This window comes from Anabrus simplex, chromosome 1, assembly GCF_040414725.1.
Source record: "Anabrus simplex isolate iqAnaSimp1 chromosome 1, ASM4041472v1, whole genome shotgun sequence".
In the NCBI taxonomy this organism is placed as follows: domain Eukaryota; kingdom Metazoa; phylum Arthropoda; class Insecta; order Orthoptera; family Tettigoniidae; genus Anabrus; species Anabrus simplex.
In genome coordinates this window covers 735,541,140-735,613,228 of record NC_090265.1, presented here as the reverse complement: position 1 = coordinate 735,613,228, position 72,089 = coordinate 735,541,140, and positions in this window count along the sequence as shown.

The window sequence follows — 72,089 nt, the reverse complement described above, 5'->3', positions numbered from 1 at the left end:
CTGGAGAGGCTCATTCTTGAGCGACTGATAGGAAGGGTGGAGTCGTCTCTTATTCCACAGCAAGCTGGATTCCGAGAAGGAAAAAGTTGCACATCACAGGTATTAAACTTGACACAGCATATTGAGGATGGCTTTGAGAATCGGCTCATTACAGGCGCTGTCTTCATTGATCTTTCTGCAGCTTGTGACACAGTCAACCATCGGCTTCTTCTAACAAAATTGTATGACATCACCAAAGACTTCCATCTAATGTGCAACATTAAAAATATTCTCCAAAACCGAAGATTCTTTGTGGAATTTCAGGGAAAAAGAAGCAGATGGAGAACACAGAAGAATGGGTTACCGCAAGGCAGTGTGCTCGCACCACTGTTATTCAACATCTATACTAACGATCAGGCTCTACCTGAAGGTACCCAGAGTTTTATCTATGCTGATGATTGTGCAGTCACTGCTCAGGCCAACTGTTTTGAAAAGGTAGAACAGACTTTATCCAAAGCTCTGAAAGAATTTACGAACTACTACAATGAAAATGACTTGAAGCCAAATCCTGCCAAAACTCATAGCTGTGTATTTCATCTCAATAACAAAAAAGCAGCTAAAACCTTACAAATCACCTGGGAAGGAATCCCTCTTCAACACTGTTCGACTCCAAAATATCTGGGAGTGATTCTGGACCGTACGCTTACGTATAAGAAACATTGCCTAAACGTGAAACAAAAAGTGTCTGCCAGAAACATCATAGTGCGGAAACTGAGAGGCACCACCTGGGGAGCTCACCCTTCCACAGTGAGAACAAGCGCGCTAGCACTGTGCTACTCCACTGCTGAGTATGCATGCTCCGTGTGGCATAAGTCCAGCCATGCCAAAAACATAGATGTAGCACTAAATGACACCTGCCGTATTATCACAGGTTGTTTAAGACCTACTCCCATAGATAAACTCCACTGTCTCGCTGGTATAGCACCACCCGAAATCCGACGTGAGATTGCTGCTAGGCATGAGAAAAGCAAGGCTATGACTATGGAAGCCCATCCTTTGTATGCCTGTCAACCAGCACATCCTAGGTTGAAATCAAGAAAGAGCTTCTTGACAACCACTGAAGCTCTTAAAGGAACACCACAACAAGCAAGAATCTCAATGTGGCGGGAAAAATGTCAACATTTGAGAGAATGGATGGTTCCAAAGGAAGAACTTCCTCCTGGACATTCTGAACAGTGGACAACATGGAAGGCTCTCAATCGATTACGCTCCAGCACCACGAGATGCAAGACCAACCTACAGAAATGGGGCCTTCCTGTGGAGACAGTTTACTGCAAGTGTGGTACTAAGCAGACTAACGAGCATCTTCTACTGTGTCCATCTTCTCCAGCCACTTGTACCATTAAAGATCTAATGAGGGCAAGTCCAAATGCGCTTGTCGTGGCCAATTTTTGGTCAACCAATATTTAAAATTACCTTTTTTAATTTTTGTCTCTCTTACTTTGTACTTCTGACACGATAAATAAATAAATTTTCTGTAAACTTAGTTTACTGTACGTAAAACGTCTCTTCATCATAAACAACTTTCGTTATGTTCATAATTTACCTTACTCTTCACATGACGGAGAAATTTACAATTTTCCGCTGGTATCATGCTCTGCATTGAGTGACCGACAGACCGACAACGAACCTACAGGTTACCATGGCAACGTCTCTGACTGCATGCCAGTAGGGAAGTAACGTATTGCCATTTTCCTCATCATGCTTTTAAATTCGTGGTTGTTCCTTGGGTAGAAGGCAAGAGAGGCGTCAATCGGCCTATCTGCGGGATATTGGCGGAATATCGTTGGACGTTATAACCGCCCTCGAATAGATTAAGTAATAACACCATTAGTCATCTTCTTATTATTTGTTTACCTAAGAATCACTGGACCTAAATTTCTCCTCTGTTACCGCTTTATTATATCCATAACTCACACTAGCATCATTTATTGAGGGGTATTTGATTTTCTAATACATTTACTTGGCATTTACATATTTGTCGTTATCCGGCTGTCCTCAGTTATAATCCATTTTCTGTTACTTTCAACTTTCTTAACTGTATTATTTCTTCCTTAATCACGCCGTATGTACGCGAGTGCAACAAACTACTGGATGTATTTCCACCAAGACTCATATTTAGAATACACCTGTCCTTGATAGGTTTTAGGGCAAATATTGTTTCTAAATCCCTGAACTGACTAGGGGTTTATACGAAACCGAAACAGTGAGTTTGCACTTCCACAAAATATACACAACCAAACTTAATGGAAATATACCTACCTTGGTAGAAATTAATTTCTAAACCTTTTTTCTCATGTGCATTATTTCTGTACAAGTCCCATCGGACTTAACTCACGAGCGGGTGCGTGTAAAGCGTATTCCTTACAACTTGAAAACTACTGAAGACATTCGAACCAAAATTTATATTTAGCATCCATCTGTCCAAAGGTAGGTTTTAAACGTAAATAACATTTCATGTTCCGGAATGGACTGGCGGTTTATAGGGAACACAAATGGTGATTTTATTCTTCCACAATATATACAGAACAAGACCAACCTGACTGGAAATCGACCAAACGTGATGGAATTCCACCTCTAAACCTTTTTTTTTTCATGTGCATTTTTTCGTCAGGAGGATTAATAAGGGAGATATCATGAATGGTCACTTTTGCAAGTTAAGTCCAGCGGACATAGCCCAAAAGGTGTTTTACATGGAGCAGATTCCTTATCTATATAAATCAAATCGTAACGACTGTGTGCCTCTACACTGACTAATTTGGCGAAATTTTCGTACAGCTTTCCGTTTAAGGGGTAGCCTAATAATGACCATCTCCATAATTTTTGGTTTAGTTTCCTGAAAGTCCTAATTTTTACCCGCCTCGCCAAAATCCACATTGCGGCATAATCTGCCAGAAGAAAAAGAAGATAATTGAAATTTGACAAAATTATACGTTTTAGCCTGTAACGAATGGAAAACATCCTAGATCATTAAATTTTTCACTTTTTATCCCCGAAGAATATCGAAATATGCAGGCAATTTTAATGATGGTGCAGACCTTCGGAAATTCCTATCACATAACGGATTGCACAATCTCCGCTCAATTTGGAATGATCTACAACCTTGGTCTTATGACTTTTTGCCATATCTGTATCCCTTTTGCGTTTGATTTTTCTCTATTAATCGATGTTAAGTCAATTTGGAATTTTCACATGCATAATTCATACTTTCAATTACTTATATGAAATACAGAATTATCAAACTCTTCACGAAAATTGGCCCACCCAGTAGCCATATGTGAGCCAAATGCTACGTATGTAGCTGTCACATAATTATCCGAGAAGTAATGTAATGTGAGATAATCTTACAAAACCTTTACCCTGTTCCACGTTTCTAACTCAGTCTGACCCAAGAATAGATGACATATCATAGGACCAGCCATTTAGGCCACTAAATCCGGCGTGTCTTATGGTATAATCCTTTGTCGATACGACGTACTTTTAGTAGCAGTTAATCTGTAAATGAAGGTCTTCAATATTGTAAACACGCATATACTTTCGTATGTCGATCTATATATATTCACTGATGTCGATTTTTAGCGGTCAAGAAAGGGTGGGTCTGCTATTGTAATCAGTACTCCCCACACCGACTTTGACTGGCAGTAGGAAAGGGTTCCTTCTCCAACTCCTGTGTAACTGTCATTAGTAAGGAAGGCCTACAATTGGAATGAATAGTTCCCTTCTCGATTTCACTTGCAGAAGGCAACTGAGCATGCAGTTTTGTTTAAAACTCCTCTACACGATTGTGTTTGCCAGTAGGCAAGGGTGCCCGCCATTATAAAGAAATGTCCTCATCTAAAATGTGACTGGCATTAGGCATAGTGGCCTGCTATTTTGATGGAAACTCACCAGCTTGGTGTGACTGGCAGTAAGCTGGCTGGCAGTAGGAAAATGGGCCTGGCATTATAATGATAACTGCACAACTCAATTTCGAGTGATAGTAGGGTAATTGCCTACCATTATAATAGAAACTCCTCAACTGTAATCTGTCTGGAAGTAGGAAAGGGGGGCTGCCATTTTAACGAAAACTCCCCAAATCGATTAAGTCCGCGTAGTAGGCAATGGGGCCTGCAATTATAATGTAAACTTCCCAACTCGACTGTGAATGGCAGTAGGCAAGTGAGCCTGCCGTTATATCTCAAATCCGTAACAAACACTTTACATTGGAAACAACGTACGGGGACCTCCCCATGCTCTTGCTCGGATAACGCTAAGAGACATGCAATTTTAAAACAATCTTATTTACTGCATGTACACTATTTATTTCGATATTCGAATACAATGTAGAATACCGTAGCGAAGCACGGGTACATTCGCTAGTTAGAAAATATAATGGAAAAAAAGTAGCGGACTTGTGTACCTGCGTGGAATAAGGGACATTCTTTGTGGAAACCCTTCATCTGCAGATTTCCAGGTATTTTCTCCAAGTGATTTAACTCTATTCAAGTACGCTCCCGTTACATCATGTGATGACGGAAGAAGTTTTCTCGCTACAAGACGATACTCAGCGACAACAGGAAGGGATTCTCATTCAACAATCTTAAGATGCATGTGGTCATAAACTCCAACAATTCTGATAATGGCGACTAGATCAGATATGAAAGTTTCATTCAAATAACATATGCTTTGTGTATAAATTAAAACTGATTGAATATTGAACAGTTAAAGTAACTGTAGTGTTTATGTCTTCCACAGAGTCCGTCCTTGCCTAGGAGTATGCAGTGTAACCTTAACGAGTTCATGAAATATTCATCATTTAAGTTGATTTTGGGTTAAAGATTTCGAATAATTAAAACTTTTAAACTCTAAATTAATTGTAGCCTGTAGGAATCGCAACAAAAGTGTTTCTATGTAACGTAGATGCTATTCATTAAGTTATATTTTGAATTTCATAGGTCATATTTTTATGTTTTTAGGTCATAAACGCATACATATTTCATACATTTTTAAGTCATAGAAATCCGCCCCCTACTTATTACGAGCACACGGAATAGGAAAAATTGGAGGGTTGGACGTGTCTGAAACAAAGAAACGTATTAAATCATTGGAAAGGAGATCGCGTGACAGCCATTTAACTCTGGATGATGAATCTGAATTTCATTGAAACCCTCGTGCTCGTATTCAAATGTAAATATTGTTGAAACTGATGATGAAGACCAATATCTTGGTCGCTTACGCTACCTTTACTAGAAGGATAACAACTTTAACTTTAGCTGGTTTGATGAAAAGTCTTTAGGTGCAGCAAATAGAGGACAATCAAATATCTGTCTCGTGATGAGTTTCTGAGGTACAGCCATAGTATACCACCGATAAGTCACAAAGTTACACAAAAAAGTCATAACACAAAACAAACATCGAAGTACAGTAGATGCAAATGCCACAATAGTAACTGGAAGACGAATGAAACACACATCAAACATGAGGGATAAGTGCAGACTGACACAACAATGGCACGGCGTGGTGGTGAGAGTGGTAGGTGGGCTGAGCGTCAGAGTCTTTGTCCCGAGCGAGTTACGACGAGCGCGAGATTTGTTAGATTTTTGACGACTGTTGCGTGAGCGGAAGACCTTAACCGACCTGAACCATTCTTTTTTCTAAATCATTATTGGTTCTAGTAAGAGTCGACTAGAGCTATTATATTTAAATATTGACATGTTAAGCAAGGTAGAAAATTATCGTAAAAATATACATTTTTCCGAATTTCGCCAAACTTTCCTTAAGTATGTTATGATGTTGGCGCCAATGGTGTTGCAGTTGACATTTGTGCCGAACCAAGCCTGTCTTGGTGATGCACTTCCTTTATTCCTACTTCTCCCTGACTGTCGTTGTCGCCATTAGCGATAACATTACCTGGATGTGACGAGAAACTTATAGTTTCGAATTGAAGATGGTGCTCTGGCCATCTGTGTTGACACACAATCTGTCTCTCGCTCTCCGAGTGTTAAGTTTGTCTGCTCGTGATACCAACAATGGAGGGATCGAAAATGATGAACAAACTGGGATCTAAAATGTGCTTCTTGATCTACGAGTTGCTATTATCGTGGATTCACTTGCTTCAACGCTCAGCTCTCTGCTGGGAGTCATTACTTTGATTGACGTAAATATTTCGAGATTCCAGATGTGCTGCTCCCAGTTATTTCATTTCACGTGCCATAGTTACAAGAACGGTTCTTATGCCCGACCGAAAACTTTCTTTAACATAAAAAGACTGAAGTTTAGCAGGGGTAACAAGTACCCATTCTACCAGGCTTTTGTGGAAAACGATAGGTTTAAGTCCCGTAGTCTTTTATCACTTGTCTTTGCAGGCTCTTAGTTTATTAATTTTGTGTGTGTTTTAAATGGTTCTTTCTTTGTTTGTGTGCACACGCGTGAGAGCGAAGAGTGGTATTTACCTATCTGTTTGTTTGGCCCTGTGTGTTTGTGGGTTTTGAGACCATTCGCTTCTGTTTCCACATCGTTTTGAATCATGGCTGAGCATTGGTATATTGTATGATTTGACGCTGCGGGTTTTAATCCGTGTTTGTCCACGTGAGGCAATTTGGATGTCCCCGGGAGTGGGTCGACAAAAGTTATGATCACTACGATTATATTTGGATCAACCTTGCATATTTTTGCGGCGGTTCATCATTGTATCTGTGGTGTTCGAACCAAGCTCGTGAGTCCATGATATCCGTCGCCATCCTGTGCGAAGGTATACGTCGGGAGCCTTGACACGCCGGTCTGGTCTGGGTCGATTTTATATTGGGTCTGTCCTTGTTCATACGTGTGTGTGTGTGCGTGCCTGTGCTGTCTGCCTGTGTACGGTTTATAGTCCTCTCCGTATCTCGTGACCTTAATTGTAATTTTTCTTTTTATCTTTTCTGTTTTCGTTTTAGTCGGCCGGTTTGGGCCATGTGTGGTTTGCCTTTTTATATTTCTAGACCGTTATCTGCTCCATTGTCGGCGCTTAGTTTTTGTTTTGTAACTGTGGCAACATCTTCTATTAACTTGCTTCTGCTCCTTTGGGAGGCTGTGCTTTTGCATTATTGTTGTTGTGATGCGGTAGCATCGAGTGGACGCTCGTTTGGAGCACGGGTATGCTAATTGTTGATATGTGCGCGGTCCGCGTTTGTACTATTACATTATCCATTTGGTTGTTCCATTTTCTGATTCCTTCGATGTCGTGTTCCACGTCACACTATTTTTCTGAAACGAGTTTTTACTTTTATGTGGTCGTACGGAAGTGAATATTGCGATCTTATGCACTGTCGCCGTGTAACACAAAACTTACTATGTCGTTGAACAGGGTACTACTTGATGTACAATTTTCCTGCCGTTATGTAAGTAATTCTTAATGCAGCTTCCGATTTTTGCTTTCACTTTAATATTTCGTGTGTGGTAATAAACCCCATTTTCTTTTCATCCGTTCTTTTATTCGTGGGGTTACGGGTTCTTGCCTTTCTGTCCTTTCGCTCCCATTTTGTCTACGCACGGGTCCAGCTCCGAACTCTTTTAATTCGTTGCAGTCCATCCAGGGCAATTTATGAAGATAGATAAGTAAGGTAGGTATCTGCGTGTACATGTCATGTATTGTGTTGTGTTATGGTAGCAGGGTGGAGGTAGTAGACATTCTGAGATGATATGCTTGACAGTGAGAGGGCAGTTACATTTACTGCAGGTGGGAGATTGTTCCTTTTCTAGGAGATAATTGTAGGTGATCTTCGAGTGTCCTATCCTTAGTCGGGAGATTAAGACTTGTTCATGTCTGGTCAGTTTTTGGAGAGGATATATCCTCGTAGATATCACTTTAATTGTTTGGAGGTTGCTAGTGGAAGTTTAAGCCATTATTCGTATAGTTTGATTTTGATATAAGGGATGATATCAGAATGTGGCGTGGCAATTTGACGGTCGTTGATTGGAAAACTAGCAGACTCTTTTCTGCTTGATCAGCTGATTCGTTGCCTGATATTCCTCTGTGAGATGGTATCACCATAAAAATATCATTTTTCCTGCAATCTTGATCTTGTGGTACAGCATTTGAATTTATTTAACAAGGAGGTGTGTTGTTGATGGTTTTTGTTGCTTTTGAAATATGAATCATGGCCTGATTAAGAACATTCAGTTCACCTGTAAAACTGTGAACATATCTGGCAATCTGTATAGCTTACTGTATATTTCACCGCCCCCATTTCTCTCATTGAATTTTGATCCATCAGTTTAAATTGCACTATATGATGAGTATCTATTACAAATTTCATGAAATGACTGTTGGGATTTCGCTGTGTCAGCTTGAGCTTGAAGATTGTTGTTCAGTTCCCAGTTGGTTGGAGGCAAATTAGCTTTCCATGGAAGGGTATCTAGGGAGTTGTGTGGAAGTAAATTAGGTGGACGGTTGAGTTTTAGTTCTTTGAGAAGACTGTATATTCTGATGTTAAAAGGGTTTGGTCTGTGATCCGGTTAGTTTTCCATTATGTCTCTTTGAATATATGAGAGACTTTAAGTAGTGGTTACTTGTATGTCAAACTCAGCTTTTTTCGTCTGATTTCAAGTGGCGGTTCCTTGGCTTCCATCTCTATGCTACCTATGGGGCTGGTGCGATGGACTCCTAGGACAGTTCGAAGAGCTGAGGATTGGATGGAATCAAGGATTTTCAGAGTAGATGGTCTGGCAGAGTAATATACTATACTGCCATAATCCAGTGTGGCTCGGATTGTGTCTTTGTATGTGTTCATTAGGACTTTTGTATTCTGCTCTCTAGTTTTTCCTGAGATAGTTTTTATGATATGCATTCTTATTTGACACTCGTCTTTAACATTTTTAAGGTATGGGATCCAGGTGAGCTTGTTATCGAAGAAAAGTCCTAGAAATTTAATAGTTTTAACTGATTCAACTTTACGGTCTTCCATATATAATTCAAGGTTAGGGATGACATGTTTAATTTTGTTTTTTGGGAAATGTGAAACCTGTGGTTTTAGTCCATTTTTGAATATTTACAATGGATTCTTGTAATAGGAGTTGAGTCGTCGTCGTCATGATTTCCCTGGGCAGAAGATTATCAAATCGTTAGCAAAAAGGCAATATTTAAGTGGTGAATGGATGTTGAGAACTATACCATTAATCGCTACGAAAATCAGTGTTACACTGATAACTGATCCTTGTGGGTCTCCATTGTTGATTACTACTCTTTTGACAGCATTCAATTTACTCAACTTAAATTCGGCGCATTTGGAGAAAATTATAAACGAAATATGCCATATTTCCAGATATATTATGTGTCATTAATACTTTGATTATATAATCTTTCCATATCATGTCATATGCCTTATTGTTATCAGCGGTGTTTTGAGGTTTGTTTGTTTATGAAGGTTCCATCAACCGAGTTTCTGAGGGAAGTATTGTAGAAGTGATTATATTTGCCATTTATTCTTTGAAGTTTATTTCACCTTTCCTTTTGAGGGGTTTGGGAACTTAGCGAGGAGACAAATGATAGCCATGAATTCTTTTTGCTAAGTTTTATTTCTTTTCGAGCGATTGCTCGACATTTCTGAAATTGGGCTTTATTTTCAGGTGTGGGTTTTCTTTTGTAGAGGTAGAAAGCGTGATTCATATTCCTAATAGCCTCCTTACAAGTGTAGTTCCACAAAGGTACTCTTTTCTTAAAGGCATTTGAGATTACTTTTGGAATACTCATGTCCGCGGATTTAACGAGAACTTCTGTGAAATCTTGAACAATGGTATTTATGTGCTTAGAAGGGAAATCAGTTGGATAGGTTGAGTCATTTAAGTGATTATTGACTGTCTGACTAAATTTCGTCCAGTCTGTCTTATAAGTTCCATTTAGGGTTGCTAATAAATGAGGAATTGACAGAGAAGAATTTTCATTATTTCTTTGGAGTGTTTAATAAACATAACATTTGAAAAGGGTTACTATGTTCGGTGTGCAGATGGTTATGTCTATAATACTACAGGTGCCATGGGCTATGTCAAAGCGAGTTGGAGCTGTAGAGTTCATTAGAATTAAATCAAATTCATCAAGTATCTATTCTATCTCTTTTTCTCTTGCATCAGACCTACGACTACCCCATGATGTGTTGTGGCTCTTGAAGTCAGCTACTAGGATGAATGGTTTAGGTAGTTGGTGGATAAGGTTTCGCGGATCGTCGCAATGAAACAAGTAACTGTTTGAAACATAAACATTGTAGATACGCAGAGAAGGTGATAGATGGACTGAAATTGCTACAGCTTCCAAATCAGTGTTAAAAGTAATTTCTTTAGCATAGATTTATTTTTTCATATAAGTAACTAATCGTGCACTCGCATGATTCACATTAGTTCTATTTTTGTGGTAGAGACTGTAGAGTCTTAGATTGGAAGCTAAGTCATTCTGAAAGTTTGTTTCTTGGAGATAGATAACGGATTGTTGGTGTTTATTAGGAGTTGTAGATATTCTAACTGTGATCGATAACTCTTAAGATTCCGTTGGAGTAATGTTGTCATACAAATGATCAAAAGCAGAACAAGATTTATCTCCATTATTATACTGGGAAGGAATTGTCGTCACTGGAATAGTCTGGCATTACATTGATATGCGTCGGGTCTTCACTTTGACTAGATGATTTCAGTAGCTTTTTTACTATTCGAGTGCTTTTGTTTTTGATGCTTTTATCGGTGTAGTAAGGATAGAGCTTTTGTAGGGCTTTAGCAAGACCTTCTATGTCTTGTGTGTAGTTGGAAGCAATTATTGATATGTCCTTGGCACCAACTGTATTTTAGAAGAGGGATTGGTGCTGTAGGTAGCTGAGGGGTAATAGTGATGGGTCAGCTTCCAGATCTTGTTTTACTGGCAGCAGCATATCACTTATTGTTGATTTTTGCGTGTATGTCTTGGAAGTGTGATTTGTCTTACGGTTTTCGATTTGTTCAGGGCAGGGGCGGCTTTTCAGGTGAAGTAGGTGAAGTGCCACTTCAACATTTTTTACCAGAAATAATTTTTAAATTGATTTTTCTTATGACATTTGTTGGTTTTACGGAAGGATAATGTTTTTGTACGGCGTTTGGAGCACCAAAAGCTCGCATCACTTGATGAGAACCAGGGGAACTCACGAAAGCGCCGGCTGGCGGCTACAGTACGGCGCGTGAGATTGAGTGAAGACGGGAGATTCCGCAGCTGGCTCTACCTCCCAAGTGCTCCCTCGTACCGCTTGGCCTTGGTGGTTCCCATGACAATCGTGACGTCACCCGCGTACTTTACTCATAGCGGAATGTGCAAGTAAAGTTGTCGGAAGGTCGGAATGTTTCGTCTTCCCTGCGTCATCCTGTGTGAAGTACGAGTACTTGCGAATCGTGGTTCATTTGTAGTGTTGTGCTGTTTTATTTAAATATGTATCTCGTTTATGATATAGTTAGTATTTTATTAGAAACACCATTTTCACGTTGGAGAAACGAACATCAGAATGAAGTTCTGCGTTTTGAATCACTGCAAATTAGTGCTACAAAAGAAGTGAAACATTCCGGTAAATCTTAGTTTCAAACGATCGTGGTTTAAGGAATGTCCATGGTTGTGCTCCTCTCCAGCCCTACAGAAGTTGTTTTGTTGGCCCTGATTGCTTTCTAACAATAAACATAACGTTTGGAATAAAGAAGGATTTTCAGCCCTTTTGAACATAACACGTTCTTTACATAAGCACTCAGACTCTGCAAAACATATAGAATGCCAGCCGAAGACTTAGGAAACCAATATACGATCTCTGTTGCCCTGAAGGAAAATGCTGGACTGTATATTGTACAGTTCAAAGAAAATATACGTTTAAATAGGCTTTTCCTTCAGTTGGTAGTTGATGAAGTACTCTATTTAGGTAAGCAAGAACTAGATTTTTGTGTTCATGACGAAATATTAAAATCAATATATCGTGGTAATTTTAAGGAATTGTTAACATTGCTGGTATTCAAGGAGCCCTGCAGAAATACAAAACCAGTATTCTAAAATAAAAAGTATGTTTAGTGGCGAATCAAATAGTATTCAAAATGAGTTAATCGAGTGCATTTCAGAATACATTGATGATTTCGTAAAAACAGTATTGACGAATAATGATTTTTTTTCTGTTCTGGTGGACGATACAACAGATATCACACAGGTGTCTCAGTGTTCTGTAATTTTGAGGTTTGATAATGCTCACGGGTCTATATTGGAACGTTTCTTAGGTTTCGATGATGTCAGTGCTGACAGATCCTCAGATGCTTTGTTTGCTTTATTGGACAAAATTTTGGGACCATTCGATTACGAGCACAAATTAGTAGGACAGTGTTACGATGGTTCTAGCGTGATATCTGGCCATTTAAATGGACTCAAGAGAAAGATGAAAGAGGAAGCCCCTTGCAGTATTTGTGTACTGTCTGGCGCACCGATTAAACTTGGTCTTACAACAGAGTTATAAAACAGTACGAAAGTGTCGTATATTTTTCCATCAATTTCTAAAATACCATCCTTTTTTCATCACTCGGTGAAGAGAACTTATGCCATTTCTGCTGTATCGGGGCCGCGCATTCCAACCGTGACTCCTGTACGCTGGAGCTCGAACTCAAAATTATTCAGTGTAATTGTGGATGACTGGGAAAAGCTGAAAGAAGTTTTCGAAAATATAGTTACTAGTGAACAGCCCGGTGGCAAATGTATTCTACTTGCCAGAGACTTTCTTCACGACATGAGCAGTTTTGAATTCACTTTTCTGGCAGTAGGGTTTCATGACATTTTTCTTTAACTGATATTCTTTATGATATTTTGCAAAATAAGTCACCGGATGTGAACTATGGTATATCTAAAATAAGAACAACATGTGATCTTCTAAGAAACAAAAGGACCGATGAGCATTTTCTACTCAAGACGAATGTGTTCAGACGTATCGAGTTTTATATATTGAAATTGTGGATAACATTTTGATGGAAATTGAGGAGAGGTATCGCGATTGTGAAAAAATTAAATTTGTTTGCTTAGCCGATAACACAAAATTTGAAGAAGGCAACAGGTGCTTTCCTTCTAGCTTTCTTGAAAACGTGCAAAATTTCTTTGGATCTCTGTTTCAAAAGATGCATCGCTTAAGAATCGAACTCTCTACTTTGTTTACCGATGAAAGGTACAGACATGTTTCTCCTGAAAAGATGTTCCAAATGCTTCACGAAGATAAAGACCTTTTTACGGACGCTTATAAATTGCTCTCCCTTATTCTGTCCATCGCATCTATTAGTGCTTCAGTGGAAAGAAGCTTTCCTCGTCTAAAACGTATAAAAACATACCTTAGGTATGAAATTTCAGAAAAGAGACTTTCTTATTTGGGGAATATTACTATTCATAAGGAATGAACAAACAACCATTCTGTAAAGACATTACCGACAAGTTTGCAGCTTTAAAGGACCGGAGGATTGACTTGATGTAAAAAAAAAATAGGTGAGTTCAATTAAGAAAACAATTAATATAAATATATATTTTCTTTACTACTATACATTTTTCGGTTTGTAGCGTCAGTAAAAAACCGTGCGTCGTAAATGAAAACACGACAAAATGTCCAGCTCTCCCCGAGGGTGCCGCGCTTCCATAATTGTTAGTGTCCCGATCAGGTATTATGTCTTCTTTGCATTGTAGAGCAAAGACAGCCACATAGCTGCCGCGCTATGACGTTACTGAGTGCTCCGGTCTGTATATATTTTTGGTCACGCGCCGGACCCTCCGCCAGTCAGAGGTACGAGTACAAAACAACCAAAAACAACACCTAGTTCCTAAATCAGTCGCTCGAAACAGAACGGGTTATATCTCTTCACCATACTTTACAGCCACGAGCCGCCACTAGTTCAGGAGAGGCCAGTATGGATTTGTTGCTATCAGGAGGATTTGGATTCCTTGTTTCACTACTAGCTAGTTAAATTACAGACTTGGCTAAGTGCTAAGCCAGGGTTGGTCAGTGAAGTGGCTTCTTAAACAGGTCTATCTTTTGGAAGGGAGCTAGAAGTACCGATGACAGATTCGTCTTTTGGAAGCTAGGACAATCTTTGGCCAGATGTCCTTCGGTATGGCAAAGAAAACAAGTGGGTGAGTCGAATGATAGATAAATCCAGTAGTTATTACTATCGTATTCAATATGGAGGGATTCGGGGAGTTTATCAAAGTCTTCATTTTGAATGTGTATTTGTCTTCGAAAGCTTAAAATGTGGGAGAATGCTGGAAATGACAAGCCTGCTCTTTTTGGGGTAATCCTAGACATGATTTTCACACCGAGTTTTAAATATTCCTCTTCGATAACATAGTTTGGGATCACAGGACGGACGCTGGATAATACAATACGCTTATTTTTGGTTAGAAGGGGTCGTATTTCCAGTGATACATCGTTTACTAGGATCTTAGGGCTTGTCAGTATCGGATCTTCAACAGTTTTCTTACTAGAGAGAAAGATGCATATTCTTCCGTTCGACATACGTGAAACAAACCGAATGAATCTAATGGTTGTAAGTTTCCCTATAGCTAACGTATAATCCTTGATACTGATCCAATCATGAAAATCGATTACAATAGCTTGTTCTTTGGAGGGGTACGACTGTATTGCAGCAGAATAGCTTAACCTTGAATTACGTTTGTTACTAGGCCCAGTTGTGACGGTTGTCATTTGGTTACCTGATGCACTGTTAGGATGTGGAGCGTTATTTACGGTGTTGTTATTTGTTGGCTTACTTGGTGCCTGTTGAGAAAAAATATCATTTATTTCTTCATTCAATGAATTCGATAGATGTCGACCTCTATCAAAAAAGGTGGCCATTTTGAGTGGGTCAACAAAGGGTTTTAAGTTGTCTGTATAGTTTTTCACTTCTCACAAAGACCACGGATCATGGGCGTCTATATGGCAGTTTGTAGGGAGTCGGGGGGGGGGGGTGGACAGAAACCTGGAGGTACGTAGTATTTTTCATATTTTGGAAGATAAATGGCGACTTGTATTCGGTATCCCCTGCCTGTTGGCGGGGGACGGTACTGCCGCTTCTACGTAATACTGACTTTTAAATCATTTTCTTGAAAGGAAAACACCTGATTACACTAGATTTTTGTCTTTCCCTGAAAGCTAATGTTGGGGGGGGGGGGGGGTTGGCCCCACCTTGCCCCCGCGTATGGGCGCCCTTGCCACGGATATAATATTCTAGGTAGGTATCTTACTTACAAGAATGTAGTAGGTGATCCAGATATTTACTTCTGATCACTCATACACTAAAGTAACGATTACCAACCTCTATTATATAGCAAAACTGGAGCAAGAGGAGTACTCGCGAATATCATCAGTCATTACCTTCTCAATTCAAGTCCAAACTGCTTGCACTAGTTTTGCAAACTTCATATATCAGATGGACATTCTTCAAGGCGCTTCATTCGAATGAACGTGGCGTGTGTAGCTCCCGGTACAATAATAATTGCCGAGCTGAATGATACAGCCCCAGCATTTGCTTGGTAACAACACTGTTCATTCAAAAACGAGTAGGGCAATAATAATAATAATAATAATAATAATAATAATAATAATAATAATAATAATAATAATAATAATAATAATAATAATCAAGAGACGAGGAAGTGAGGAGCGGGAGGAGTAACAACCTCGTTAAAAAACCTGGGTCCATCTGGCTTCGGGTGGTAGCATCCAGTAAGGGCCCCTGCCTAGGGTTACAGGTGAAACCTGGCCAACGGTCTTGAAGGCGGAAGAGGAACTCTGCTTTAGTTCCAAACGGTGGAGAGAGCGGAAGAGCCTAGTGGAGTGAACCACGAACAAAAATCAAATTTCGGACTAACAATCCGATCTTATCCTGGAATCTAATTCCTCACTTTGTATTTTATACAATTTCAATTGCAGTATGGAAAGTCCGCTGAATGAAGGCACTACCCCAGATGGTAACTCCAAAGAGAAATCCACCATTGCGTCACGCAATGCATTGGGACTACAGGTTCTGGGGAGTCCCAACAACTGCAATCAGAAGGTTGAGTCGGAGCAACCTTGGAATCCTTCTAAAATAAAATTCAAAAAGGAATTCTTTTTTGGCACTTTAAATGTAAATTCTCTACTCAAGACTGGTAAACAAAAAGAACTAGAAATACTTCTAAAGAAAAACAAAATTCAAATTTTGGCAGTTCAAGAAACTAGATTCCTAGATGAAAATGTAATAGACACTTGTAACTACAGGATCTTTAAAGGCAAACCAGCAATAAAAATTATGAAGGGGATGCCACTACTTGGTACAGCTTTCTACATTCATAAAAGTATAATAGGTTATGTAACAGAATTTAAATCCAACTCAGAAAGAATATCTCTCCTATCAATTAAATGCAAAAACAAAACGTACACACTTGTTAATTGCCATGCACCAATAAATGAAGACAATAGGAAAAACCCTCAAAAACAGAGGAATTCTGGGTTCGTTTGGAAAATGAAATATCCAAAATTCCGAAAATGAACACCATATTACTATTAGGTGACTTCAATGCACAAATAGGTAGAGAAAATAAATTTAGAAATGTAGTAGGACATTACCCAGCCCACAGAAGAACAAATACAAATGGTATTAGGCTAATCAGTTTGTGTCAAAGCTATCACCTGAAACTAATGTCAACCTTCTTTAGGAAACTCCCCAGAAAAGCTAAAACATGGATATCTCCAAACCCAATGTTAGGAGAATTTCAGTTAGAGCATGTGGCTGTTTCAAAAAAAAGTACAAAAGAAATTATGAATGTGAAAGTAGTAAGGAATGGTGAATTTGATTCTGACCATTATCTCTCTAAAATTAAAGCCAAACTCCTACCTAATAAAGAACAAAGAAAGCCACAGAGGTTAATAAAATATAATGTAGACAGACTTACTATAACAAAAGAATCAATTAAAAGCTACCGAGACGAAATTAAAGTGGCTAAATTAGCAATTAATTATGCGGCACAGAAAACATTTGGGTCAATAAAAAATAAAAGGAAAATATGGTGGAATGAAATATGTGAAGAAGCTTTAGCAGAGAGGGCTAAAACATGGAAAAAATGGAAATGCTCATAGAAAATTGAAGATTTTGATCAGTTTAAACAACAAAGGAAGGAAACAGCAAGGATAATCAGAAGTACTAAACGAGCCTTTCAAAAGGAGAAACTTATAGCAATGGACAAAAACTTTATAAAAAATAACACCCGTGACTTTTATCAGACTTTTAAGAATGAATGTTAGTTTCAAGGATGAAAACGGCAGAATTGGACTAAGCAATACTGAAAATTGTGAGATATTAGCAAGATATTTTGATCAACTTTTGAACTGTCCTGAACCAAGTCATAAATTAGAATTTCAAGATATTGATGAAAATTTGGAAGAAGACATACCACCAACTATGAAAGAAATTGAAGCAGTAATTAAAACCCTCAAAAACAACAAAGCTAGCGGAGAAGATTCTATTACAGCGGAACTTTTGAAGTGGTCCTTGCCAAATATAGCAAATGAGCTACAATTACTCTTTGAAGACATCTGGAAAACTGAAAAAATCCTGAGGAATGGAAAGTAGCCTTGATACATCCACTCCACAAAAAAGGTAATAAACAGGACGTTAATAACTACAGAGGAATATCTTTATTAGCAGTGACATATAAAATATTTTCCAAGATTTTATTAAACAGAGTAGAAACAACACTAGACAATCATTTAGGTGAATATCAAGGTGGTTTCAGGAAAGGAAGATCATGTTCAGAACAAATATTTAATCTTAAGTCAATAATTCGCCACAGGTTACTTAATTCAAAGGACATTGTAGTCATGTATGTAGATTTCAAAAAGGCTTTTGATTCTGTTGACAGAGAAAGTATATATAAAATAATTCGAGAATTTGGCATAAAGTCTAAACTGGCAAATCTAATCCGTGAAACACTTACAGACACAGTCTCTAAAGTTTAATTTCTGGGAGAGTTTTCACAGCCTTTCAAAATAAAAACTGGTGTACGACAAGGTGACGGACTATCCCCAATTCTTTTTAATTGTGTCCTAGAGAAAATAGTGAGAATTTGGAACGAAAAACTTATTGAACTCAACACTTCACCGATAAGGTTAGGAAGAGGAAACAAAAGGATCGAAATAAATTGTCTTGCATTTGCAGATGACTTTGCAATACGTTTTGAAAATGTGACATCTGCTATAACCCAAGTAAATGTCTTGGAAAGAATCGCCAGCAGAACTGGCTTAAGAATTTCTGCAGAAAAAACAAAATTTTTAACAAATATTTGGGATGCACCAAAATTTCTGAAAACAGATATTGGCCAAATAGAGAGGGTAAAAAAATTCAAATATCTAGGGGAAATAATCCAAGAAAATGGTTTAGAAAAATCTGCAGTAGAGGTGAGGGTACATAAAATGGAGAGAGCTTATGGTGTCACAAAGATATCTACAATAAAATATGCCTATCCAAAAATGCAAAAATAAGGCATTACAACACAGTAGTAAAGCCAGAATGCCTATATGCAAGCGAATGTCTGGCATTAAACTATAATTTAGATAAACTAGAAATACTAGAAAGGCGAATCATGAGGAAAATATTAGGCCCACAAAACACAGCAGAAGGTTGGAAATTACAAAGTAATGCTGAAATATATCAAAAAATAGAAAATATATCAGATGTAATGAGGAAAAGGAGACTTATGTTTTTTGGACATTTATATCGAATGCAAGATAGTAGATTACCCAGCAAGATTTTCAGATATTTGTGGGGGTAAGAAATCAACGACAAGCTGGGTCAATGAAGTAAGAAAGGATTTAGAAAAAGACAATATAACAACAGAAGAAATAAATAATAGAGAAGGCTTTCGGGAAAAAGTATTGAAAATAGAAGGATTCCAAGGTAGGAAAGTAAAAAATACTGGTTCAAAGTGATCTGAAGACAGAAAGAAGAAACATAGTGAACAGATGAAAGCGTACTGGAAGAAAAGGAAAGAACAAAGAAGAAGGAATTGAAATTGGCACGTGGTCCTCTGGTGGCCCATTTGAAAGAAGAAGAAGAAGAATTGTTAATTGTCGAGCTGAATGATACAGCCCCAGCATTTACTTGGTAACGCTATTCATTAAGCAAGGAGTGAGGCAATAATAATAATAATAATAATAATAATAATAATAATAATAATAATAATAATAATAATAATAATAATAATAATAATAATAGTCGAGCTGAGTGATACAGCCCTCCAGCATTTGACTGGTAACAAAGTTGTTCATTCACCAAGGAGTCGGGCAATAATACACTAGTGTCCTAAAGTTAAGCGTAAGTTACGAGTAAGCAGGGCAACAGGAAATAGACCGCAAATCGCACAACATATGCACCTACGAATCTTATGTGTTCGCTCTGTATAGGAAAGGAGTGTTCCCTGCTTTGACTAGCGGCGTAACTGCAAGGTAAACACAGCCAGTGTCTGCGCCCCATATTCCCTCAGTCGTGTTTGCCCTGTTATAGTGTGCGGAGTGTAGCCTCGTGGTGAACGTGACAACATAATGGCACAACGACACCATTTGGACCCCGTTTTTCAGGGTAGAATACTCGGCTCCCTTGAAGCAGGCCAGACACAGACCGAAGTCGCCGTATCTTTGAATGTGCCACAAAGTATAATTTCGAGGCTTTGGAGACGATTTCGAGACACTGGAGATGTTAGTCGTAGGCCAGTACCAGGCCGACCAAGCGTAACCACCCCACAGCAGGACCGATACAATCCGACGAAATCGGAGTGCATCTGCAAGACAATTGTCGGCGGAGCTTGCAGCCGTCTTAGGGGTTGCCGTTTCCCGGCAAACTGTGTATCGGTGGCTCAGAACAGCAGGGCTGTTTGCCCGACGTCCAGCGGTGTGCGTCCCGCTCACACCGGCACAGAGACGGGCCCGTTTACTGTGGAGCCGTCAACATCGTAACTGGACCATGAATGAATGGAGACATGTGCTCTTCACAGATGAATCCCGCTTCAGTTTGCAGAACGATTCCCGTCGCACATTAATCTGGAGAGAACCGGGTAGCCGATACAACCACAGGAACATCGTGGGACGGGACGAGTGTGCTGGTGGTGGCGTCATGGTGTGGAGCGGAATCATGTTGAATGGCCGTACGGACCTGTACATCTTCAGGGGTTGTCCGAGGAACACTGTTAACGCTCGAAGATACAGGGATGAGATGCTGAGACCACATGTTCTACTCTTCACAGATGCGGTTGGTCCAGACTTCCTCTTAATGGACGATAATGCCCGGCCGCACCGCGCTGCTCAGCTGGATGAATTTCTGGCTGGAGAAAACATTCATCGCATGGACTAGTCAGCGAGTTCTGCGAATCTGAATCCTATAGAACATGCCTGGGATGCATTGGGGAGGCAAATTATATCCCGTCAGCCTCCATCAAGGACCCTCCTTGACCTTCGCATTGTCCTTTCGGAGGAATGGAATCTACTGCCACAAGAGCTCTTGGACCATCTCAAAGAGAGCATGCCACGTTGCTGCGAAGCATGTGTGGCCGTTAGGGGTAACCATACACCCTATTAACAGCATATTTTGTTGTGGAAGACATTATCAAGTTTAGTTAGTTTTTGTCAAAGGTGTACCTTATCCATCAGAACCTTTCTGACACTGTTTTTGGACAAGTTGCGTGACATATGGTGTGTGATTCATTTCTGTTTGTTCAGCAATCCTTTTGACGTTCCCATCAAGCGGTATGGCCTCGTTTACTGATTATGCTTAACATTTGGTCACTAGTGTAATTGTCGAGCTCAGTGATACAGCCTCAACATTTGCTTGGTAACAACGCTGTTCACTCAGCAAGGAGTCGAACAACAGCAACACCAATAATAATAATAATAATAATAATAATAATAATAATTGTCGAGGTGAGTGATACAGCCCCAGCATTTCCTTCGTAACAATGCTGTTCATTCAGCAAGGAGTGGAACAACACCAACACCACCACCACCACCACCACCACTACCACCACCATCAATAATAATAATAATAATAATAATAATAATAATAATAATAATAATAATAATAATAATAATTGTCGAGGTGAGTGATACAGCCCCAGCATTTCCTTGGTAACAACGCTGTTCATTCATCAAGAAGTCGAGCAATAATAATAATTTATAGAGCTGAGTGATACAGCTGGCACCAGCTGGCTAGCCAGCCCCTCTGGCTGGATCCTCTGAAGCCTGAACTCTCGTTAGTTATTCTTCGATTTCTAGACCGAGGCGGCTAACTCACTATCAGATATTACCTCAATTGTAAATATATAGGCTATGTAGACCACGAACCAGCCCTCAGATGCAGGTAAAAATGTTCCTAACCTGGCCCGGAATCGAACCCGTAGTCTCAAATGTAAGAGGCAGAAACGCAACCCCTGCGCCGCTGTGTGCCCCTTTTAGTATCCTCTTACGACAGGCAGGGGTACTGTAAGTCATATTCTACTGCTCTGTACAAATGCAACAGCCCCGAAGGGCTATAGCCTACCAAGCAACCGCTGGTCAGCCCGAAGGCCTGCAAATTACGGTGTGACGTGTCGTCAGCACGACGAATCCTCTCGACCGTTATTCTTGGCTTTCTAGATCGGGCCCACTACCTTACTAGCAGATAACACCTCAATTGTAAACATGTAGGCTGTGTAGACCACGAACCAGCCCTCAGATGTTGTTAAAAATCCTCTGACCTACCCCGGAATCGAACTCCGGCCGTGAACTTACACCATGCTGCTGGCCCAACATTTTAAATCGTATATGTTAATTATTGTATTATAATTCTATGTTCTACCAATACTGTCGGTATAACGTAATCAGCGGACAGCTGTGCATGCAAGTGCGCTGACTCTAACATCCGTTTTCCGGTTTGCAGAGGCAGGCAGGCACAATGTTCAGCCTCAGTCGCATTCATTTCTTAAGATAACACAGTAATGTCCAGATATACAAGTTTTAATCATGTTTATTTTCCTTATTTTTTATATGTAAGTATACATTATACCAGAAATGATGACCCGCGCCATGCGATCACATCCGGCAGCCTGCAAGCACGACAGCTGAGAGCGAGCTGGAGTTGTGACGTCACGATGAGGATCACGGTCAAGGCCAGATTACGTCAGTCGATGGAAAGATCTTTACGTTCTATCGTCAATATCTTTTGACTGGAGTATCGTCCTAGAAAATGAACTACATCATCGTGTAGCCCAATTTTTTATGATCGTCATCCCCGAACATAGAAGAAATATATCAAATATTAAAGGATATATTGAATAATATAAAATAGCTTCAATTCTCCGAGATCCTGTACAAAAAGGCAGGCATTTCACTTGTTAAACCAGTCGATTTTGTGCCACAGTCGAGGCGGTCGGTTGGCTGATGGTCATTCTTCGCTGCCGTAATGCGAGTCTCCAGTTCAACCCCGGCGAAAGTTCAAGTCCGCATTAGGAACTCTAACTCCGCAACGCATCGTGTTGCGTGTGACAATAGAAGTTCAACTACAAGACGTGTACATTTCGAGTGACTAATTATTTACCTGAACAGTGTAGTTTGAACTTATATTTTTCTCATGAGTATGATTCTACCTTACCAGGCACTTGAACATAATTCGATGTTTGAATTTCATGAGGTGATAGAATTTCTATGGCAGTGAAACATCAAACTGTAAAACTGTAAGTTTTCTTGACAAAGTGATTTAACCCCGTATGTAAATTCTGAAAGTGATCCACTTTTCTGACAGTGAAATATCGACTTGTACATAATCCAGTATTTGCATTTCTGACAGTGGAGCGTCAAACTGTACATAATTTAGTATTTAAATTTACCAAGGTGATAGAGTATTTCTTCGAACTGTACGTTTACTTTACCCAACTTACTGACATAATTAATTGCGTCTAACAGTGCCAACGAACTTAGATTTTTTCCCAGTGATCGGAGTCTTGGTAGAACTCAGTCTCAAATCTTTGATTAAATGAACTGGTGTAATTAACGTGCGTAAGACATTTATTAATTATTAGGATAGGCCTTGTGTCAAACCCAGGACAGTTCTAAAACAAGCATTGTTTTCTTTTCAACATTATTTAATTGTGAACGGAACTAAATTCACAGAATAAGAATCTTTAGTTAGGTACAGTTTATATCAAGGATAAATTCGTAATCGAACTGTGTGAACTTCAAAGTGAAATACGTTATTTTCTTCGTTATTGTTCAGCCAACATTATTAATATTTTGACTGTGATAAAGTGACCTGTTAATTTCTTTCTTTATTGGCTGATACATCACAGATTCAATCTCAATTAACATTAAGAGTTCAATTTGATTTTTAATTTAATTGACTGTGTTAACTTCGACGTCAGTGTCACTATAGCATCATCGTCAAGTTCGATCAGACTTTAGGGACAGTCTATCGTTGCCTGTGATCTGTTTGAAATCGTCAATAATAATAATAATAATAATAATAATAATAATAATAATAATAATAATAATAATAATAATAATAATAATAATAATAATAACTTTGTTTTGCAGAGATTGAATACCGTACGAGTACGTTCGAACATTAGTGCAGTGTCGTTCCCATTTCTACAAGTGCTCCTAAATCGTCGAGATCTTCTAGAAATTCAAGATATTCCAGAAATTCGAGATATTGCAGACCTTCTCGGAAGATGTTGAAGCTGTAAATGAACATTGCAAACCCGCGGTGTACCAGTTTCAGCCCAACCCAAGGAGAGACTTTTACTCTAACTTCTGTACTGAGGTGATGTTTAATTTTTACCTTTACTATATGAATCAACTCTTCAACAAACTTAGAAAAATTCTATTACACTTATTTCTTGCTACCCTCTCCTCTGTAACGATTCAGATAGAGAACGGACACAACCTGCGTCAAGTCTCATGCCTTGCTAGCCGACGTAATGAACTTTTACTGTTACAATATGTTATGGTAATCTGCAGTAAGTAATTAAAAACTAAAAGTGATTGAAATGTGTGTAGAATTAATCACGGTAATGCATCTGTAAATACCCGTTTTCCAGAGGATGCTATTTTTTTATCAATGTTTTTAAGGTCTATGTCGTTTCTCAAATGTTGTATGGTAACCTAGCAAAGTCTAGCTGATTCTATCATACTGCAATGCGTGTGTGGCTGTAAAATGTGCTGACCAGGAGGAGTACACTACTAGAATGATAATGAGGAGGAGAAGGGAAGGGTAACTAATTGTGAAACTACGCCATATAACTCGGCTAAATCAATGGGAGAACAGTACTAGGATAATAATAAAGGGGGAAGAGCATATAACCGTAAAACTGCGACATATCAGGAGGGAAGGGGATCTTGCCGTAAAACTGGGCCCTGTAAACAAAATGGCGTCTGTGAGGGAGGCAGGTCATCTACCCGTAAAACTATCTCCGATGAGGAGGAGAGAAGGGCATTTGACCGTAAAATTAGATCCTGTAAACAACTGGGCGTCTGTGAGGGAGAAGGGTATCTGGCCGTAAAACTAGGCCCGATGAGGAGGAGAGAAGGGCATGTGGCCGTAAAACTAGGCCATGTAGAGAAAATGGAGCCTGTGAGGGAGAAGGCGATCTACCCGTAAAACCAGGCCCGATGAGGAGGAGGGAAGGGCATCTGACCATAAAACTTGGCCCTGGGAACACAATGGCGTCTGTGAGGGGTAAAAGCCATCTGACCGTAAAACTGGGCCCAAGATGACGACTGTGTGGCTAGGCCCCTCCAAAATGGCGTCTGTGAGGAGGGTAGGGCTTCTACCCGTAAAACTAGGTCCGATGAGGAGGAGAGCATTGCATCTGATCGTAAAACTGGGCCAAATGTGGTGAATGTGTGGTTATGCCACTCCAACTTTACTGTTTCGGGACAGACGTTAAGAAATGTTTAATTTGCAGGGCTATAGGTGACTGGATAGGTGACTGGATAGGTGACACAACATGATAAAAGAAATCGGAACCAAATAACAATAACATTTATTAAATGAACAACAGTCTGGACATGCAGATGAGAAAAGAAAAAAACCATTTTACACCAATACAACTCAAAATTGACTACTTCTGATCTGTAATGTAAACATATGTACACTGCATGCTTATGGGTTCCATTCGTTACAACCCATCTTCATTTAATCACCTTGTCCGAAACCATGCTTCGGGTCAAAATCGTATATTTAGGGAACTGTAACATTGAACCAATCAATGTTAGAATGTTAGAATGTTAGCAACAATGTCATTATGACCGATATTGCTACATTAAATCATTAAATTATACACTATTTCCTTGATGAATTAATTCTTTACCAATTTTACTGCTCCTTTACACAAGTTCTGGTAAATCCCCATCAAGTAATTCTCTAATTCACCATGACTCTTTGGAAAATCCTATTGTATAATTTCTGGAAATTCCCTTTACAAATCTTTGGAAAATTCTTGCAAAACTTCTTTCACAAATATTTAGAAAATTCGCTTACAAATACTTGGAATTTTTTTTAACATCATCGTAAGAAAATACTTTAACATTTACTTGGTAAGTTCTTTACAATTCCATTGGAAAATTCCTTTAACATTTCATTGGAAAATGTTTTAACATTTCATTGGAAAATTCTTTGGCATTTAATTGGAATTTTTTTGGCGACTTTCCCCTCCTCAGATTACGCTCAACTGTATTCTTTTATTGAAAATTTAAAACAGTCATTGACTTACTAATTTTACTGTGGATAGATAGCAGAGTATCGCGTAGTGAAACGCGCAACAAACCGAAACAAAACTCCACATGACAATAAACCACATGAAAAAACATCAAATGAAATGTCACTGTCGAATCACATGGATAAGCTGCCTCACACTTACACAATCTCCCCCAATTATTTATCAGCAGATTTTATCATAGTATCAAGATTATTATTATTATTATTATTATTATTATTATTATTATTATTATTATTTCTCTCTTCAGAATTAGGTTGAAGACCCTCGCATTATTAGCAGATAATAGTAGATAATAGCAATGAATCACCATGACCAAACTAGGACGAATAAAAAAGAAACAATCATCAGCACCATCAGTTAGGGATACATCGAAGAATGCACTCATATAACCTCATGAAAAATATTGAATCCTTACTTTACACAATATAAGTTGTTGAGCCAACATTTGTTATTATTCCATGAATAATTAACCATATCACCATAAATCACAATATCCTCACGACTAACATGTACCCTAGCGGTCATCATGTTGTCCATTGTTATCATAAAAATTAATCATCACAATCGTCGCTCACATTTAACTCTCAACCACAACTTTAATTTGTTCCGACTCATTATTATTATTATTATTATTATTATTGTTATATCCATGATTATTATTTCTAAACGCACCATCTCGATGAGCTGCCTACTGTCCACAGCTATCACAGTAGTATAATTGGACAGTTCTGGATCCTCCTCCCGCGGGAAATTTGAATTTTGGCGGGAAATTTGAATTCTGGCGGGAAATTTGAAGTTTGGCGGGAAATTTGAATTTTGGCGGGAGATTTGAATTTGTAAACGCCAAGTGCTTTTTGACAGCTGTCATCGACAACAACGCATCGCTAACCTCACTGCTGCCATCTTGACGGGCCTAAACCTCAGTAGTGCCAACTTAACCTAACTAGCGTGAGGTAAACAAAGCCACGTGTTTTTTTGACAGCCAGGTGCTTTTTGACAGACAACAACGCATCGCTAACCTCAGTACTGCCATCTTGACGGGCCCAAACCTCAGTAGTGCCAACTTAACCTCACTAGTGCGAGGTAAAAAAAGCCACGTGTTTTTTTGACAGCCACGTGCTTTTTGACAGACAACACCGCATCGCTAACCTCAGTACTGCTATCTTGACGGGCCTAAACCTCAGTAGTGCCAACTTAACCTAACTAGCGTGTGGTAAACAAAGCCACGTGCTTTTTTGTCAGCTGTCATCCGCCATCTTTAAACCACAGAGCACTGTGCTGCCCTCTTTATCGCAGTAGCTGCAAATTCGTCACCTGTCATCCGCAGTGCTGCCATCTTGACGGGTCTAAACCTTAGTGCTACCAACTTAACCTCACTAGCGTGAGATAAACAAAGCCACGTGCAGCTGACATCCGCCATCTTTAATCCACAGAGCACAGTGCTGCCCTCTTTAGCTACTTTCCTTCCACGTGCAGCTGTCATCCGCCATCTTTAATCTATAGAGCACAGTGCTGCCCTCTTTAGCTACTTACCTTTGAAATGTGGTGACGGATAATTTGAAAAATGCTTTTTGACAGCAGCCATCTTTAAGCACCGTGCTGCCCTCTTTAGCTACTTACCTTTGAAATGTGGTGGCGGTAAATTCCACGTGCTTTACAAACCTATATGCTTTTCTGATAGCTGTCATCCGCCATCTTTAATCCAGAGAGAACGGTGCTGCAATCTTTCGTTTGAAATGTGGTGGGGGTAAATTCCACGTGCTCTTGTTTGCAAACAAAGCCATGTGCTTTTTTGACAGCTGTCATCCGCCATCTTTAATCAACAGAGCACCGTGCTGCTATCATGCGGGCAATTTCAACAGGTGTCATCCGCCATCGTTAATCTACAGAACACCGTGCTGCCCTTTTTATGGCTACTACCTTAAGCACGTAGTAGCGGGCAATTTGAAAAGTTCTGTTAGCTATCATCCGCCATCTTTAATCCAGAGAGCACCGTGCTGCCCTCTTTAGCTAGATACCTTTGAAATGTGGTGGCGGCAAATTGAAAAATTTCACGCGCTCTTGTTTGGAAACAAACTCACGTGCTTTTTTGACAGCCATCATCCGCCATCTTTAAGCAACAGAATACAGTGCTGCCCTCTTTGTTGTGGCGGTAAATTCCACATGCTTTACAAACCCATGTGCTTTTTTTTGACAGGTGTCATCTGCCAGAGAGCACCGTGCTGTCCTCTTTGTGCCGGTGACAAATTCCACGTGCATTTGACAGCTGTCATCCGCCATCTTTAATCAATAGAGCACTGTGCTGCTATCATGCGGGTAATTTCGTCAGCTGTCATCAGCCATCTTTAATCCACAGAGCACCGTGCTGCTCTTTGTAGTAGTGGGTAATTTGGAAAGTTCTGTTAGCTGTCATCCGCCATCTTTAATCAAGAGAGCACCGTGCTGCCATCTTTAGTTGAACTGTGGTGGCGGCAAATTCCACGTGCTCTTGTTTAGTAAACAAACTCACGCGCTTTTTGTCAGCTGTCATCCGCCATCTTACATCGCAAACCTCAGTGCTACACTCTTTAGTTGAAAAATGGTGGCGGATAATTTAAAAAGAAAAATTCTACAGCAGCCATCTCTCGACGCTAATTACACAAGATGGTGGCTATACATAACTCCTTAAAGGTGCTTATGCGAGATGATCGCTATACATAGTTTCTTATGAGACGCCCTTGGGATGCTTGCGCAAGATGGCGGTTATACAAGGCTCCTTATGAGACACCCTAGGGATGTTTGCGCAAGATGGTGGTTGCTCTTATGAGGCGGCTTAAGGATCCTTGCACAAGATGGCTAGAGACGCCCTAAGGATGCTTGCGCAAAATGGCGGACGCAAGATGGCGGTTATACATAGCTCCTTATGAGACAGCCAGTACTCGATACAACATGTGATCAGAACATTGATTGATGTGTTCAGAACACAAAATAAGTGGTCAAGACTAGAATCGAACACTGTACTCGATGTCGTTAACTTCAACATGTGATTAAAACATTGTTTGGTGTGTTCAGAACACTACATAAGTAGAATCGAACGCTGTACAACATGTTCGGGGATACCTTTGTTCTAAGAAGATCAGATTGAAACATAACAAGACTAGAATTGAACACTGCACTCGATGTCGTTAACCTTAACATGTGAAGAGAACATTGATTGATGTGTTCAGATCACTAAACAAGTAGAACCGAACACTGTACAACATGTTAGGGGATACCTTTGTTCTAAGAAAATTAGATTGAAACATAACAAGACTAGAATCGAACACTGCACTCGATGTCGTTAACCTTAACATGTGATCAGAACATTGATTGATGTGTTCAGATCACTAAACAAGTAGAACCGAACACTGTACAACATGTTAGGGGATACCTTTGTTCTAAGAAGATCAGATTGAAACATAACAAAACTAGAATTGAACACTGCACTCGATACAACATGTGATCAGAACATTGATTGATGTGTTCAGATCACTAAACAAGTAGAACCGAACACTGTACAACATGTTAGGGGATACCTTTGTTCTAAGAAAATTAGATTGAAACATAACAAGACTAGAATCGAACACTGCACTCGATGTCGTCAACCTTAACATGTGATCCGATACAACATGTTAGGGGATACCTTTGTTCTAAGAAAATTAGATTGAAGCATAGCAAGACTAGAATCGAACACTGTAAGAACATTGTTTGATGTGTTCAGAGCAAAAGTACAACTTCAATGATTTACCTAGTGTAAAACACACACTGTGCACATATCGCATAGCTAACTCGGCAACACTTCAAATGATTTGCTTAGTATGAAAATAAAAAAATCTATACCGCGTTATACTCGTTCATCGCACTGCTAAGACGCTTAGTAATTGCAAATACACTGATATATTAAAAGTAATAAACTTCATTGATAGGTTCCGTATTGAGTTGCTACTATGCTTAAAGTAAATACAGAATTTTAATATTCCACCTACTCAATACTAAAAAATCATGTGATGTTTTTACAAAAACATTACAATGACATTAAAAGGTACTAGTTTCGGTCCACTGTGGACCATCATCAGCCTAGCCAAATTACAACAGTAAAAGACATAGTGATAAAAATAGTATGGAGAAATGAGAGGATCTAAAAGGATGGGATGGTGGTGGAATGACAGATAAAAGTGAAAAAACCGTATTTGCGAATAATGATAAAAGTAACAGAAGTGTTCACAATGACAAGTAAAATCTTGTGAAGTCACAGTAAAAACTCTTGATGAGATAGTCAGGTTGGCAGTTGCTCCTCTGTTGCACGATTGATATATTTTTTGCTATGGGCTTTACGTCGTACCGACACAGATAGGTCTTATGGCGACGATGGGATAGGAAAGGCCTAGGAATTGGAAGGAAGCGGCCGTGGCCTTAATTAAGGTACAGCCCCAGCATTTGCCTGGTGTGAAAATGGGAAACCACGGAAAACCATTTTCAGGGCTGCCGATAGTGGGATTCGAACCTACTATCTCCCGGATGCAAGCTCACAGCCGCGCGCCTCTACGCGCACGGCCAACTCGCCCGGTACGATTGATATATATAACTACGTATATGCTTCTAGAAAGTTGTAGATGTAAGTTCAACTTTTGCGTAGAGGGAAGAATTGTCCAATGAGACTAGCACCAGATTAAAATTGACAAAGTTGAACCTGTTCTATGGTGGAATTAAAGACTTTCTGTGTTGAACAGAAGTCTCAGATCAATCGGGACCCCAATGAACCTGGGGAAAGAAGATAGTATTAACGCGGGTAATCGAATGGAGAACAAGCCAGGCACCGGAAAATATAAACGATGACTCACCTTGCGCTGCGTGGAACAAACTTGCTGGATTGAATGCAACTTACGGAGTGAGCATGGCGCGGAGTAGATCAGCAGGAAAGGGGTAGGTGAATACGGAGGGGAGGAATGTCATTCCACCACCATCCCATCCTTTTAGATCCTCTCATTTCTCCATACTATTTTTATCACTATGTCTTTTACTGTTGTAATTTGGCTAGGCTGATGATGGTCCACAGTGGACCGAAACTAGTACCTTTTAATGTCATGGTAATGTTTTTGTAAAAACATCACATGATTTTTTAGTATTGAGTAGGTGGAATATTAAAATTTTGTATTTACTTTAAGCACACTGATATATGTCATACGAAAATCAAGAAAGCACACTGCGTAGCCAACTCGCTCGGGTCACTCGCTTAGTAATTGCTACACGACTACAACACTGATACACACACGGATAAGAATGTTGCGAGATACTACATACTTACATGTTTTTTTAAAAAAAAAATATTGGGGGTGAAAGATCATAAATTATATGTACACATGTTGTCTCCTCCAAGTTGTAAGACGAAATAGACGCAGTACTGCGAGTTTCCGCTATAGCTGGCGAACGGAAGTAGCATGATATCTCAGCAAAAAAAAAATAAAAAAAAAATACGCGTGAGCTTGCATACATGCAAGTCAGACACAATGATGGATACCGCGATTTAAATCCTGGCAACTTATGCCGTCAGGAAGGGCATCCGGCGAGCATCTAGCTGTAAATCCCCGATTCTCATGTTAGAAAGAGCAACTTGTTGTAAAACATTCTTAATCCCACTTCATTGACGTCAGGAAGGGCAACCGGTCGAAAACAATAGTGTATGATGTAGGAGGCTAAATACTGCTAGTTTTGCGTCAGGAAGGGCAACTAGTCTTAAAACAAATTCTTCTGTTTTAAAATCTTAGTTTTGCGTCAGGAAGGGCATCCGGCTGTAAACCAATACTTCATGATACAGCGATTTAAAATCTAAGAAGAGCATCTAGCTGTAAATCCCCGATTCTCGTGTTAGAAGTTGAAAAACAGATTCTTAATCCGAGTTCTTTGACGTCAGGAAGGGCAACCGGTCGAAAACAATAATGTATGATGTAAGAGGCTAGATACTGCCAGTTTTGCGTCAGGAAGGGCAACTAGTCTTAAAACAAATTCTTGCGATTTAAAATCTTAGTTTTGCGTAAGGAAGGGCATCCGGCTGTAAAACAATAGTTCACGATACAGCGATTTAAAATCTAACAAGAGCATCTAGCTGTAAAACCCCGATTCTCGTGTTAGAAGTTGTAAAACAGATTCTTAATCCGAGTTCTTTGACGTCAGGAAGGGCAACCGGTCGAAAACAATAGTGTATGATGTAAGAGGCTAGATACTGCCAGTTTTGCGTCAGGAAGGGCAACTAGTCTTAAAACAAATTCTTGCGATTTAAAATCTTAGTTTTGCGTCAGGAAGGGCATCCGGCTGTAAAACAATAGTTCACGATACAGCGATTTAAAATCTAAGAAGTGCATCTAGCTGTAAAACCCCGATTCTCAAGTTAGAAGTTGTAAAACAGATTCTTAATCCGAGTTCTTTGACGTCAGGAAGGGCAACCGGTCGAAAACAATAGTGTATGATGTAAGAGGCTAGATACTGCCAGTTTTGCGTCAGGAAGGGCAACTAGTCTTAAAACAAATTCTTGCGATTTAAAATCTTAGTTTTGCGTCAGGAAGTGCATCCGGCTGTAAAACAATAGTTCACGATACAGCGATTTAAAATCTAAGAAGTGCATCTAGCTGTAAAACCCCGATTCACGAGTTAGAAGTTGTAAAACAGATTCTTAATCCGAGTTCTTTGACGTCAGGAAGGGCAACCGGTCGAAAACAATAGTGTATGATGTAAGAGGTTAGATACTGCCAGTTTTGCGTCAGGAAGGGCAACTAGTCTTAAAACAAATTCTTGCGATTTAAAATCTTAGTTTTGCGTCAGGAAGTGCATCCGGCTGTAAAACAATAGTTCACGATACAGCGATTTAAAATCTAACAAGAGCATCTAGCTGTAAAACCCCGATTCTCGTGTTAGAAGTTGTAAAACAGATTCTTAATCCGAGTTCTTTGACGTCAGGAAGGGCAACCGGTCGAAAACAATAATGTATGATGTAAGAGGCTAGATACTGCCAGTTTTGCGTCAGGAAGGGCAACTAGTCTTAAAACAAATTCTTGCGATTTAAAATCTTAGTTTTGCGTCAGGAAGGGCATCCGGCTGTAAAACATTAGTTCACGATACAGCGATTTAAAATCTAACAAGAGCATCTAGCTGTAAAACCCCGATTCTCGTGTTAGAAGTTGTAAAACAGATTCTTAATCCGAGTTCTTTGCCGTCAGGAAGGGCAACCGGTCGAAAACAATAGTGTATGATGTAAGAGGCTAGATACTGCCAGTTTTGCGTCAGGAAGGGCAACTAGTCTTAAAACAAATTCTTGCGATTTAAAATCTTAGTTTTGCGTCAGGAAGTGCATCCGGCTGTAAAACAATAGTTCACGATACAGCGATTTAAAATCTAAGAAGTGGATCTAGCTGTAAAACCCCGATTCTCGAGTTAGAAGTTGTAAAACAGATTCTTAATCCGAGTTCTTTGACGTCAGGAAGGGCAACCGGTCGAAAACAATAGTGTATGATGTAAGAGGCTAGATACTGCCAGTTTTGCGTCAGGAAGGGCAACTAGTCTTAAAACAAATTCTTGCGATTTAAAATCTTAGTTTTGCGTCAGGAAGTGCATCCGGCTGTAAAACAATAGTTCACGATACAGCGATTTAAAATCTAACAAGAGCATCTAGCTGTAAAACCCCGATTCTCGTGTTAGAAGTTGTAAAACAGATTATTAATCCGAGTTCTTTGACGTCAGGAAGGGCAACCGGTCGAAAACAATAATGTATGATGTAAGAGGCTAGATACTGCCAGTTTTGCGTCAGGAAGGGCAACTAGTCTTAAAACAAATTCTTGCGATTGAAAATCTTAATTTTGCGTCAGGAAGGGCATCCGGCTGTAAAACAATAGTTCACGATACAGCGATTTAAAATCTAACAAGAGCATCTAGCTGTAAAACCCCGATTCTCGTGTTAGAAGTTGTAAAACAGATTCTTAATCCGAGTTCTTTGACGTCAGGAAGGGCAACCGGTCGAAAACAATAGTGTATGATGTAAGAGGCTAGATACTGCCAGTTTTGCGTCAGGAAGGGCAACTAGTCTTAAAACAAATTCTTGCGATTTAAAATCCTAGTTTTGCGTCAGGAAGGGCATCCGGTTGTAAAACAATAGTTCACGATACAGCGATTTAAAATCTAAGAAGTGCATCTAGCTGTAAAACCCCGATTCTCGAGTTAGAAGTTGTAAAACAGATTCTTAATCCGAGTTCTTTGACGTCAGGAAGGGCAACCGGTCGAAAACAATAGTGTATGATGTAAGAGGCTAGATACTGCCAGTTTTGCGTCAGGAAGGGCAACTAGTCTTAAAACAAATTCTTGCGATTTAAAATCTTAGTTTTGCGTCAGGAAGTGCATCCGGCTGTAAAACAATAGTTCACGATACAGCGATTTAAAATCTAACAAGAGCAACTAGCTGTAAAACCCCGATTCTCGTGTTAGAAGTTGTAAAACAGATTCTTAATCCGAGTTCTTTGACGTCAGGAAGGGCAACCGGTCGAAAACAATAGTGTATGATGTAAGAGGCTAGATACTGCCAGTTTTGCGTCAGGAAGGGCAACTAGTCTTAAAACAAATTCTTGCGATTTAAAATCTTAGTTTTGCGTCAGGAAGGGCATCCGGCTGTAAAACAATAGTTCACGATACAGCGATTTAAAATCTAAGAAGTGCATCTAGCTGTAAAAACCCGATTCTCGTGTTAGAAGTTGTAAAAGAGATTCTTAATCCAAGTTCTTTGACGTCAGGAAGGGCAACCGGTCGAAAACAATAGTGTATGATGTAAGAGGCTAGATACTGCCAGTTTTGCGTCAGGAAGGGCAACTAGTCTTAAAACAAATTCTTGCGATTTAAAATCTTAGTTTTGCGTCAGGACGGGCATCCGGCTGTAAAACAATAGTTCACGATACAGCGATTTAAAATCTAACAAGAGCATCTAGCTGTAAAACCCCGATTCTCGTGTTAGAAGTTGTAAAACAGATTCTTAATCCGAGTTCTTTGACGTCAGGAAGGGCAACCGGTCGAAAACAATAGTGTATGATATAAGAGGCTAGATACTGCCAGTTTTGCGTCAGGAAGGGCAACTAGTCTTAAAAGAAATTCTTGCGATTTAAAATCTTAGTTTTGCGTCAGGAAGGGCATCCGGCTGTAAAACAATAGTTCGTGATACAGCGATTTAAAATCTAAGAAGTGCATCTAGCTGTAAAACTCGTGTTGAGGGTGATTCATTTGTCGGATGGGGGTGATCCTACTGTTGCATATTACATTCTCAGGTAGTTTCGAGGGCGTGCAAAGAGCCAGCATTAAATAAGGGCTGTTGATGGGGGCGTTAAACCTTGTGCAGACTCCTTCGAAAATGATTGTGAGTACAAGATCTTGATAGTGATTCATCTGTCGGATGGAGGTGATAAGCTGTGTGCAGGCTGAGGGCGTGCAAAAAGCCAGCATTAAGTAAGGGCTGTTGATGGCTGTGTTAAACCTTGTGCAGGCTTCCCCGAAACTGATTGTGAGTACAAGAGTGTTGAGGGTGATTCATTTGTCGGATGGAGGCGTTAAGCTATGTGCAGGCTTCTTCGGTAGGAGTAGGCTATGTGCTGGCACCGAGTTTTACCCTCTCCCTACGGTAGTATATTACATTCTTAGGCAGTTTCGAGGGTGTGCAAAAAAAGCTAGTATTAAGTAAGGCTGTTGATAGAGGGGTGTTAAACCTTGTACAGGCTACTTCAACAGGAGTAGCCTACATGCCGGCGCCGTGCAGGCCCTTTCGATAGGAGGGGGGGGCTATATGCTAGCACTGTGTGTTTTAACCTCTCCGTACAATCATGATAATTTATGTTAGGAGCTTACACGGTGAGTAACAAGTCGCTCATCAGCGTGCAGTGTCTTCGTTCAAGGTTACTACAGCCGGAATATACGTGTGCAATTTCAGCTAACACATGCATTCCATACCTCGCTCTGAATGACTGCGCCGATACAACTTCAAAGATAGTGTTCTATGCAGTAGAACAAAAAATGTAACCCATAACCCGTTCCTAAAGCTTAAAACTGTAAATGTTTGAAGCTCCTGTTTTTACAGCTAGATGTGGTTCCTAACGTAGCAGGACCGGGATTGAAAATATGTTTTAAAGCTGAGTGCCCCCTCCTGACGCATGAGTTAAAATCGCACGAATCCGTTTTACGACCGGTTGCCCTTCCTGACGCGAGATTTTAAATCACAAGAATCCGTTTTACAACAGGATGCCACTCTAGGATTTTAAAAAGCAGTATCTAGCCTCTTACATCATACACTATAGTTTTCGACCGGTTGCCCTTCCTGACGCGAGATTTTAAATCACAAGAATCTGTCTTACAACTGGATACCCTCCTAGGATTTTAAATAGCAGTATCTAACCTCTTACATCATACGCTATTGTTTTCGACCGGTTGCCCTTCCTGACGTCAAAGAACTTGGATTAAGAATCTCTTTTACAACTTCTAACACGAGAATCGGGGTTTTACAGCTAGATGCACTTCTTAGATTTTAAATCGCTGTATCGTGAACTATTGTTTTACAGCCGGATGCCCTTCCTGACGCAAAACTAAGATTTTAAATCGCAAGAATTTGTTTTAAGACTAGTTGCCCTTCCTGACGCAAAACTGGCAGTATCTAACCTCTTACATCATACACTATTGTTTTCGACCGGTTGCCCTTCCTGACGTCAAAGAACTCGGATTAAGAATCTGTTTTACAACTTCTAACACGAGAATCGGGGTTTTACAGGTAGATGCTCGTCTTAGATTTTAAATCGCTGTATCGTGAACTATTGTTTTACAGCCGGATGCCCTTCCTGACGCAAAACTAAGATTTTAAATCGCAAGAATTTGTTTTAAGACTACTTGCCCTTCCTGACGCAAAACTGGCAGTATCTAGCCTCTTACATCATACACTATTGTTTTCGACCGGTTGCCCTTCCTGACGTCAAAGAACTTGGATTAAGAATCTCTTTTACAACTTCTGACACGAGAATCGGGGTTTTACAGCTAGATGCACTTCTTAGATTTTAAATCGCTGTATCGTGAACTATTGTTTTACAGCCGGATGCCCTTCCTGACGCAAAACTAAGATTTTAAATCGCAAGAATTTGTTTTAAGACTAGTTGCCCTTCCTGACGCAAAACTGGCAGTATCTAACCTCTTACATCATACACTATTGTTTTCGACCGGTTGCCCTTCCTGACGTCAAAGAGCTGGGATTAAGAATGTTTTACAACAAGTTGCTCTTTCTAACATGAGAATCGGGGATTTACAGCTAGATGCTCGCCGGATGCCCTTCCTGACGGCATAAGTTGCCAGGATTTGAATCGCGGTATCCATCATTGTGTCTGACTTGCATGTATGCAAGCTCACGCGTATTTTTATTTTTTATTTTTTTTTGCTGAGATATCATGCTACTTCCGTTCGCCAGCTATAGCGGAAACTCGCAGTACTGCGTCTATTTCGTCTTACAACTTGGAGGAGACAACATGTGTACATATAATTTATGATATTTCACCCCCCAGTATTTTTTTTAAAAAAAACATGTAAGTATGTAGTATCTCGCAACATTCTTATCCGTGTGTGTATCAGTGTTCTAGTCGTGTTGCAATTACTAAGCGAGTGACCCGAGCGAGTTGGCTACGCAGTGTGCTTTCTTGATTTTCGTATGATATATATCAGTGTATTTGCAATTACTAAGCGTCTTAGCAGTGCGATGAACGAGTTAGCTACGCGGTATAGATTTTTTTATTTTCATACCAAGCAAATCGTTTGAAGTGTTGCCGAGTTAGCTATGCGATATATGCACAGTGTTTTTGATTTTCATACTAGGCAAGTGATAGGCGAGGTAGCTATGCGATATGTGCACAGTGTGTGTTTTACACTAGGTAAATCATTGAAGTTGTACTTTTGCTCTGAACACATCAAACAATGTTCTTACAGTGTTCGATTCTAGTCTTGCTATGCTTCAATCTAATTTTCTTAGAACAAATGTATCCCCTAACATGTTGTATCGGATCACATGTTAAGGTTGACGACATCGAGTGCAGTGTTCGATTCTAGTCTTGTTATGTTTCAATCTAATTTTCTTAGAACAAAGGTATCCCCTAACATGTTGTACAGTGTTCGGTTCTACTTGTTTAGTGATCTGAACACATCAATCAATGTTCTGATCACATGTTGTATCGAGTGCAGTGTTCAATTCTAGACTTGTTATGTTTCAATCTGATCTTCTTAGAACAAAAGTATCCCCTAACATGTTGTACAGTGTTCGGTTCTACTTGTTTAGTGATCTGAACACATCAATCAATGTTCTGATCACATGTTAAGGTTAACGACATCGAGTGCAGTGTTCGATTCTAGTCTTGTTATGTTTCAATCTAATTTTCTTAGAACAAAGGTATCCCCTAACATGTTGTACAGTGTTCGGTTCTACTTGTTTAGTGATCTGAACACATCAATCAATGTTCTCTTCACATGTTAAGGTTAACGACATCGAGTGCAGTGTTCATTTCTAGTCTTGTTATGTTTCAATCTGATCTTCTTAGAACAAAGGTATCCCCGAACATGTTGTACAGAGTTCGATTCTACTTATGTAGTGTTCTGAACACACCAAACAATGTTTTAATCACATGTTGAAGTTAACGACATCGAGTGCAGTGTTTGATTCTAGTCTTGATCACTTATTTTGTGTTCTGAACACATCAATCAATGTTCTAATCACATGTTGTATCGAGTACTGGCTGTCTCATAAGGAGCTATGTATAACCGCCATCTTGCGTCCGCCATCTTGCGCAAGCATCCTTAGGGCGTCTCTAGCCAACTTGTGCAAGGATCCTTAAGCCGCCTCATAAGAGCAACCACCATCTTGCGCAAACATCCCTAGGGTGTTTCATAAGGAGCCTTGTATAACCGCCATCTTGCGCAAGCATCCCAAGGGCGTCTCATAAGAAACTATGTATAGCGATCATCTCGCATAAGCACCTTTAAGGAGTCATGTATAGCCACCATCTTGTGTAATTAGCGTCGAGAGATGGCTGCTGTAGAATTTTTCTTTTTAAATTATCCGTCACCATTTTTCAACTAAAGAGTGTAGCACTGAGGTTTGCGATGTAAGATGGCGGATGACAGCTGACAAAAAGCGCGTGAGTTTGTTTACTAAACAAGAGCACGTGGAATTTGCCGCCACCACAGTTCAACTAAAGATGGCAGCACGGTGCTCTCTTGATTAAAGATGGCGGATGACAGCTAACAGAACTTTCCAAATTACCCACTACTACAAAGAGCAGCACGGTGCTCTGTGGATTAAAGATGGCTGATGACAGCTGACGAAATTACCCGCATGATAGCAGCACAGTGCTCTATTGATTAAAGATGGCGGATGACAGCTGTCAAATGCACGTGGAATTTGTCACCGGCACAAAGAGGACAGCACGGTGCTCTCTGGCAGATGACACCTGTCAAAAAAAAGCACATGGGTTTGTAAAGCATGTGGAATTTACCGCCACAACAAAGAGGGCAGCACTGTATTCTGTTGCTTAAAGATGGCGGATGATGGCTGTCAAAAAAGCACGTGAGTTTGTTTCCAAACAAGAGCGCGTGAAATTTTTCAATTTGCCGCCACCACATTTCAAAGGTATCTAGCTAAAGAGGGCAGCACGGTGCTCTCTGGATTAAAGATGGCGGATGATAGCTAACAGAACTTTTCAAAATGCCCGCTACTACGTGCTTAAGGTAGTAGCCATAAAGAGGGCAGCACGGTGTTCTGTAGATTAAAGATGGCGGATGACAGCTGATGAAACTGCCCGCATGATAGCAGCACGGTACTCTGTTGATTAAGGATGGCGGATGACAGCTGTCAAAAAAGCACATGGCTTTGTTTCCAAACAAGAGCACGTGGAATTTACCCCCACCACATTTCAAACTAAAGATTGCAGCACCGTTCTCTCTGGATTAAAGATGCCGGATGACAGCTGTCAGAAAAGCATATAGGTTTGTAAAGCACGTGGAATTTACCGCCTCCACATTTCAAAGGTAAGTAGCTAAAGAGGGCAGCACGGTGCTTAAAGATGGCTGCTGTCAAAAAGCATTTTTCAAATTATCCGCCACCACATTTCAAAGGTAAGTAGCTAAAGAGGGCAGCACTGTGCTCTATAGATTAAAGATGGCGGATGACAGCTGCACGTGGAAGGTAAGTATCTAAAGAGGGCAGCACTGTGCTCTGTGGATTAAAGATGGCGGATGTCAGCTGCACGTGGCTTTGTTTATCTCACGCTAGTGAGGTTAAGTTGGTAGCACTAAGGTTTAGACCCGTCAAGATGGCAGCACTGCGGATGACAGGTGACGAATTTGCAGCTACTGCGATAAAGAGGGCAGCACAGTGCTCTGTGGTTTAAAGATGGCGGATGACAGCTGACAAAAAAGCACGTGGCTTTGTTTACCACACGCTAGTTAGGTTAAGTTGGCACTACTGAGGTTTAGGCCCGTCAAGATAGCAGTACTGAGGTTAGCGATGCGTTGTTGTCTGTCAGAAAGCACGTGGCTGTCAAAAAACACGTGGCTTTGTTTACCTCGCACTAGTGAGGTTAAGTTGGCACTACTGAGGTTTAGGCCCGTCAAGATGGCAGTACTGAGGTTAGCGATGCGTTGTTGTCTCTCAAAAAGCACGTGGCTGTCAAAAAAACACGTGGCTTTGTTTACCTCACGCTAGTTAGGTTAAGTTGGCACTACTGAGATTTAGGCCCGTCAAGATGGCAGCAGTGAGGTTAGCGATGCGTTGTTGTCGATGACAGCTGTCAAAAAGCACGTGGCTTTGTTTACAAATTCAAATCTCCCGCCAAAATTAAAATTTCCCACCAGAATTCAAATTTCCCGCCAAAATTCAAATTTCCCGCGGGAGGAGGCGCCAGAACTGTCCAGTTATACTACTTATCACCTACCCTTCTAAGGTCAGAATTACTTACCAATGCTTCGGTTAAATCATTGCTTTAATATAATCCGATAATTTATTATTATCGTCATGATTTTTAATGAAGTCACACATCATTATTATTATTATTATTATTATTATTGTTATTATTATTATTATTATTATTAGCCTTCATTCCCCCGTAATCCATTTCGAAGACCTTAATTACACGTAACCTCGCGAAATTCACTAACAACTGGGGTTAGCATTCACTGAATCCACACAGCAATATTCCAAGAAACCAACAACATGAAATCAATGAATCAATAAATCAATGACTACTCTACCATCACCACAATTTAAATACTACATCTCTAACTAATCTACGTTTCATTATATAAGAATACAATCCCTGGTTTAGTGTGGATTGTAGACGAACAAATTCATCGTGCTGCCTCACACACGTCGGCTTAACACACCAGGATTCCTGAGCAGTCAAATAGCGTAGAATAACTCCAGCGGTGTTTTTGAGTTCCCCAGAATTTCCTTCTCGGTCGGTCCATGATGACGGATGGCCTTCGTCGATGTTGCTGAAACTACAACGTTATATTAAAATTTGATCCACACTCGTTGTAAACTAACATTTTGCCTTACAATACTTAACTGGCGCAATGATGTACAGCGTGGTTCAACCCTGCAGAAAGCTTCAAATCTTGACCTCATTTATCAGTTTACAGCACTTCATTGGGTTGTCGTAATCTCGAATAGTCCACTATATTACTGTTGAAAACGATGTTCTCGGCCGGATTCACTCTCGAAGTTTCCATTTCAATGATTATCTTCCCTCGTAATACCTAATAGAACATTCCATAAGTTTCTACGGCAAAACTCGACGTAACGTGTTGTAGTGACTGTCCGTGGTTTGGAAACTTTCACCCAGGCAAATGTACTGTAATGAAATATCGCACTAGGCTGATCCGTCTGAACAGAAAATTAAATTAGCACACCCGAATACCATAATTGTGGTGCACTACCATCTCATAGTCAACTAATTTCTTCAACAGCTTTAGCAGTGACTATCGTACTCCATCTGTCTCTCAACCTTACTAAAAACACACTGTTCGTCTTCCTTGTAGAATGATTCTTTGACTATAGAACATTTTCGCTAATTCTCATTGGTCGACAGCTATTCTGCTACGTGATTCGTTATTCCAAATTCGGAGCGGATTTTTCTGGAATCTCTCTCCCCTTCGTCTCCGGTGCTCGCTATGTGACGTAAACCTTATGACGTATGATGTCCTTGACCGCCTGACACAGTTTCCTCTCGCCAGCAGCGGAACGGCCAGGTGAGCAGCTGATGCTCGTTCGCGCGTAGACCCATGTTACATTACGAGAATTGAACCAACCTCTCCAAGTCCAATCAAATACCATTTCGACGGGTACAATACTTGCTTCGTTGTTATTAAAGTTGCTTTCTCAGCATCATTCTTGCACATTTTTTTTTTCATCAAGCGACAAACACGTTGAACTCACATCTGACCTAAGGCTCCCAAATCCTAAGTTGTATGATCTGTTCAATATGTACCTAAAATAATGCTGCTTCGCTTTCAGAGATTCTTCTTCAGTTTCTGCGGTATACATTCCCCAAAGCTTTGTTATATTTAGTTCCGCTGGATGGTACTTCCGATCAATCCTATTGACACAGAAATGGGCTTCGCTGCATTTTAATTTATTCGAAGTTTGCAGTATATTTTCCTTCTTTGCAAGAAACTTACAGTATTTCCAGTATCGTTTCCTCCTCTTCTTTCTTTAGGCATTTCACAATTAGCGTAGTTTCTTTCTGCAATGCGATTTACTCGGAATCTTGAAACATGTAATGCTTTGAGAAAAGTATTAAAGCTTACAGGGATCATTTCTTAATTTCAGTTGCGAATGAAGTATTTATCTCTGGTCTGTTTCTGTGTGTTGGTACCACGTTTTGGACGTCTTCTTTTGATTGGCTGCATAGTTAAATGTTTTAAAATGAAATTATCTTGATAAATTTTGTCTTTTCCTGAATAAAACGCTGAATGGCATCGCTTAATATCTTGAGCGGATAAGTTTGCACCGCAGTGCACCTTGCTGCTGCTCGCATGTTCGAAATTCTGGGAAGCCCTTAGCCGCATATCTAGAAAAAAGGAAGGTGAAAATTATTTTATAAACGAATTCTCTCATCTGAAAACCCCAGATAATTGTTTGGTATCAACAGTACTTAAGTTCAGCCTTGTACATAACTGGGGATAAAAGTGCTGTTTTGATATTTACTCGTTTTTCTTGGCCTGAGCTCTCTTCCATTTCCGTGATGTATTCGCACGCTTCCTTGGAACTTCTCCAATACTTGTATCAATAGATTTAACAGTTAGATCCATTATAATACTAATTATTAATAAACAATATGGACATCACAATAAATCATACACTTCACTCTTAAACAAACATAACCTGTTGCTGACTGTGTCACATGACTACATCACGTGACCAAACTAGAGCTCCCCATTGGCTGTGAGAAGAATGTGAGTTTTGCACTAGAGTCCTTAGTGGAGAATGTTAGTTTTGCTTCAAAACGTGAATTTCAACATTAAATTTAAATAGGATACTGTTAGTTTTGATTGTGTAAACCTTCAGAATAATGTACATGTCAATGTAAAAAATAATGATATATCAATAACTCATTTTCCAAAGAACGTGGAAAATTCGACTTTTACAGTTAGACCCTTGATATATTGTTACATTTTATGAATGTTAAGAGATAAGTTCGCAGAAGTGAGATCGTGGAGTGTGTGACATGAGCTATGAGAGGGAGAGATAGGCCTGACATATCTCAAGATAAAGTGTTTATTCAGAACGTCTGCACGTGTAGAGTAGAGTAAGGTTGGGAAGAGTATTAAATTAGATGAAGTAAGATGTCAATGAGACAGTGAAAGGAGCTGAGTTATGGCACCGTCTCAGCTGGAGAATGGAGGTGTGGCAGGCTACATGTAGAGCTGGCAATCCGCTCATATGTGGGCTGTTACATAAAGGAGTGGTGAGGAAACTAATCATTGACAGCTTAAGGGGTCTATGAGTTCTCGGTTTCCGGCCTCGTGAGACATGGCTGGTAGTGGCATCCCAGGGAAAGGTGGCACCTGTTCCTCGCCAGGCGATGATGTCGCGACCAGACAGATTTAGGATAGAATGAAGATAGATTTAAGTAGATAGTTTAGCAAGATGTAGAAGTAGCGTTTTGCATGTGGAGCTGGATATCCGAACGTGTGTGAGATGCTACTCAGTAGATTTAGTATGAAATTAGTTAGAGATTTTGCGGTATTTAATTAGTTAATCCTGTCATGAACTAGTTTTTATTTATTACCTTATACCGATGGTGTGTACTATGGTGGGGCAATAACGATGTATGTATGTATTATGTATGTATGTATGTATGTATGTATGTATGTATGTATGTATGTATGTATGTATGTATGTATGTATGTATGTATGTATGTATGTATGTAAGTATGTATGAATAACTTGTCAAGAGAGATGTTCAATAAATTTCCAATTTCTTTGCAATCATTTAAGCAAAGGCCAGGAAAACAACAGACAGGGAATCTGCCACCTGGGTGACTGCCCTCAATGCAGGTCAGTAGTGATTGGTTGATTGATTGATCACGTATTTTGACAGTTTTTATTAACAAGAAACACAGTAAGAACTAGTTGTGAAGAAGTAAAAGAGTATAGCCTACACGAGCACTTCTGCTGATTCTAGTTTCTCAGAAATTGAAATTCAGATTCTGTCCATTATCTTCCTATTCAAATAGCTGTGAATGTATTCATATTATTTAAGTGTTATACAGTTATATATACCCGAACAGTGGATGCACAATTATATTCTACATGAAAAATAGAAAAAATAACTATTTCTATGTTTGGTTCCTATATCCTCTAAATTCGAATACACTTGGCTTCGGTTACGCTCACTTTAAGAGACAACATGGCGTCTCCATAAGTAACATTCATGTCTTGTATCCCTAGACTGACTTTGATAAAATACCATGGGCAACTGTACATTCCCCCTCCCCAAAAAGTTCCAGGCTTAGCAATGGGAATTTTAAGAACAAATTATTGATTGGAAATTTTTTGAAATGCTAAGAAGTCCAACACATTTAATAGGAAAATCATTTAAAATGTCTCAGGTATCACGTTTAGTCTCACTTAGAGATCAAAGCCACTAAATGTGCCAACTGGCCACGGTAGAATATTCGACATGTTCGTATATCTCCTCGCAATTTCCTCATATCTTCAACAGTGAGGAGGTCTCCATCTACATATATGCTGATTACATGGCGTCAGTAGCGTAGTCAGGATTTCAGTTGGGGGTGGGGGCATTCATCCAGAATTTTATTTTGATAGGTGTCCAAACTTCCAGAGTTTAGGTGGTGTAGAATACCTAAAAAGGAAATTAGTGTCCTTGGATCGAAGTAAAAGTGGTGGATTCGTGCGGATTCCGGAAGCTAGTAGTAATCTTCTTCTTCTTCCCCCTCCCCCGCTTTTCCCACACCCGTGGGGTCGCGGGTGTGAACTGTGCCGCACATGTGGATTTGGCACTGTTTTACGGCTGGATGTCCTTCCTCACGCCAACCCTATATGGAGTGATGTAATCACTGTTGTGTGTTTCTTTGGTAGTTGGTAGTGTAGTATGTTGTCTGAATATGAAGAGGAACGTGTTGGGACAAACGCCTAGTCCCCGAGCCAGAAGAATTAATCAGACGCGATTAAAATCCCCGACCAGGCCTGGAATCGAACCCGGGACCCTCTGAACCGAAGGCCTCAACACTGATCATTCAGCCAATGAGTCGGACTCTGGAAGCTAATATTAATATACCGGTACATTATATATAAAATGCTTAATAAAAGTAGATTCGTTTTAAACTCCTGAGGTGTCTGGACTCCTTGGAGGACAACGCCCCCCCCCCCCCCGCGGCTACCTCTGTTACTCCCATCCCAACATAACTGCAGCATTTCTTATATTCCGAGTACAAGTGGAATGAATGCAAGAATAAACAGTCTAAGCAAAGATGCAATATTCTGGTTTAGAATAAATACGGTAATGTTATTATAATAATGTATAATAATGGTCAAGTGATAAGCAATGAAGGAGCGATATTTTATACAAATAATGCTGAAAAGAAATACACACACAAACACACACATACACACGTCGAATACAGGTTTCTCGCCCTTCTTGTCCATGGCTAGATGATGAAACCAGGAGAATTATGGCCCATCGTGACTCGTTCTTTCGACATTATAAACAAACCCTAGATGACACAGACTTCGAATCTTACCGCATCTTAAAACATCGCAAAAAGCAGTTAATCAGAAGTAAGAAATGTATATATTTTCGGAATTTAGCTAAGAACATAAATTCTAATCGCGCATGGGACCAACTTAAAGCTCTGGGAATAGGAAAATATCAATAGGGACAGACGACTTCTGATACTCCACTTGACGAACTGAACGATTACTTTAGTAGAATAAATATTCAACCTACCTCAATTAACTGTACCGACTCACCGCCCTCCCCTCCAGCCGATCCACCATTCACATTTCATAGTGTCACAGAAAATCAGGTTGAAAAGGCTTTGCATTCCATTAAATCAAAGACTGCAGGTGTAGATGATATTCCTATTACTTTTATACATAACATTATGGGTGCTGTCCTGCTTATACTACTGACGCACATACTGAACTACTGTTTACTCAACGGAAATTACCCTACTGTCTGGAAAACAGCCAATATTATACCGGTACCTAAGAGTTTAAACCCACAATCACCCTCTGACTATCGTCCTATGTCTATACTCCCTGCGCTTTCTAAAGGCATTGAACGTTTAGTATACGAGCAAGTTCTGGAATACCTAAATCAAAATGTTCTTTTGGACCCTTTGCAGTCTGGATTTAAGAAGGGTACCGCGACAGCACTTTTGAAGGTTATTGAAGACATTAGAAACGCTATGACAAACGACTGCTCACTATACTTATCTTTCTTGACTTTAGTAGCGCCTTTGACACTATAGTAATTCCGACTATGATAAAGAAAATGAAACTGCCAAATTTCGACCTGGCTGCGCATAAGGTTTTTAGTTCTTTCTTGAGTAACCGTCAACAGCGTATAATAGTAAACGACAAGACCTCTAAATGGAAAATCAAACTTAGTCTTGCCCCACAGGGCAGTATTCCTGGGCCTCTAATTTTCTGTATTTATATCAATGACGTACCATCTGTGACAGGAAATAACACACACCACCTCTATGCTGACGATCTTCAAATATATCGACATTGCAAGACAAGGTATTAACAATGACCTCCGACGACTCAATATATATGCACAACGGAACTCTCTTATACTAAACTGCACAAAATCTCAGGCAAACATAATTGGATCACGAAAATGACTGAACTGCTCAAACAATGTCGCAATCCCACCCATCCTACTGAATGGTAACATTATTCCCTACAGTAAAACGGTTAAAAATCTCGGCGTAATGATGAATGAAACAGTTGATTGGTCTCATTACACGAAAGAAACACGGTACCTAAAAGGATTTTTGGAGCGCTTCACCCTCTTAAACGGCAGAGGGATGTATTTCCATTTGAGCTACAGGCCAGACTTATACAGACACTCATTCTCCCTATTCTTGATTATTGTGACGTTGTTTTAGTTGACATGACGAGAGAAGAAACACTTAAACTTCAACGAGCACTGAATTCCTGCCTGCGATTTATTTACAATATCAGGTACGATGTTCATATTACCCCATACTATCAGGCTGTCTCATGGCTGATATCTGATAAACGTCCGTAGCTACACGCTTTAACGATGGTGTTTAGAATGGTAACTGAAAGTCAGCCACTGTATATTTCTTCAAAATTCATCTTTTTATCATTTCACAACTTAAATGCACGTTCTAGATCCATTCTTTCTATTCCACTGCACCCCACAAATAAAGTTAATAGATCATTTGTGGCAGCTGTCCCCAGATTATGGAATACCCTGCCAGCTCAGAGAAACTAGCTTTTTTAAATCGCGATTTAAAGTCACCTGCCGAGACTACCTGCTGAGGACAGCTGACAGCTGGTTGAATATGAATGTGTGCGTGCCTGAGGATTAGTTATTTTTAAGAGTTTTGAATATTAACTAGTTAATTTAGTAATATATTTAAATTTATTTTCAATTTTATTTATTTTCAATTCTATTAATTTATGTAGTTTTAACTATTTTATGTATCTCAGTATTTTATTTAATATTCTGATTAGTATGTGGTTAAGTATACGAGAGGGCCTGGAGCCCTAACTTCGCCACTATACAGAAGGCACTAATAAATAAATAAATAAATAAATAAATAAATAAATAAATAAATAAATAAATAAATAAATAAATAAATAAATAAGTAAATAAATAAATAAATATAGAATGTAAAGAGTATGGGTATATATATTGTTAGTTGGTAAAAAAAAATTCACGTCACAACATATGCTAGGTAGGGTTTACCTTCTTGTCCTATTGGTTTCCCTCGCGGTTAGGGCCGCGCAGCTGTGAGCTTGCATACGGGAGATAGTGGATTCGAACCCCACTGCTGGCAGCCCTGAAAATGACTGCATGTAGTTTCCCATTTTCACACCAAGCAAATGTTGAGGCTGTACCTTAATTAAGGCCACGGCCGCTTCCTTCCCACTCCTAGGCCTTTCCTATCCCACCGTCGCCATAAGACTATCTGCGTCGGTGCGAGGTAAAGCAAATTGTTAATCAGTTTCCCTCGCAAGCCTGGGATGCAGAATATAGTAGCATAAAGTTACAGTTTTGTGACGCAAATATTCGTATGTATAATTTTTATTAACGCGCCATAACCAACGACACGGAGCTGTTGCCATTTCAACACCGTTTTAAGGGCCACCGACCCAAGCCGGGATTTGAACCTGCGAACTCCGACTCAGAAGGACAGCGACTCAACCAACTGAGCCACATGAAAAGGAGGCGTTTGTGATTATTGTTATAAATATATGCCATTAGTATTTTTACAAACTTTTATGAGGAGCATTTATTACAGCGTACGTTTTCCAACTGTCCTAAATGCACGAGGCCGGACAGAAGAACTACCTGGAAGCCACAGAGCCTTGCAGGGGTGTCGCTTCCTTCTCTGTTCACTTTTCCAAACTGAACTCCATGGCGTAACAGCCCCGAAGGGCCATCGCCTACCAAGCGACCGCTGTTCAGCCAGGAGGCCTGCAGATTACGAGTTGCCGTGTGGTCAGCACTACGAATCCTCTCCGCCGTTATCCTTGGCTTTCTAGACCGGGGCCACCATCTCACTGTCAGATAGCTCCTCAATTATACTCGCAAACACGTGGGCTGAGTGTACCTCGAACCAGCCCTTAGATCCAGGTAAAAATCCCTAGCCTGCCCGGGAATCGAACCCGGGGCCTCCGGTAAGAGGCAGGCACGCTACCCCTACACCGCGGGGCCCGCTGGTTACTTCAAGTCTCCTTATTTTAGAATTTGACTTAAGGCATCCTGCATTCGATTTCCGACACTGACAGAGTTAAGAAAGGCTTGGGATGGGGAAGACACAGCCTTGTTTGTGGGTGCAGTAGAGTTAGTCTTGAGTCTCCCGCAATCGAAATATCTACGGCCTAGAAGGTAGTCACCATCACGGGGTGTAGTACCAAAGTGGTTCCTTTTTATAAGAAGACAAATTAAATGAAGATTCTACTTCCCCATAAACGAAGAACGATATTATCAATTTTACGAACCGTTCCAATAATGCAGCCGGTTTATGTTAAGAGTACAGAAGCTATGATTGTACATGGTAACAATCAAACCATCAATATCTACTGAAGATCCGTCACCGCACTCGGTAGGACCGGCTTTTTTTCATACCCACCGATCGAGTTGGCCGTGCTGTTAGAGGAGCACAGCTGTGTGTTTGCATCCGGGAGATAGTGGGTTCAAATCCCACTGTCGGCAGCCTTAAAGATGGTATTCCGCGGTTTCCTATTTTCACACCAGGCAAATACTGGGGCTGTACATTAATTAAGGCCACGGCCTCTTCCTTTCCATTCTTAGCCCTTTCCTTTCGCATCGTCAACATAAGACCTACGGTGCGACGTAAAGCAAATTCTAAATAAAAAATTAAAAATATTTTCACAACCCCTTCCAAGGAAAAGTTGTATCCATGCTACAGGCCTCGACCTACTGAAATTATTTTGTGGGTACGCCACTGTATCTACTCACCATTTGAGGTACAAGGTAAGCCCGAAGAATGGTTGGATACTCAAAATAATACACCACCATAATGACGCAGTTATGGCTCAAAAGTATAACGAAAAGTAAGCGACGGGATCTAGTGTTTTAAGTAGAATCCATAACAATACAAAGTGACTTCCCATTTTAAAAATGTTTCATGCATCGACTGCGATTTAAGCCTAGGCCGTCCTGATGAGAAGATAGAACCATTGGAACTGAGTTATCACGCCCGCCAATTACAAAATATTTACCCGCAGTTTTGATGGTGCAGTTTGAGGTTCCAATCAGTCGCCGGGCATTTGACAAAATGTATAGGCCTACATATCGAACTTAGGCACGCATCCGCGATTGCCTTGCTACTGTTAGAATTAAAAAAAAACAAAAACTTTTTCATAACTTACCGAGGATGTACATCTTTTTGGCTTCTCAGTGACGAAATGGCCCTCTTATAAACTTTACTTATATGGCACAAAATGGGGAACTGACGTAAAGCTCAAAATCCTGTCACAGTCTTCCCAACGCTGCAACTTAAACACAGCGCATCTCTCAACCACAGTACAACCCGAGGATCCCTAGGACATTGTTGTTTCTTAGAACCGATGTGCAAAATCTGACACTATGTTGTAAGCTTGCAGCTGTTTCTGGCCGTGGCCCCAGTTATCTCGGTGGTCACATTCCGGCCCCCAACTGAGTAATCCTTTAGTAATTGCCCTTTTCCTGTCCGGCTCCATGGCTAAATAGTTAGCGTGCTGGCCTTTGGTCACAGGGATCCCGGATTCGATTCCAGGCAGGGTCGGGAATTTTAAACTTAATTGGTTAATTTCGCTGGCAGTGGGGCTGGGTGTATGTGTCGTCTTCACCATCATTTCATCCTCATTACGACGCGCAGATTGCCTACGGGTGTCAAATCAAAAGACCTGCATCTGGCGAGCTGAACTTGCCCTCGGACCCTCCGGCACTAAAAGCCATACGCCATTTCATTTCATATTTTTTCCCTTTTCCTCATGCCTTGACATTTGTCAACACACGGTTACATTCCCAATCCTGAGGCCTCTACAGAGAGATCTTCCCGCGCATCACAATTCTAAGTGTTTTTCTTTCATTCAAGCAGTAGAAATATGGAGAATTATGATTAGACCTATTGAGCCTTGCTAATAGATTCTTTATCGCTACGTTAATTTAACATTTCGGCGTAAGTTTTTAAGTTGTTCGTACCGTTCGAAAAACAACGGCTGATCGTCGCTCTAGTTTCAGGAAATATTTTGGGGGGCCCGGCCCCACTAGGCCCCCCTTGGCTACGCCAGTGCATGGCATTAGCCTCAACATCACATAAAAAGCTACAGGAATCGTTTGATAAGCTTATTATTTGGTCAAATACAACGGTCTAAGTACTAATTTAGAGAAAACGATCTAAATGGCATTTAGAAGAGGTGGGAAACTCCCAGCTGCAGAGTACTTAAAATTCAAGAGTAAAGATCTTGTGAGGGTCAATTCCTACAAGTACTTAGGAATGACTTCGCAATCAAACGGAAAAGGCTTCACCAAACACATCAGAGGAAAAACAGCCTCAGCAGTCGCAGCAATGAATGACATCAAGGTTCTTCGACAATTTTCTATAGAGACAGCACTAGCCCTATTTCACATCAAGATCTCTCCCATCATGTCATACATGCGTATTATTTGGGAGTACCTAACAAAGGACAACCTACCTGTACTAGAACGAGTGAAGGCCACGTATCTCAAGAAAGCTCTCTGCCTGGCAAAGAACGCTACTTCGAGGTTAACTTATGAGCTGACAAGACAACCCTTCTATATAGAAGATCTACGATTATGATTGCCTTCCACGTCACAATACCAAGCCTTTCTTCAAGAGCTACAGGAAAAAAGCCAATATTTGGATAGATTTCTACCGAACAGACGCCATGACGTCAGAATGGAAGAATTCCGGCTATGACTTGCGACACACCACGACACGCTTCGCGGCCCATGTATTTCACTACAAAATGTGCAATAGAAAGTACTTTCAAGAACCAAATGGAAAGTGTGTTTGTGAAGTGTGTTGAAAAATTTGCCAACGGCATCACGCAGAGCTGTGTTCCAAAAGAACAGTATCTCTCGTTGAACTATGCAATTAAGATAATTTTATCCTTCCTATATGCATTTTGTGCTATGCAATCTTTTATAAGATAAATAAGGAAGAAAATTAAATTGTTATTGGCAACACATTAAATTTAATCATGCTATACTATGATTCTGGTCTCACATCACAGAGAATAGTAGAATATAATTAAATCTTTTGTTTCAAACTGTACAGAACAAGAAAAAAGCCGATACACTTGTTATTCTTGTACTTCTTTCAAGTATATTAACACTGGAACCCTGTTACTCAAGATTGCGGTTTTATACTATGTAATTAATTAACACTACTTTGATATGGTTTTATCTATAACAAAATAAGTTAGCTTGTTGTGTTATGTATCTGATTATATTATGATCACAGCCATAGGGCCTCCAGTTTTATGTGCAGTCCAAACCACAAGAACATGACTATATAAAAAATTTCACATACCTACCTTGGAAGGAATTTGAACTGCAGCTGTCTTAGTTAGAAGCCAGTAGTGATGTAACATTCATATCAACTTTCTGAAATTAATGTGCCTAGTACATGACGTATACAGCCGTCATAGGCACTGGCCAACCCAAAGGCCTGCAGATTACGAGGTGGCACATGGTGAGCACGACAAATCTTTTCAACTGTTAATCTTGATTTTCCAGACTGGGGCCACTATCCTACTCTCAGATAGCTCTTCAGTGATTCTCAAATCAGTTTTCAGATGCAAATCCAGGGTCTCCCTCTGGGTGAGACGTAAGCTTGCTACCCCTAGACCACAGGACAGACTACTAGAGACATAAAATTGAAAAATGTTAGAGGACGAGATAATTACTCATAGTATTGTACCTCAGCTTAGAATGCTCCTCTCTTACCTATGCCAAAGCGAATGGATGCCCCAGGGAAGCAGAAATATAATACAGTATATTCATAGAGTATAGAGCGCTTAACTCCGGTTCCACATTTTCTGCTTATCCAATTCCTTTGATTTAGGAATTATTAGATGCGCTAGGGAAGGCCCGCAATTTTTCAACGATGGATTTAGTTTCAGACTACCATCAAGTACCATTAGGGCCCGAGGACCTTGAGAAGACGTAATTCTCCACTGCGAGCACCTACGAATGCCCCTAGTACGTTTGTCAGGCTAATGAATGTAGCTAGGTCAGGGTTAATCGGTGTAAAATGTTTGATTTACCTCGATGATATTTTAGTGTTTGCAAATTCTATTGAGGAAAAAAGTAAGCTTAGAGGCGTGTTCCAGAGATTGAGGGAACACCGTCCTAAATTACAGCCAGACAAGTGCGACTTAGTAAGAACGTAGGCAACATTTCTAGGCCATGTTATTACTGCAAACGGGGTACAGCCAGACGGACGAAAGGTTAAGGCAGTGAGAAATTTTGCAAGACCTACAACCACTAAACAGTTAAATGGACTTTGAGGTTTCAATGGGTACTACTGCAGGTTCATACCACTGTATAGCAAGGTAGCAAAACCTCTGTATGAACTTCTGAAGAATAATGTCCCTTATGTATGGAAGGATAAACAGGAGACAGCTTTCTGCATTCTGAAACAGAAGCTGAAGGAGAGACCCATACCTACAGTACCCTGTGGCGAAGCTCTAGGAGCTGTTCTCCCGCAAGGCGAAATAGCAAAAACTTGTCAATAGCATACGCAAGTAGAACTTTAATAAATAAAGCGGAAAGGAACTATTCGGTTACCGAAATAGAATTACTTGCAAATCGTCTGAAGCGTGAAGTACTTTAGGCCATACCTATTTGGACGACACTTCCGGGGGTCACGGACCACAAGCCTTTGAAATGGGTATTCAATGTATAAGACCCATCTTTCAGGTTAATGAATTTTAGAATAAAATTAGCCCGTTATTACTTCGCCGTACTATAAAAGGCAGGGAAAACGTATAAGAAATAAGATACGTTAAGTGGGATTCCCACTGCGCCTGAGAAGGCAATGAGAATAATAGGTTCTGAAAGACAGGAATCCCACCGAGAGATAGGTGAGCGAGAAAAGGTCGATAGACGAAATGATCTCCAGGACGCGAAAGCAGAGAGGTCAGGAGATGAGGATCCTGCTCAGGACTCTATCTCCGAGGACGCAGAGGCAGAGGAGGTCGAGTCTGATAAGGAAGGAAACTCACTGAACGCTGCAACGTAGGAGCTAACTAAGGAGGATTAGTTAGCTATCTTACAGGATGTGCATAATTCACTTATTGGTGGTCATTAGGGCACTGCTAGAGCTTAAGCCCGAATTAAAGATGTTTGCCAGTGGCCGAATATGAAAAAGGCCGTAGAAGCCCTTGTACGCTCATGTCCTTCATGCCAAAAGAATAAAATTCTAGGTCCAGGAATGAAAGAATCGACGGTTATTTCTGATACACCTAGTATTGTATTCGAAAAGGTTGCCTTAGATCTAATGGGCTCTCTCCCTGTAACCGAGAGAAAGCAAAAAAAAAAAAAGATTTATACTTACCTGTCCAGTTCAGTTGTCTCAAAATGTAATAGCTAGTCCAATGGTTACTCGAGAGGCAGATATCATAGCAAGGACTCTAGTGAAGAATTTGATAAGTATTTTTGGAATTCCGAGTGTTATTTTAACTGATATGGGTAGTAATTTTATTTGTAAAACTTTTAATAAACTATGTAAAGTTTTGAGAATAGAGGAGGTCCATACTACAGCTTTCAGCTTTCAGGCTGCAATATAATGGAAGCATAGAGCGAGTGCAGAGAATGCTTACTGAATACCTGAGACATAATATAAAAATGTAATATATATAATTGTGTATAACACATTGAGACACACCAACACTCCGTATGAATTAATATTCAGACAGAAAGCTAACATACTGGGTATATTGTAGAAAAGACCCAAGACAACCTTCAATGAGTACCAACATGTGGTAGAAGACTTAACCCGTAGATTACAAGAGAATCACGGCAAACTTTATTCCAAAGTAAAAAGATAGAGAAGCAGAGGTATGATATAACACAGTCTGAAGTGACCTTTCAAGTAGGCGATTAAGTATTGCTTAGAGATGGGACGTTACTGCGAGGAAGTAGTTCCAAATTTTCTCCGCCGCGAACAATTAAGAAACACTAATGACACAAGGTTGTTAAATTAAGTTTAAAAGAAAACAAAACTACAAAAATTCAGCTCCTCGAATGATAGGAGATTAAAACTTTAACATAGAATTGGCACAGAATGACTCGAGGCAACCTCAAAAGGAAACAAAATTTTAATGTGACGTACAATATCGCTATTCAGGAAAGAAAGTTGCATTTACGTTTACTTTCAAAATACTGGGTCAAAAAAGAGAATTGCCTCCGAAAACAACACGTTGCGGAGTAGCTGAACAGCTAAGTCGTACTGATGCTCAAATTTGGTGAATGCAGGGTCCAGAGTGAACTCCCACACGCAAGACAAAATTTTACATTACCACGGAAAGTTATATTACATAAGATAAGGCCGAAACACAAGAATGAATTTAAATTAAGTGAAAAACCAGAACATAGCGCTTACCGTGAGAGGCCGGCAACACCAGATGGAGCAAACCCCGAACGCGTCCGCTCGCTAGGTCAGTCAGAAGTTGAAGACCCGTTAAGCCCGATGTCCATCTTATACGCGTAATTTCTTCAAGTTACATAAATAATTTATAGAGTTCACATTCCCAAAATTATCAACACTGTCCTTGATATACAGAAAATAAAAATGATAATAATAATAATTTTATATTGCACAGAAAACTACCTCACTCCTCATTTCCCTAGTACGTCTCTCCAGTGATGCCTCGGCCATCTATGACAGCTGATGGCAGAGCTGTTGAGGATCCCACCAGCGGCATCGCTGACGGACTGAACATACATACATTGCACAGAACAAAATTCCAAAGGTTTTCTTTTAGTCATCCAAAACTATAATTTTATATATTACACTCGGTCAATTTTTCAAGGCAAAACAAAATAAACGGACTTTACAAAACCAAATGAAGCCGGTGACTTTTGTCCTTTTCTTCGGTAACATCCTCCCCCCTTTAACATCGAGCATAGCTCGAACATTATGCAGCTGCTGGCTAAGACCGATCACCAACAACTCCATACACCATCTGTGTAACCATGGCAATAAGGAAACTTCATCTCAGCTCACCCGTATAGCGAACTGACTAGGAACAACCAGTGAAGTGCGGCGCACTATAGCACAACTGCCACCACCAGGAACATCTGGCCACTCCATTCAATGTCGGATAATAGCGAAGCCGTAGTTCAATGTGCTCTCCAAACAGGCACGGTAGGTTGCACCTCGGATGGACAAAATTATGGTAGCCACTGGAACATTAACGTATCCGCAGCAGAAATAGGAATTTATGAAAGAAAGCCATCGTCCAGAAATTTAGAAGAACTTGAAGAGACTAAAGAGCTCGAGTGTGGGTTTTCTTTTTGTTTTTCCTACTTAATTAAATGTTGATTTTGAGACACCCAACTGGTGGCTCCACAAAACCCCTTAGGGAGATCCCCTCCCAATCCCCCCAGGGCAAGCGCAACTTAAAATTTCAAAGGAAAGGAGAGGAGATACAAAAAATTACTGGAGTTTACCCTAGACCCATAATTTTACAAAAAGGAACCAAGATTTTACACAACACAATACTTAATAAAAGAAATTTACAAAGAAAAACAAATTAAAAAACATGTTGCTGAGGATACAGCACGAACCCATTACAATTCACCCAATCCCATCACACACAATTAACTACCCAACAATCAAGCACAACAGGTATGACAAGTCAGCACAAAGGAGAAAACATCCCCCAAGTAATAATTAACTCAGAACTAGATCTTAATATACTGAAGAACTACACACACACAACTTTACTCTTAGGGCACAAAAATGTGTCATCCATATTGCGCCGTTCCCGCGTCCAGCTCAAGTCGCAACAAGATCCAGACTAGCTCGAAATTATCGTTAATCTTCAGTCAGTGTTGAATCGGGGTCATGCGTTCTGATAGAGAGTAGCCGAACGAGATAAACGACTGAATTCAGCTTACATCTACGCGTTAGACGTCCCCATCTCGCGGTTCACATCATTTCCTCAAAAATTGCTACGATTCTTAGCCTATGTTCACTTATAACTACATGCTTAACCTAAGTAGTCATTGAAAGAATGGATAAGTTTTATCTAACATTATTAAATTAAAAAGATCTTGACAAATGGTTTGATTAACCTACTATCAGGAAAAGAATCTAATTATTTCATCAGCTGACTTAGAATCTACTTATTATTCATAAAATATTTTAAAAGACATCTATTTAATATTATTCTCCTGGAAACTCAGTAGTCTGACTTCTAAGAAGACTCCACTAATCAATGTCGATACCCTTCAATTACAGATAACCTTTCCAGTGATATCATTTCATGTGATCAAACAAGCCTCCTAACTCCATTTATTTGAGTAAAAATATTTGTGGTTAGAAATTCAGGTCAATATAGGCAACGTTCGCATTAACTTCCATATGTGGATTTTGTTTTTGATTACATTACATATATACACGTAATATAGATCGTATTTTGTGTTATATATGGAATACTGAAGGATTAATATGCGTCATGGAATCAAATATAACTATTCTCAACCTTAAAGTGCGTCAACTAACTTAACATCGTCAATAAAATACCCATCTCTTCAATCTCGTCAAACAATAATCATCACCATCATTACTCTTCTTGTAATTCGATCATTCTTCACATATATATCATCTACTTCATATTTCACATCTCAGTCTTGCCTAAGCCACGGACGAAGGAGGTCGCAGTGAGCTGTGGGTCCCGGGAGGGGAGTGGAGTTCGAGAGTGTGGAGTGTTGGAAGGTCGCCGAGAAGTGGGTCGACAATGATTGGGATAGAACAGTACAGAGTGACGATAGGAAGATGGCAGAGGAAAATGAAGAAAGAAGAAAAGAAGCCAGGTGGGTGTAAAAGGGATATGGAGAGGAAAGGAGAACTATTGTTATCGGCAGCAGTGATTATAATTTTACTATGTATTGGGGGGGTCGAGTTGAACCCAGGCCCGTCATCTAGTAGAAATGAGGAAAGGGAAAATATGGACGCTATCAAAAGAGCTGTATGAGAGGTGCTGACAGAAGTTTGCCCTTTCGGGCAAATAAAAGAGATGATTGAAGAACAAACTAGTAAGATTGAAAAAATGGAAGTATGGATAAGAGAAAAAACGGACGACATGGATGCACAGGCGAGAAATAACACCGAGGAAGTGGTAGCATTAAAGGAAAAAGTAGGACGACTTGAAGAGGAGAATTGCAGGCTGAAAGCAGAAGTGGAAGCAAATACTTTATACAGAAGGAAGAAGTGTTTGTTTATTTATGGAGTGCCTGAGGAGTCGAGAGAAAGCAAAGTACTTACGACTTATAAAGTAGTGGATCTAATACAGGGAAAAATGAGAATAAACTTTAGTGAAGTAGATATTGATGATGTGCAGAGAGTGGGGAGAACTAGAGGCAACAGGCCCATAAAGCTACAATTGTTTTCAACGTTGATGGCGGATGTTGTGTTAACAAATGCGGGAAACGTACAGAGGGAGAAAATATGGATAAAGAGAGACGTAGGAAGTGACGCGATCAAAAACGAGAGGATACTCAGAAAACACAGGATACTGGCTGTAAAACAGGGGCTGAAGGCAACTATTAGAGGTCAAAATCTAGTGGTGTCAGACAGAAGCTGGAAGAGAATCTGGTCTGTGGATAGATTGATGGATTTAGAATTGAAGTTAAAACAAGATGAGGAAAAGGAGAGTAGTGCAATAAACTGTAGGCAAATGAGGAGAAATACAAATAACAGTGTGTTGAGGATGGACGTAGGGATGAAGTCAAAGCAGGCCGAAGAAAAAGAGAGTAGTGCAGCGATTAGTGGAGATGATAGGCAAAATACCAGAAGTATCAGTGTACCGTGTGAAGAGAGGCAGGGAGAAGTGCCAAGTGCTAAAGTGACCAATAACAGTGTTCGGAGTGAAGAAGTGCTGGTAGAGAGGCGAAGTGAGAATATGGCTATTTGCAGTGAAGAGGGAAGTAAAGGAAGTGTATGCAGTGAAGTAAGGGAAACGCAAGGTAAAAAGGTAACGGCAAGGTTAAACTTGGGGAGCCTAGACCAGAGTAGGGCCAGATACAGGAACAGAGATCTGACAGAAATGTGGGGTACAAGTGGATATGAGAGGGGGGTAGTTACTAGAAGTAAAAAACAGTAGTAGGTGGTTTGGTTATTGAAAGTAGAGATGAGAAGCGAGAATGGTTGGAAAGGTTTGGACATTGGTATATAGAGTACTTGTGTAGGGTAAGATGTCTTTTAATTATAGTGTATTTCAGAGAAGTAGTGTATAGGGACCTATATGTATATGTGAGAGTGGAATAGGTATTATGGGGTGCTCCGGGATCGCATATGGGATATTTTAAGTTTATTATTTACTGTAAGTAAGGCAAACGGTTCATAGAGGGAATCTACCGTTGGCCAGTTGATTATTAATATTATTATTATTATTACTATTATTATTATGAGTATTACCGTTATATTATTATTATTATTATTATTATTATTATTATTATTATTATTGATATCACTATTATTATTTTATATGTGGGTAGGGGGTATTGTATATTTAGTTATTTATTTATTTATTCATCTAATTATTTATTTGACGTGATACTGTGAGAGAGATGAGTTTATTATCATTTTGTAAATTTTGGTTTGTTTGTATGGAGAGGAGAAAGAAATATGAGGTTGGAGAGGTGTTGGTATATGCGTGATTGGTATTTGTGTTGTTTATGCTTGAATATTGAGTAAGAGACTGCTAAAGCAAATGACTGTTACGAATAATACTCTTATACATAGATTATTATTATTACTATTATTATTACTTTCATTATTATTACTATGTTTCTCTTTTTTAATTTTACTCTACGATAATTTTCGCTTCTTTTTCTTTTTTTTGGTGAACTGAGTGGTATATTATTATTATTATTATTATTATTATTATTATTATTATTATTATTATTATTATTATTATTATTATTATTATTATTATTATTATTATTATTATTATTATTATTATTATTATTATTATTATGGTATTTATGTGTGGAGGCTGGTGTCTGGTATGAGTATTTAATTTTTGGAGCTGGAGAGAGGTGAGTTTACTAACATTTTGTAAATTTTGGTTTGTTTGTATGGAGAGGAGGAAGAAATAATACTCTGATATATAGATTATTATTAGTACTATTATTATTACTTTCATTATTATTATTACTATGATTCTCTTTTTTTCTTTATTTCTACTCTATTGATTCTGGGGGGGTTAATTCTACGGAATGAGGGGCATGGCACGAGGCTATGAGGATGACTGCTGTGGTGGCTCTACTTTAGGGGTTTCACGCTTCCGGAGTGTCCAAACGAGCCTTATGACATGCCCAGGGGATACGATAATTTTTTTCTTCTTTTTCTTTTTTTTGGTGACCTGAGTGGTTTATTATTATTATTATTATTATTATTATTATTATTATTATTATTATTATTATTAATAATATTATTAGTATTATTATTATTATTAGGGTATTTATTTGTGGAGGCTGAAATGTTGTGATGATGGGGTATTCATTGTTAAAATGTGGTGAGAGTAGAAGTATGTCTGTTAACTAGATTGTAATTAGAGAAGTGGCATAGCGGTCTATGTGTATGTGTGAGAGTAAGCAAAATCTGAAAAATGGCTGGTTTGGTATGCAATAGTGTAATGTTGCTGTTGTAGCTTATTTTGGAGTAGGTCAGGGAACAATGAAGGTGATGAAAATGCTGAAGCATGAAGGTTTGCGTGATGAGTGGGTACGTGTGAATGATAACAAGCAGAGAGTTGCAACACCAGCAATAGAATGTAAATATAGGCCCGGCTGAGGAGGTCTGGTCTATAACTGTAGCGTTAGGTCTTTTTGTTTTATTGTTCATTTTATTTTGTATATGATGGAGAGGGGTGGCTTAGGTTGGACTACGTTTATTAATTTTATTAGTTATTGATGTTTTATGTGTGAATTTAGAATTAGACAGGGGAGTAGCTGGACGTGGCATGAAGAGACGGAAGATGACTACCGTGGTGACCTAACTTTGGAGGTCACATTTCCGGAGTATCTGACAGGCTTCATGGCACGGCCAAGGTGTACAGCAGCAGTATTTAGTATTTATTTATTTATTATTATTGTGAACATGTACTCGGGGCTGAACGCCTGTTTTGTTCATTAATAAACATACATACATATTTCACATCTCGTATTTCAGTCTTCTTTACAATAACTACAATAACCCATCTTAACCTGACGCATATAACTGCATAATTACTATTCATCTACTTAAATATTCCATTTTATTCTCAATTTCCTTCAGATTCCTCTTATTTTCATATGTCTTCCTAACACCTCGATATAACTTGTATATGGCATTAAATTAACTCCATTTCATAATGTAATGTCCTAATCTAATCCTAACATTAACCACAATGTCATATCATATCAAAAGCTCAGATAACTTAACCTCTTCACTCAATATTGATAGCATTACGAAAGCATGGTTTGGTTATCACTGGTTAAATATATCCTAACTCAAAGAACTCGTCATTCTGGTCAGATGACTACCTAATAAACTCCTATGTTAGTAAATCGATTGTCTTTCCGCGTAACATCACTTCCTTTGAATATAATTCACGACAGCACAACAAACACACACACACACACATACATATATATATATATATTGCAGGAATAAAAAATGGCACTTCTTAAAAACATGATATTTAAATTACTTACAGAATCTATGCTTTAATGAACTTATCTTTTCTTCCTGCTTTTCCCTCGTTGCTGTGTATGTCCAAATGCTTAGAACATGCTGGCAATGCGATTGCGACATCGCATCAGCCTCCGGGAACATCTGGGCAGGTCTTTGCTCCATCACGGTCATCAGGGAATAGGTTTGTCGGCTTCAAGTCCCCATCTCCAGGCAGCCTTTGCCTCGGTCTTCTGAACAAATGACGTAGGCCATTTCTTGCGCAGTTGAAACATAAATATATATTAAGCTTGTCAGTTTCGTCATCTTAGAGTACAAAGCCTTCTATGATTTAGGAATGTATTGCTGCTAATGCTTCTTCTAATCGTATCGTATTAACATTTTGCAGATTACTAGTATGGTTTATCAAAGCTTCAATTACGATGAGATTTAATTTCTTTTAGCACGTTTCTAATCGTTGTTGTTCTTCTTATTTTCTTAAGAACAAGTGTATGAAGCTGGGTACTTTTTTCCTTGGTGTCTCGTGACGTAAATGATTACGTTACTATACAGTCCAGCTATTCTGTTCTAATTTATCAATTTACAAAAGGGAGGTATCCTCGTCGTCGCGCAAGATTTCTCCACTGAATTCTCAAACTTGTTCTTCAAATAAAAACCTTCTTTTCGTGTCTATTTGCCGTAGCGAACGCCTGAAGTAGATACCTTCTCGAATGAAAATTTTCTAATAATACATTTTTTAACAATATTTCATCTTTCATTTTTTTCACCGCCTTTTATATGTTATTTCTTTGCTTGCACGCAGTAAATGTATGATCTTCTTGACATTTGCGGTTATATTAGCGTGTCATTTTTAATGTTCTCGTGGCATAGCGTCCATTTTTGCTCCAGAGTATTCACTGCTAACAGTGAAAATGGCACAATATGCTCTTTAAAATTCGACTGTAATTTATCGCGCATTCTTAATTACCCATCATTAAAACACAACATAAATGGCAGATGAAATTTAGAATGATGCAGGGGAATTTAAAACAGGGAGATAGTTACATTTATTACGTTAACTTGCAACGTTGCTCACATTATCCCATGAAATGAGGTTAGATATTCACTATTCCTTTACCATGCCATGTACACATTACTTTAAAATTTTAAAACTGGTAAAACTCACATTACGTATCAAGTATCACACCAGTCAAATTGAAACGCAAATAAGGCGAAGAATACAGAATTAAAAAAGACATAAAATATACAGATAAACAGAAATCCAACTCACTGATATAAGGAGAAAAGGTCACAAATAACACCTTCATACCAGGGATTATCATATTACAGCATGCCACACCGAAATCCCCAAGTCTATTTGTCCTCCGACACAGGACATTCAAGAACACACACGAATCACAAGTGCGATGACCCCCGAATCAAGCAATACCAAACAAGGGAAAAGGCACAACATGACCTCAGTACTACTGATTCCATCATACGACAGTACAAGAACACAAAACAACCAAAATTAGCAGTGCGATGACCCCTAAATTAAGGAGTACCAGAAAAAGAAAAGGGCAAAACATTACCTCAGTATTCTTGATTCCACCACACGACAATGAGACTGTATTAGAACCAGTATCGTACTCCCAGGAGAGGAACGGCCTCAAAGCACCTTAGGTCCTAACCTCAGTTCTCACAAATGACCTCCCAAGGCACCCAAGACAAACACAAATTACATCCAACATATTTAAAATATTTACAAATATGGATGGACAGCTATGACAAGGCTACCAAATTTAGAAACTTACTCAATTCACAGGACCACATTATCGAACGAAATAGGTGAATGAATTTAGAAGACACCAGCAGAATCAGATGAGAATAAAAACAAAGCAATTTAAATGAAGGAGTAATAAAACATTAACTAAAGAACTTTCACTAAATCGTAACACCTGCAAATTTTACTGCAAAAATTATGAATTTAGGATAACACAAAATAAATATTTTTGACCTGCGATGCACCAACAGATTTTACTAAAATTAATAGCTCAGAATTATGATACAGAAATAAACATTTGAAGAAAACCTTCCTAGTATATCATTTACAATAAACAATAGACACTCAACTCCATCTAGCCAACTAATACTAGGTCAAAGATTACAGAAGAATCTCGTATCAGATGAACGCCAGAATTCAAATGTGTCGTGAACACAAGTGCACATCTATAATCCGTGATAATTTGCAAAAGCGGCCTCAGCATTTCGTGGTTTACAGATATGGTGAACACGTGTCACCCTATGAGACTATGCCAGTCCTCATAGAACTATCCCTAGCAAGTATCGGAATACACGGGTAAATAAAAATAAGTGCAAGGAAACAGACGATGGGAAAGCCCTACAAACGAACTAGGAACATTTTCAAACTTTTAAGAAACTATGCATAATTTTGAGGATATAGAAAGTCCATACAACAGCGTTCAGGCCGCAATCTGATGGTAGCACAGAGCAAGTGCATAGAATGCATAATCTCTTATCCGATGTAAGACTTTAGTAACTGGCAGAGAACCGCCCCAAGTAGTCCCATGCCTAATTGGAAACGAAACCAGGTACAGTAGAACACCGAAACACCATACAGCACAAGACCAGAAATTTATATGTACACTGAGTCACAACACGACGTAAAAGATAATTTTAAAATAATCACACACGAATAATGATGCCAAATAAAACACAGCAGGCGACAAGAAATGTAATTTGAAAATAATTAGCCGAAGCACCAAATTTATTAAACATAATAAACCTCGAAAACAATCGGCGAAAAATTACGAACATTAACATAAAATTTGTTGCCGAAAATTTACCAGGACAGACGTGTGATAAAATCAAATAAGGCTCCATGCTAAAATTATCCACACCTACACGATGACCAGTACAATGATCAACACAACATTTTACTTAATCTGAAGAAAACAAGAAGAATATGACACGAGTAACATTTAAAGATGGAAAAGCGTATGTGCGAACTCGAAGTAGGTCAGCACCAGCTGTCCTCCACAGACACGTACATCAGCTGTTCGAAATATAATCGAAGTCCCAAGAGGGAGTACAGCACTTACAGTGAGGAAGAAAAGGAAATTACGGAGAGTGACTTACAATTTCCTCCAGCCGTAAATTACAGGTTGAAACACAGCAACACAGACTCCATATCTCGGAATGAATAACACATTCAACTGCCTAATCCGGAAATAATAGGCAGCTTCCTCGGGATGTGAATATCAACCTCGAGCAAACATCATGAAAACACTCACAAATAAACCTGAATTAGGAATGCACACGTAACAATTACAACCTAAAAAGAAACATGTCATCAATTTAAATAATACTTTTCTCGTAGTTACATCAACGTGACAGACAGCTTGAAACGTAGTGAGAAAATTTTACAGGATTAGAAGGATCTAAATAGTATTTTAAAAGTTAGCTGATTATCAGACAGAAAGCGAACATCCTACCGCGTATATTGCAGAAAAGACACAAGGGAAAATTCAATGAGTACCAACATGCGGAAGAAGACTTAACCCTAGATTACAAGAGAATCACGAAATCGCACGAATAACTATAATCCAAAGTAAAGAGAAGCAGAGGTATGATAAAACACCATAAAGTGACCCTTCAAGTAGGCGATCAAGTATTGCTTAGAGATAAGACGTTACGGCCAGGAAGGAGTTCCAATTTTTCTTCGCCGTATAGGGGCTCGGATGTGATAGGGAAAGTTGAAGGGGTGAACTGTATTTTGAGATAGTTATTAAAGTGCATAAAATAGATTGAAACTATACATCTAAAGTGGGCCTAGAAGGTAAGTATAGTCTGGCTCATATTTTGATCGCAGTGGATTCCACACCTCCTTCCACTTCAACAATTATTTGGAACTAACAATGGTTGCTGGTAGGGTTTATTTTGAAATACCCAGCCAAACCATGTAACCAAATTTAGGGGAGAATAGAAATTTTCACCTGGTAAAAAAGTATTTAAGTTGAGTGTTCTCCCAGGATGGTAATATAGTAAGGGAGATTGGATCAAGGCGTAGTAAAGCTAATGCAGTGAGCTCGCAGTTGCGATCAACAGTATTCTGTAAGAAAGAAGTCAGCTCCCAGACAAAACTATCTTTACATCGGTCTGTTTTCAGACCAACTTTGCTTTACGGGACCGAAAGCTGAGTAGACTCAGGATATCGTACTCATAAGTTAGAAGTAACAGACATGAAAGTAGCGAGAATGATTGCTGGTACAAACAGGTGTGAACAATGGCAGGAGGGTACTCGGAATGAGGAGATAAAGGCTAAGTTAGGAATGAACCCAATAGATGAAGCTGTACACATAAACCGGCTTCGGTGGTGGGGTCATGTGAGACGAATGGAGAAGGATAAGTTACCCTAGAGAATAATGGGCTCTGTTATGGAGGGTAAAAGAAGTAGAGGGAGACCAAGACGACGATGGTTAGACTCAGTTTCTAACTATTGAAGGATAAGAGGTATAGAACTAAATGGGACCACAGCACTAGTTGCAAATAGAGGATTGTGGCCACGTTTAGTAAATTCACAGAGGCTTGCAGACTGAACGCTGAAAGGCATAACAGGCCTTAATGATTATGTGTGTAAGTATGTATGTATGTATGTATGTATGTATGTATGTATGTATGTATGTATGTATGTATGTATGTATGTAAAGAAGTAGCCGTGAAGAAGTGCACATGATGTATAGCTGTCGGTATTCGTCAGATGGATTGTGTGATGCGAGGACACAGTCCAGATGTCACCTCGCACTGCTGAGAGATCACAGTTCAATTCCCCATTCTTCCTGTTATTTATGGGAAAAGCCACTAGAAATTAGAGAGAGACTAAAGTTATTTACATAGTTAAAGCAGCAATTCAAAAATAAGTCATCTTACTAAAATGCATCACTTGGAGAGTTTATAATTTCCTGAAAATGCTGTGTGACTGTAAATGAAAGAACACGTGTTATGAGTGAGTGATAGTGAAAGCCTACAGATGTTGTTGACAATCGGTAGGCTAGAGAGAGTGAGAGTGAATACTTTTCACCCTAGCGAGTCAACAAATATATCCTGTCGGAAGTAGACAAGGAGTGATTCAGTTTTCCCTGTGTGATATCGGGCTAGCACAAACAACACGTAGACACAGAGATAACAAATATTCACGCAGATTAATACCACGGCTAGTTCTGTCTCTCGTAGTAGGCGAGAAAATACTTTTCTTACCGTCTTATGCCCTTGTGCTATCTGTCAAGGCAAATAAAAGATACCTTCTTCTCACTTTTCCATAATTTCCAATAGGACATAGTTTGTTCATGGTTGACTAGTTGAAGGGAAGTGCAACAATACCACTGAATGCAGTAACCACAAGGTCACCAAACGCTATGTTCCGTAAGCCCAATAAGCGTGTTTCACTACCATACCCTGGTGAGGACCTCACTTTATAGAATAGATGCGACGACGATGAATGATAAAACATTGAGAGACAATATTGAACAGCAGAGAAACATCTTAACCATTTATCAATTTAAGCAGGATAATTCGCATTTACGTTGTAATGCGAAATCCGCAGAAAGTGAAATCCTTCGAAGATGAGAGCCGAACCTCATAGTCAGTGGTTCGATATTGTGTGAGGGTGTGTAAAATAGATTGAACAATGTAGTAGTGAGTACAGTGTTCGATGACCTATTGTAAGAGAGAGGTTGTCCGTGAAGTAGACGAACTCACAGGTGTGTATACCGAGTGTAAAGATTAGTTGGTGAGATCTGGCATCTCATACGTAGGAAAGCTTTCATCGCTATTGTGATATTCTTACTTTTAGGGTAGTCTGACTTTACGAAGATAGAGTCTGCTGATTAATCAATTGCTGTATTATTACAGAGGACGTAGTTATGGGATCTTGATAGACGAAGAGTACAACAACTCACTGAGAGTATAGCGAGAAAATTCTTTCATTTGCAGGTCATTCCTTGGAGGTACGAGATGGAGACTTCCACACGGAAGGTGGATTGGGTCATGACGATCATTCAAATATTAGCACAAGGGATTACCGTGTGAGAAGCATTAGATTTTCAAGTGTTACCACATGAGAAAACCCCAGGAATATACTTTAAAGATCAAAGAGATGTGTCAATTGTAACGCAATTTTGCAACATATATGATTTTGGCATAGTATATTTGCATCGGCGGTGTTTGAAAAAATAAGATGATTCCAAAGCAAAGGTGAGAATATGTCATCAATTCTCCTAACAAGTTTGATGATACCAAGATTCTGCGTAAAACAAACAGTTTACGAGCAGAGTGATAGGAAGCAACACTGGAGGGGGGAGATAGGAGAGGTTTCCGTGGTAGGTACCAGAAATGAGAAAAGGACCATCATTCGACAATTCGGATAATGAAATATATTGGACAATAGACTTTGTAATTACATACACAGATTAACATGGGATTTGAAAAAGGTCCAAGGGATATCATAGATGAAGTCCAGTAACGCGTTTTCCCACTTTCATTAAAGACCACAGAGTTCGAACAATCAAAACAAAGGAAGAAACTGCTACCCAAAATCTTCTCACAAAGTTTAGAAAGATTTACACACACCGTAGACCCATAACATTCCTTTTTAGGATAACAAGGAAAAACTTTTCATAAAGCAACATTTTAGCATGACAACCATAACTATTGGCCACGATTTAAAAAACTAACACCTCCAGGGTGTTTTACAAAACTCTAATAATGCAAGCAAAGGGGGGACGGGAGGGAAAAGAGGAAGATGAAAAATAACAAGAATGAAAGAAAAACAGGGATCCGACTGCGCAATACTTAGAGAGAGTTCTTTCACCGGCTAGTGTACTATTCAGAAGGTTTGAACATATCATGTCGACGGAGGTCACTCTTAGTCCAAATTAAAGATTATCATCTTCATTTTATGTCGTGAAAATTTTAAGTCCAAAGAACATCGAAACAGATTAGGCACAAAATAAGGCCTTCAATAAGGTGAATGAGAAAACTGACAATTGCCTGAAAGGGCGAATTAGTTCTTGCAAAATTAAAAGTGAAGTGTTGGCTCACCCAGTGTCCCGACGATACGAAGTTTCCAGTTGGACGTGAAAGACTTTCGCTTGAATACAGCAAGCCGCACAAGGACAGTGGCCCCCTCCACACACACACACACACACACACACACACACACACACACACACACACACACACACACACACACACACACACACACACTGTATGCAATTCGATGCCAGGCTGGTGAGACGAGCACGGCAGTGCATTATATATACGCCAAGAAAGGAAGCCCAGTAACTTCGAGAAGTTTTGGGTGACGTAGCAGATGACGTAGACCGTAGAATGTAAGCACAGAGTGGCAGTCAGTATGTAGCGAGATACGGGAAGGAAGAGTTGGTTGAGCACCAGATATGATTAAACCATTACTACATAGATAATAATAACAGTAAGTTAGAAAGCATATAGTCCAGTAGAAATGTAGATATTGCAGAGTATATGGAGACGTAGATGCAACGTTATTTCGAAAAGCTTGTAGAACGTAGGTCGAAGGGTTATGGCAGGAGCACGTTACATATTCCTGCCACCGGGCGGAATACGAAGGATGGGCGAAAGCCGGTCGGCGAAGCAGCAGCGATGTCCATGAGCGGCGCCTCATCAGGAAACGAAGAACGGTGACCAGATGAAACGCAGTATCGGAAAAAAAAGAAAACAAAGGAAAAGCAGAAATATGGAAAAAAGAAACAAGCAAAGCATGGAAAATATGGAGAAGGGAAAGAGAAATAGAAAAGGCAAAGGGAAAGGGGAAGAAAAAGGGAAGGGTGAACAAAGGAAAGCGGCCCGGACCGAATAAAAATAGTATTAAAGTGGCCAAACATGAAAATACAGGAAATTTCACATGAAGATTTGAAAAACAGAAAAAGATTCCAAATAATGGCAATTACAATTCAAGAAACGGTGCATGGGAGAGTCTGACATCAAGTGTGTGTGGGTGGGGGGAAAAGGGACTGGGTGAGCTAAAATCATAAAGCAAAAGTGCAAATGCTAAAAAAGGTGGACTAGAGTAATCAGTGTAGACATGACGTAAGCATAACTACCAGAAATCAAATTTTGAAAGAACTCTTCCTCAGTACCGAAGGACAGAAAAGAAAAGAGGAAAAAAGGGATTCAAGAAGAAAATTTATTAAGTTCGGAAAATGAGCCTTGCGAATATCCTGAGGATTAGAAATAGACTGTAATTGAACAGTAACCGAAGGTGAGAAGGAAATAATTCGGTATGGGCCAATCCATAAAGGAGAAAGCTTAGCCAATATGATGTTGGGTAGAACTGATGGGATGGTTTTTCAACAAAACCTGATCAAAGAGCTTAAAGTTGGGCCGGCGGAGGCGGGAATTACATGTTTTTCGGTGAAGATCCCTGGCATGATTAAAATTACGAAGAGCTTCCTCTAATTGAGAGTCAGTAAGCAAATGAGGAGGGGTAAGCAACAAAGAAGGCAAATTCCAATTTAAAGATAAAGGAGTATGAAGATCTCTTCCCAAGAATAACTTGGCGGGAGAAAAGGAGGTAGAATGGTTAACAGTAGCGTTAAAAGCCAAACAAAAGTAAGGGAGTTCTGTATCCCATGACTTGTGATCTTGGGATGAAAGATGGAAAGAAAAGATTTAATATTCCGGTGGTAACGCTCAACATTTGCCTGAGGGTGATAAGGTGAGGTACAAACTTTTTTGATGCCATAAGAAAAACAAAAGTTATAAAAGACTTTTGAAGTAAAGATAGCAGCATTATCAGAGACCTGAATTTTTGGAATGCCTGTAAGAGGAAAAATTTGATTAGTTAGTAAATTAATAATAAACTGAGAGGAAATGTTACGTAATGGGCGTACAACAAGAAATTTTGAAAAACCATCCAATGAAGTAAATATGTAGGAGTTTGATTTAGAAGAGTTGACCAAAGGGCCGACAATGTCGATATAGAATTTCTCGGCCGCGTAAGTAGAGGGGGAGGCAGCATATGTCCCGAAATGTTGATGATTTGGGGGTTTGTGCTTTTGGCATAGGTCGCAAGATCGGACCCAAGAGAAAACATCCTTTTGCATTTGGGGCCAATAAAACTGAGGGGGCAATGCGAGAATAAGATTTCGCCATTTCAAAATGTCCATCAGTAGGGGATCCATGAAAGTATTGAAATATCATGGGACGTAATGCGGAAGGAAGAACCAAACGAGGAGTAGCCCGAGGGGTAGGTTCGAAAACAATAAGTTGATTTGCAATACGAAAGGGTCCAGAATAATCATTAGAAGTATCGGTTTTTAATTGTTGACAGTATGGATCAAGGTTTTGATGGTCTTGACATGACTGAAAAAACAAAGGAAAATTTATGAGAGAGGAAAGAGAACTTACCGTAGCAACCGGAGGGTGGTTTATTTCAGAATCATCAAGATGATGGTCTTCAAAGAGGCGAGACAACGCATCAGCGACCGAATTTGGAAACCAGAGACAAATTTCAGGGAGAATATAAAACGCGACAAACGACGCAGCCAACGACCAGTGCGTCCAATTTTCGGAGCATTATTAAGTAACCAAGAAAGAGCTTGGTTATCAGTGCTCACGATGAATTCTCGATGATCTAAATATTCCTCAAAATGCTCAATTGAGAGGATTAAAGCAAATGCTTCCAGTTTATAGACGGAATATTTACGTTCCACAGGTGACAATAAGCGACTAAAATAGGCAATAGGGCGGGTTCCGCCCTGCACAGTTTGTTGTAAAACAGCGCCAATGGCGATATCGGAAGCATCCGTAGAAAGTTCAAATTTAATGTTAAAATCAGGAATTTGCACAATTTTGGCCTTTAAACAGGAAAAGGCATTTTGCTGTGATTCACCCCATTGAAACTTTACGCCTTTGCGTTTCAATAAGTTAAGAGGTTCAGAAATATGGGAAAAATTAGGTATATATTTTCCATAAAATCCGACCATGACAAGAAAAGAACGTAACTGCTTTAAGTTCTTAGGAGGAGGCACCTTGCAAATTGCAA